This window comes from Mesoplodon mirus, assembly GCF_964341445.2.
Source record: "Mesoplodon mirus genome assembly, contig: HAP1_SCAFFOLD_1281, whole genome shotgun sequence".
NCBI lineage: Eukaryota > Metazoa > Chordata > Mammalia > Artiodactyla > Ziphiidae > Mesoplodon > Mesoplodon mirus.
The window spans coordinates 21,810-93,898 of NW_028294810.1; the positions used below are offsets into that span (position 1 = coordinate 21,810).

At 38.5% G+C, this 72,089-nt stretch overlaps 1 protein-coding gene across 1 annotated transcript; it reads left to right on the forward strand.

The window, feature by feature from the left end:
- Positions 1-30,387: 30,387 nt before the first annotated feature.
- LOC309797949 (ferritin light chain-like) lies at positions 30,388-45,866 on the forward strand (the record flags this gene model as incomplete). Its single annotated transcript, XM_082646321.1, has 2 exons — positions 30,388-30,466; positions 44,137-45,866. 2 exons carry the CDS (start codon positions 30,388-30,390, stop codon positions 44,811-44,813), a joined length of 756 nt encoding a protein of 251 aa, XP_082502447.1. The 3' UTR covers positions 44,814-45,866.
- Between the last annotated feature and the right edge of the window lie 26,223 nt (positions 45,867-72,089).

Sequence of the window (72,089 nt, forward strand, 5' to 3'; positions counted from 1 at the left end):
ATAAGGACATGCTCTAGTAAAATGACCTGGCTTACCACAGGCATAACAATAATTTCCGGGAGTACCCCGAGCCATAATGACAGGAGCTCCTTTTTTCTTTATTTTGTACATATTGTGGATACATTTCCCCTTTTAATGCAGCTGCTATAGCAACGCCCTGTATAAAGGCAGGTCCTACATCTGCACATTGTTTAATAAAATCAGTTATATTTCCAGTTTTCCTAATAGGTCTCAATAATGCTTGACAGGTACTGTTTGCATTTTCAAATGCCAATTGCTTAACAAGCATATCAGCTGCCTCTTGATTGGTAATTACTCTCTGTACTGCCTGTGTTAATCTTGACACAAAGTCTTCATATGCTTCATCAGCCCTTTGCTTAATTTCCCCCAAGGTCGTTGCTTTCCCAGCCACCAAAGGAAGAGATTTCCAGGCATTAACAGCACAGCTAGTGACCTGCGTCAAGACTTCCTTATCTAGGTACATTTGACTTTGTGCAGTATCATGATCTCCCTCACCTATTAACATATCCAACAAGATATCAGCTTTCCTTTGTCTTTTATTAATTGCAGTTTGTTTTCTAGCTAAGTCTTCATATTCTCTTCTCCACAACAGATATTGCCCACCTGAGAGACAGACTCGAGCCGACCCAATCATATGGTGTCATCCATCTGTTAGCAAGAGCATCTAGCAAAGTGAGGGTATAGGGAGCTAGTGGTCCATAATCAGCACATGCAGCCTTTAATTCTTTGAGAATCTTATAAGGCAGAGGTTCCCATGTCACCCCATCATCAAAGGCTCCTTCAAAACCTACAGGGAAACAAGCAGCAAATTCTGGATCATCAGAGACCTGCATTCTTCTGGAATGCGTCTTTGGCTTAATATTAAATGTATTTTTAATCATTTTGTTAGTTGGAGGAGGCGGCGGTGGTCTCAAAGGCATCTCTTGTTTATAATCTGGTAATGCAGGATAACTAATTTTTGGCAAAGGTGTTTTTGTCTCAGAATTAATAACAGGAAAATCCCAAGGATTTGGCTCTCTATGATAAGCAGCAGCAGCCTCCTCCAGGTCTTTTTGGTCCTGAGGCGACAACTCATCATCATCATCATCATCTATTTTACATTTTTCAAATGTAGCTGCCAATACTTTCTTAGGAGGTGGTTTTGGAGGTATTAAGGGAGTACTTTCATCTGGAGTTCCCATATAAGGTATTCTCTGTCTTTCTTGTACTGGATCTAAGGTATCTCTAATGAGATTCCATAGAGCAAAAGTATCTACAGAAACTTTTTCAGGCCCATGAAGTGAATAATATGTTTTTAATTGATCCCCTACCTTAGCCCATGTATCCAAATTAACTGTACCTTCCTCTGGGAACCATGGACATTGTTCTTGAATAAAGTTTAAAAAGTTAGCTAATTGACTAGTAGTTACCTTAATACCTCTTCCAGATAACATATGTTTAATAATATCAATAAATAATTTTCTCTCTTTAGATTCCTTATGACCCATAGTTAACTTACCTTTTATATTACTTATTAGATTATCCACCCTTCACTTACCTTACCTATACTCTGCAAGGGGGTCTGCAGCACCCTAGGTGGAAGCCTAGCTATCCCGAACTCACTCTATTTACACTTACCCTTCAGGTCCCTGTTCGGGCGCCACTTGCTGGAGTCCAGCTCCAGCGAGTCCAGGGATACCCGAGGGATGGATAGCGTCGGCAAAGGAAATAATTCTATTACACTTCTTAAAGTATCAGCATTGCATGTTTCTCTTTCTCATGTCTTTATTCTTCATTCTTCTTCTATTGTTTACAATCACAGGTTTATATATTGTAGTTGATTACATTACCAGGTACGTGGCCAAACAATCTTAGCACAATCAAACCGCAAAATGTTCTATAAAGATTTTTTTTTAAAAAATATCGCCTAGTTTATAGATGTCCTATTATTTCCCCAAGTTCCCATTAATCACAGGTTATTTCTTAGTAACCAAGCCAAGCAGTTATATGATTATTTTAATTGTAAAAGTTGGAGCTACTTGTTCCTATTTCTCTTCTTGCATGCACAACCTATTACAATGGTTCCATGAAAATATTTACAATGTACCTGCATGCTCTTTCTCGTTGTTTCCTTCAACTGAGACAGTGTTTTCTCCCTATCCTGGCAACCAATTCTGCTCTAGTCATTTGCTTTTCTATAATTAATCTTCCTTTATAATAGAACCATAAATTTCCTATGTCATCAGAAACTCCGGCCCATGGCCATAACTCCATACTAGAGGGTGTTTTTCATAAAAACATCCCCTTAGTTCCAGGCTCTTAATTCTTTACCCATTTCCCCCGGGCTTTAGTGGGTACTTCCCATTCTGTGGTAGTTTCAGGAGGGGGAGTCCTAGAGGAATTTTTCTTTCACGTGGAGCAACATCCCCCCCAAATTGCCCCTGTATGTAAATTTATTATCATAAAACATAACAACAGAGCTGTAGTCCACCTTCCTGGCACGGCGCTGCCTTGCAGTTTCGCCTTCCGTTGCTCATGACTTTGTCATGGTGCAATGGCTCCAGGATGGCTTCTGACAGGGAAGTAGGACCGGCTAGCAAAAGCACTCGAGGAAAGAGAGAGGGGTCGCCCCAAGATTTTGTTGCTGTTTAGTGGTGTCCTTAGTGGACAGATGTTCCCCCTCTAACCCCCTGGCCTTGCCCCAAGTGGAATGCCTGGTCTGGTGACAGCTGTAACATTTGGAAACAAACAAGCTGAAGCCACATTAACAGATGACTGCATCTCTTTCTTTCCCGAAGGATTTATCAGAATTGGCTTTAAGAATAATATTAGCATATACGTATATAATAAACCCTTTCCTTCTCTCTTTAAATTGGCACTAGCTATTAACAGGTTTCTCTCTCTGTCTCATCTTCCTCCCTCCCTCCTTCCCTCCCTCCCTCTCCTAAGCTGACCAGATCATCAGTTTCTGGACTTAAGGGGGAAAAAAGGCCAAGGATGTGCTCTCTTTACAGCTGAAACAGGGTTTATTTTCCCAGCGTTGAACCATTCCCAAGTAGAGAGGCTCTTTGACACTAGGGTTCTCTGTGAGTGAACTTCTCACATTCAGCTTGCTTTTGGAATTGCCCATCACTAGGTCCAGGCCAGTTTTATCCTTGGATTTGTCCAGCAACCTAAACAGTATAATTGCACAAGGCCAAGGCAGTACTTTTAATCTAGGAAGAGTTCCCAACTCTCTGTTTAGCAGTTCCAAAATTAGGAGGTAGTGTAGCAAACAGTTTCAACAAGGCTCAGTAAGAATTCTTGACCCTAGAATGCGGGCTTTTTAAAAGCTGGAACAACCTAATTCATCTCTCTGAGTTTCACTTTCATAAAATTAGACCTCACCAAAGAGCAGGGGATTCTTAATATGTATCAAAGTGTATGTGGAATCTGGATGGGAATATTACATCTTTAATTTCACTAACCTCTAGCTGCAATTTAGTATTTAGCATGTCCTTTAAATCTAAATGCAGACAACAAACCACGATAACATTAGGAGTACCTGTGACTATACCCCAGCAGATTCCACAGACAATTTCCTAAGGCAGTTTTTATAGATATCTCAAAGTATCACTAGTCTGATGTTACAATCAAATCATCATTACCTTTTTTGTTTTATCTAATAGACTATATCTATTTTAGAATGGTTTTAGATAAACAGAAAAATTAAGGGGATAATACAGAGTTCTTATATATCTCATTCCCAATTTCCTCTATTATTGACACCGTACACTAGTGTGGTACCTTTTTTACAATTAATGAGCCAATATTAATACAATTATATTAACCAGAGTCTGTACTTTATTCAGATTTCCTTGGCTTTTGCCTAGTGCCCTTAATTCCATTTCAGGCTTCCATCCAGGACACCACATTACATTTAGTTATCAAGCCCCCTTAGGCTCCTCTGGGCTATGGTAGTTTCTCAGGCTTTTCTTGTTTTTGATAACCTTGACAGTTTCTTTTTAAATTTTATTTATTTAATTTATTTATTTTTGGCTGTGTTGGGTGTTCGTTGCTACGTGTGGGCTTTCTCTAGTTGCGGAGAGCGGGGGTTACTCTTCGTTGCAGTGCGCCGGCCTCTCATTGCAGTGGCCTCTCTCGTTGTGGAGCACGGGCTGTAGGCGCATGGGCCTCCGTAGTTGCATCATATGGACTCAGTATTTGTGGCGCACGGGCTTAGTTGCTCCCTGGCATGTGGGATCTTCCCAGGCCAGGGCTCGAACCCGTGTCCCCTGCATTGGCAGGTGGACTCTCAACCACTGCGCCACCAGGGAAGCCCCCACTTTGATGGTTTTGAGGAGCAGTGATCAAGTGTTTTGTAGCATACCTCACTAATGTAAACTGTCCAATGCTTTTCTCATGGTAAGACTGGGATTATGGTTTATTGGGAGGACAACCAGATAAAGTGCCTTTTTTATAACATCTTATCAAGGGTACATGCTATCAATGTGATTTGCCTGTTGATGTTGACCTTGATAACCTGGCTGAGGTAGTGTCTCAGATTTCTCCACTGTAAAGTTACTCCTCCACCCCTTCCACACTACACTTGTTGGAAGGAAGTCACTATGTGAAGCACAAACCCAAAGAGTGGAGAGTTATGATCCACCTCCTTGAGGACAGAGTATGTACATAAAGTATTTGGAATTCTTCCACACAGATTTGTCTATTTCCCCCTAAACATTAATTTATTCAATTATTGACATTTATTTATATCAGTATAGACTCATGGATATCTATTTTATCCTTTGGGTTATAATCCAATACTACTTTATTTTGTTGTTTGAATTGTTCCAGCTTTGGCCATTGGGAGCTTTTGCTTTTGGCGACTGCGCTCCTTTGACATACTCCCTTTGGGGTGTGTGAGTTTGTGTGTGTCTGTGTATCTGTGTGTATCTGTGTTTAGCATGCATGTTTGTGTGTGTGTGTTTAACACTTCCTGACTTTCTGGTACCACAAGATGCTCCAGGCTCATTTTGTGTATTTCCTGCCCCAGTCCTAGAATCAGTCATTTCTCTGAGGAGCCCTGATTCCTTTAATTGGAGAGTAGTAATAGAAACCAAGATCTGGGCTCTAGATGTGCTGTTGCTAATGGGCTATTATTTGATTAGGCTCTCTTAACTGAGAGAACAAAGAAATATATATGTATACTAACCCATGTATATACACATATCAGTAAATATTTCTATATATAACTATCTATATCTATATTGAGCTGAGTGTATACTGATGTCTGCAACTATAATCCATTAACTCTGAGATTAGTTTAGCCTTCTCCTCTTGTTTATCTGTAAATTCATACTTCAATATTGAGAAATGTGGCTACCACCATCCACCATCTATTTATTTAATTGTTCAATTTCAGTACACATGTATCAGAGTTGTGAACCCATCTCCCCAACATCACTATTTTTAAGTATAGTAGTTAATAGAGTCTCTGTTATATCTTCTTATTTAATGAGTTTAAATACCCATTTGTTTCTATATCACAAATTTGGTTCTTAAAATAGTCTAATGACTGCATTTAAAACATAGTAACTAGTTTCTTTTGAGATTCTATGTATTATATTTTATGAATTTAAAAGTGTTATTTTAAGACTCTTTAAATGGGCTACTCCATATTGTCAAAGGGATCCACAGTAAAAAGAAGGTTAGGACCCCAACCTCACAAAGATTATTGTCAGTTTATAATGAGATGATGTGAAATTGTCTGGTGCAAATGTTGGGAGCTCATGCTTGATAAGTGTTAGCTTTGTCCACTTGGGCAGGCTTCTTTCTCCTTTAAAGTTCTAAATACCTTGGAAGAGAGAACATGCTAAACCTTATGGTTAATAATTTATAATGTAGTGGAAGGATTTGCTAGGTATCAGTGTTGGAGGTAAAGGTCCATATAAGTTTGACGGAGGATGAGTGATTCCACTGCAGAAGTTTGTACTTGATATAAATTAATATAAGTGCAAGCAATGTATTTTAAGTTCATTCTAGAGGAGTAGTTCAGAATAGCTTCATAGAGGAGAAGACCTGAGCTATCTTGGGAGATGTTTAAACAGATGAGGAGTGGAGCCGGAGTTGGGAAGGCAAAGGCAGTGTAGCCTTAGAATGCAAATGTTCACAGACATGATCTTGTGGCTTATTCACCATCCTTACCAACCTAATAAGGACACCTGCTGGTAGCTTCTTCATCATCATCATCACCATCAACATCATCACCATCATGTTAATAAAGAATGGATATATTTGCCAGGTAGTCAAACAAGCTCTTTGCACGTAGCACCTAGATGTTTTCTACGATCCACCTTATGAGTTCAATCATTGTAATTATTCTCATTTTTCACATACAAAAATGAAGACTTAGAGAGATTACATAATTTGTTCAAATCTTGGTGTGTGCCCTCTCAACTCCATGCTCTTTACCTCTGTGCTTAACGGGCTAGGATGATTTGCCCATATTAAGGGCTCAAATATTGGTTGATAAGTATAATAATCTCATAAAAGGAAAAGTGAAGTAATCTACTTTGATGTTTATGATGCAGTTTGGTGAATGCACTTAAGTGCCAATAGATGAATAATAAAAGTTAGAAACACACAAACATAGAGAAGAAAAATTCATATGTGTATGTCTGCTGGGAACAAAAAATCCTCCTGAATGTCTAACTTCTTAGTAAATATCAGGATATCACATACACATCATTAGGCAGCATCAATGGAGGATCCTCTGTACCCTGCAAGAGGGCACTGTTATAGATGCACAGAAAGAAAATTCATGTTTCCTGTACATTATAAATAAGGACATACTATGATCACTCTTTAAGAATGAAGTAATTTGAATTTTTAAATTTTCCTTATCAATTGGTGTATATGAATCATGTTAGGTGAAGAATTATTGGTTGATTGGACATTTTATGTTTTAATTCTTTACAGAAAACAAATCCTTTTAGGCTTAAAATATCACATTCAGCAAATGAGTTATTATACTGAAGAAAGTGATGAATTCAGTAAAGTGTCTGGAATCTAAAATAAGAAGTAATTGAAGGAACTGGGAATAGATGACATGAAGCAAGACCAGGAGAGAAGTAGGTGGTCGCTCTAAACGATTTTAGGAGTTGTCCTATGAAAAAGGGTTTAGACTGTCCCACACTGAAGATTTTAGACCAAGTAGAGAGGTTTAGGTTGATAAAAGGATGAATATTTTGACAAGTAGAACCTTTCAACTATAAAATGGAGCGACTGCATTTTAAACTCAAGAACTCCCTGTTACTGAAGTGCTTTAACAGAGGTTGAAGTTAAGCAGTTGGAAAAGTAAGAGCCTTTACAGTGAGAAAATTCTATGATTCTATGGTTTTCAACTCATAAATTTGTGTAGTTCATCCATTTTACTCATTGTATACACTTAAGTATACTGTTCCTTGAAATGGCCATGCAAAGTTGTTTCCTGTGCCACACACTATGAATGTTAGGGTTGGTCCTGTGTAAATCTTACCCCCATTGAATTAGTATTAACCCTAAACAAGCAGCTTTCTTACATAAGGAAACAAAAAAAGAGGTTCAGAAATGTCCAAACTAAGTTTTTATAAAACTGTGTTATCAAATCTAATTTATCAAAAAACTTCAAACAGGGGCTTCCCTGGTGGCGCAGTGGTTGAGAGTCCACCTGCCGATGCAGGGGACATGGGTTCGTGCCCCAGTCCGGGAAGATCCCACATGCCGTGGAACGGCTGGGCCCGTGAGCCACGGCCGCTGAGCCTGCGCCTCCGGAGCCTGTGCTCCACAACGGGAGAGGCCACAACGGTGAGAGGCCCGCGTACCGCAAAAAAATAAAAATAAAAGGAAGATGCAGACCTGTATGCTTCAGGATTTTCTCACCAAAACCCCCACACAATTTCTTTACTATTCCAGCCAAGTATGGCCTAGCCCTACCCTCATCCCTGTTTTTCTTGGTTTAGTAATAAAGAAAGAGATGGAAATAAAGAAGAGATATCGGGTAGAAAGATATAAAATAGTGGGGAAAATAACATAAGTGAAGTCAAGTACCACCATCATTTACTAGAAGTGAACTTTCAGCACCAGCGTTAATATTTTTTCCTGTTATATCTGTAAATGATAATAACTAATATGTACATAACAATTTTCAATTTAAACAAATCTCATTTTTATAACTAACTACTTCGCAACAAGTAACATGCTAAGGTAACATCAATAGATGAAAAACGGTAGTCCCTGGCCCCAAGGAACGTTGCCCAGGAGAACACAGATATATGTAAACAACACAATCACAATACAGTGTAGCGAGTGCAACAATCAGGCATGCAGAAGTGCAAGGGTAGCAAAAAGGAGCATGTGATCACAACACTAAAAAGAAGACTGCACAAAAGACATAATATGTAAACTGAGGTTTGAAAACTGAAGTGGGTTTCCCAGGTGCCCCATAGGGAGAAAGGAATTCTTGGAGGAGGGAAAAGCATAAATGAAGACAGTGAATTGTTCATATAATCCAGAAGTGAAGTAGGCAATGGCAGGAGAAATGATTGGACACAGGCGTCATGAATACTTGCATGTCTGCATTTTAGCAAGTCCATTCAAAGGAAACTTTGAGGATCAACTCGGGGGTGGGGGGCCGCGGGGGGGACAGAACTAGTCATTGCTGCCAGAAACACTGGAACCACTTTCTACCAACCCACCAAAATAACGACTTCAAAGGCAACATGTTATCACAGAAAAGGTTTTTTTTTTTGTTTGCTTGTTTTTAGTTCATTAGGTCTCACTTAAAATTCTGATTCCACAATGCACTTGCTTTGGGATCTTGAACAACACTCATAAGCTCTGCAAGTTTCAGTGTAGTAAGTTTATGTGATTACCTTCATCTGTAATATCCCTGAGTTGCAATCTTAATGGAAACTCAAGTTCAGGTCAAAGACAAGTTTCTCTGTGACCTCTCCTCTGAATTGATTCAAAAGCCGTCTCGCCCGTCCTCATTTGGCTTCTCTTATGGAATCTCATAAAAACTTCTATGACCTCTTTCGGTTTTTTGTTGTTGTTGTTGTTGTCTGTTTGTTTGTTTTTTAATTTAAGTATAGTTGATTTACAATGTTGTGTTACTTTCAGGTGTACAGCACAGTGATTCTTTTTTCACATTCTTTTCCCTTATAAGTTATTACAAAATATTGAGTAGAGTTCCCTGTGCCAATAAGGAGATCCTTGTTGTATCTATTCTATGCCTTATTTGAATGACCGTAGCACTCGTTGTCTGTATCATTTTTATGTCTCTGGTTGCTTTGTGACTGAAAATGAAAAATTTCTATTTGTTCGTTTCCTGGCCCTTCCTTAAAAATGTGTTCATTTATGTATTTCATATTTATTGACTACATCTTAGACACCGTGTTAACTGCTGGTTCTAGATGTTAGTAAAATATAGACCTTCCTGCTCAAAAGGTCACAGTATTTGTGGGAAAACAAAAAAATGAACAACCTATATCTCAAAGAGCTTTGTACTTCCCAAAGAGAACACACCTAGTAGGTACAATAAATACATGTATCATACATAAATGTATAAATAGTTAATGGGATTAAAAACTAGAGATAACTGCTTTTCGATTCTGAGGAAATGATGATTATATTTCACCAGAAGCTCAATACCACTCTGAGAATGAGGGCTTAACCCCCGTCCTGACTCACTGCATTGCTTTTCTCTATAAAAATACACAAGTCTGTATATACGCTCTAGAAAAAGGCTTATCTGGCACGAATTTCAGAGAGCAAGAAGAAAACTTCAAGAAGTTCAGAGAAGCATCCAGCAGCTCAGATGATTGGCACTAATACAACTTGCTTGACAGGATAATTGAGCTGTAAATCTCACAAAATTAGATGATCTTTGAAGAATTTCAAAACCTCCTGCTATTAATTGGAAATCCTAGAAGAACCGCTTCTTTTAAAGCATACTGATAATATGCTTTACAGCTTAATATTCAGAAGGCTATGTTTTGGCTAAGTGAGCTTCAGGAAAGAAGGAAACTTGTGGTTCAGTTCCATCTACTCTGCAACCTCTGGTCAAGACATCTACTTCTGTGCTCAGCCATCTTATCATCTGTAAAATGGAGGCAACTCTAAGAAAACATAGTTACAGAGATGTGGCACAGTTTCATGTGTCATTGTCTTCATTTGTTTCAGAAAACCAGTAACATCTAAGCTACTACTGCAAAGAGTGCAATGTTACTTGGGGTCATCTAGTGCAGCTCTGTCAAAGTAAAGAAAAGGAAAGGGGCCTAGAATAACTATAATTTTCCCAAGAGGACACTATTATTTTATGGTAAATCTGGGACAAGAACCCTGATCTCTTTGATGTCATTCCATTGTTCTTTCGTTGGGTTCTGAACAACCCAGAGAAAGAAAGAGAAATGAAACTCCTATGTGCTGTGTCACTGGTACAGGACGTGGCAAGATTGGAATTGGAGCACTACATATTAACAGGTATTTGGGGAATTCTTCAAACTAATTAAGATATATACCAGGTCCATAAAAAACAGTATGTTTTCTGAAGATGATTCTGTGGCATGAACAGAACTGGTAACTGAAGGTGTCTGTGTGCTGCAGTTCCAAACAGGATGGATGAATGCTTGTTTTCTGGCACCTTGAAGACTCCATCCCAACATACACATTAAAATAAAGTTAACATTTCAACTGGGTCATATTTAATTATGCATGCCCTTGTAAGTCAGCAAAATATTCCATATATCATTTAAGTTGTCACTCACTTTTTTTTTTTTTTTTTGCAGTACGCGGGCCTCTCACTGTTGTGGCCTCTCCCGTTGCGGAGCAGAGGCTCTGGACGCACAGGCTCAGCGGCCATGGCTCACGGGCCTAGCCACTCCGTGGCATCTGGGATCTTCCCGGTCCGGGGCACGAACCTGTGTCCCCTGCATCGGCAGGCGGACTCTCAACCACTGCGCCACCAGGGAAGCCCCATATCTGATTTTCATATTAGGACTCTTCTAATTTTTTATATACATTGGAAAATAACTGATGTCTTTCTAAGGTGTATATCTTTGATTATGTTTTCTATTTTCATAAAGCTTCTTGTATTCTCTACTCAAAACAGGAGTAAATAATGGCTGCATATAACTAATCATAATCAGCCACTTTGTCCAGATTTTTAGATGTGTTGGTATAAAGCTACCATAGTATTCTTTTGTAATTAAAAAAAAATTCTCTCTGTTTTATAGCTAGTCCCATCTCTATCATATTTGCCAAATATTGCTTATTTTATTGGTGTTTGTAAAGAGCAAGCTTTTGGTTTTCTTTGTCACGTTTACTGCTTTTCTTCTCTATTTTTGACTTTTCTCTTGATTAATTTTGTCCTTCTACTCTTTGGGATTTACCTTGTTCTTTTTCTATGTCTACTGTCCATTTCCTGTAGCTTCAAGAGCCATTTTCCACAACTCAACGAGCTCTGCCGGCTGTGTCGTGGCCACTTCATCATATGCCATTAAAACTTAATCTCATACACTGGGTGAAGACTCGGCAGTCTTATTTTGCTTTCAAAATTGTTCTATAGCCTTGGATCCTTCTTCTTCTCCTAAATTAGCACTATCATCAGGGAAAATTCTAGTGGGCCTAGAATTCTAGGCTTGCCTTTCCTGCAGTTTCATAATCAAAGAAAAAAACATTTCCACACTTTTTTTGATGTTGATCGAAAATTTAACAACACTTCTTTGCACTGTATTCAAATCCCAAAATATAAGCAAGCCTTCATGCACACAGGCTCAATGAAATGTCATAACTTTAAACTATGTATGACCTTGAACAATGACCTTTCCAAATACTCCACACTCTTTCTAGGTGTTCAGACTTTTTCATTCCTACAACATCTTTTACATATGGTCGATTTGTGTCATAAGTTCTTCCTCACTCCCACTTCTGAGTATATATCCAAAGGAAATATCATCATAATTTGAAGAGATATCTGTACTCCCATGTTTATTGTAGCATTATGCACAAGAGCCAAGGTATGGAAACCACCTAAGTGTCCATAGTAGATTAATGGAGAAAGGAAATATGGTATATATATAGAATAGAATATTATTCAACCTTAAAAAAGAATAAAATCCTATCATTTAAGTCAACATGGATAAAACTGGAGGCCACGATGCTAAGTGAAATAAGACAAAGACAAATAGTGCATGATGTCACTTATATGTGGACTCTAAAAAAATAGTGAAATAAATCAACTCTTCCCTCCCTGGACATTTTCCTCAGCAGAATCTAGCAGCCTCTACTATGAGTCTTATCTTTTTTCTCTTTATTGTTTGTACCAGATCACAACCCCAGGGAACCTATGTATTTACCGATGTATATCTACATTATAGTTTACCATTGTTCTTTTCCTTTGTAATTCATTCCTTCCACTTCTGGCCTCAGAACCTCATTTTTACTTTGGAGAAGTCCTTGTGATTCAGGTAGGCTGTGTGTCTCCTTCCTAGGCTGTGTGACTTGGGGCTGGCTAGACACAGTGTTTTACATATACTCTATATGTCTTAAGTACTTATTTCTCTGTTTTCCATCATTTTCCCTCCAAATTTTTGTGTAGTTATTTTTTAATTGACATTTGTATTCCTTTCTTTTGTTTGACTAAGGTACTGTTCAACCAATCTTCTGAGTGCTTAATTTCAACTTTTTTAATTCTAGAAGTTTCTTTTGGTTGCATTTCACAGATAATTTTTGCTTAAATTGTACATGTTGCCCTTCTTTTAATACATTAATCATAATTTTAAATAATAGTTTCATTGAGATATAATTTACTTTCCATATTATTTAAAGTGTACAATTTAATGTGTTATGCATCTACCACCACAATCAATTTTAGAACTTTCATCCACCCCCAAAAGAAAAAGAATCTATTATAGGTCACTCACTCCCCCATTTCTCCAAACCCTAGGCAGCCACTAATATAGTTTGTCTCTACAGATTTGTCTAGACTGGACATTGCATACAAATGGAATCATACAATTACTTAGCATGTTTTCAAGGTTCATCCATGTTGTAGCATGCATCAGTACTTGATGTCTTTTTATGGCTGAATAATATTCCATGGTGTGGATATTACTATGTTTCATTTATCCATTCACAGTAAATGGCCATTTGGTTATTTCCACTTTGGGGCTCTTATGAATAATGCTGCTGTGGTTGGAGTTACGTGCAAGTTATGCATGCAGGTCTAGATTTGTTTTTTTAATTAACAGACTATTTCGGAGCAGTTTCTGGTTTACAGAAAAATTAAGCAGAAAGGACAGAGTTCTCATACCTCCTTAGCTCTCTACCCAGTTTCCCCTATTATTAACATCTTACATTAGCGTAAGATGTTTGTTATAGTTAATGAACCCATATTGATACATTATTACTAACTAATGTCCATGGTTTACATTAGACTTCACTCTTTGTTTTGTACATTATATGATTTTTGACAAATGTGCAATAACCTGTATCCACCATTACAGAACCATACACAGGAGTTTCTTTGCCCTTAAAATTCCGCGCTTCACCCATCCTTTTCTCCCTCCCCGCAACCTCTGGCAACCATTGATCTTTTGACTGTCTCCACACTTTGGCCTTTTCCTAAATTTCATATAGCTGCAATCATATAATATGCATGTAGCCTTTGCAGATTGGCTTTTTTTCACTTAGCAATATGCATTTAAGCTTCTTCCATGTCTTTTCATGGCTTCATAGCATTTTCTCTTTATTGCTCAATGCTATTCCTTTGTACCGATATACCATAGTTTGTTTATCCATTCACCTATTGAAAAACATCTTGGTTGATGTCAAGTTTTGGCAATTATGAAAGAAACTGTTATAAACATCCATGTGCAGGTTTTTATGCGGACATAACTTTTCAGTTCCTATGGGTAAATACCAAAGAGCATGATTACTAGATCACTGTATGGTAAAAGTATGTTTAGTTTTGTAAGAAACTGCCAAGTACCCTGCTAGCAGCAAATGAGAATTTCAGTTGTTCTGCATCATCAACAACTTTGGTATTTCATTATTTGGATTTTAGCTATTTGAATAGGTGTGTAGTGGTATCTCGTTATTCTAATTTAAAATTCCCTGATGACATGGAATGTGTAGCATCTTTTCATATGCTTATTTGCCATGTGTCTATTTTCTTTGTTTAATCATAGTTGTTGTGTTTTGTTTTTTAACCAATGCCTACTAACTCTTGTCCTCCTGTGTCTATTTATATTGTCTTTTTTCTATCTATCTTTCTTTCTTTTTTGAGCTTTTGATCATTTAGTCTTTTTCCTGGTATGTCCAATTATTTTTTATATTAAAATTGGGCTTAACTTATTTTAGGAAACTATAAAGATACCTCCATATTCTGGATGTTGTTATCGTTCTCTTGAAAAGATTTCCTTTTGCCCATGGCAGACAGTTACCATAGGGACTGGAAACCTTAGTCCATTCTCATTCAGCTCATTCAAAGCTGTTTTTTCAGTCTGTGTGAAGGGTGCTCTATTTCTGTCTTCTCCTTCCTCTATGGGTGTTGCCTTTTGGGATTACCACGTGAAAGTTTGGATTCTCCCTATTCCCAACTACCCTTGTATTTGTTAGGCTTTAAATGTAATGGTTCCCCCAGCCCTGTGAGACTAAGGATACGTGTAGCTTGTCATTCCATTAGTTGTTGCTTTTAGCTTCAGCTCTTGCCGTTTGGCTTCTGTGGTTACAGTCTTTTGAACTCCTTGGCTTTTCAGCTCCTAGGCTGCAACATTTGAATCAGCAAATGCCCCAAGGAGAAAAGCTGCACCAAATGTCAAGCTTGCATCTGTGTTTCCCTTCTCTCCAGAACTTGGCCCACATGTCTTGGTGTCTCTCTAACATTTGGATGCTGGCGAACAGATGTTTTCTTACTGTATCCAGGTTTTCTAAAATTTCTTTAGACTTCACCTGATCTTATGTTATTATTGAAGTATCATCTCAATTAGCCCTAGGAAGAAAATTTACAATTTTAAGTTTTTTTTTTTTAATTTTCTATATTACCTCAGTTTCTGTAGAGACCTTTTACCTGATTGTTCAGTCTAGTTCCTGTGTTACCAGTAAGATGGAGATAGGTGGAGTCTAAGAATATTGGGGAGAAAATCACTGATGAATGATATGGCTCGTTCTTTTTGTTTTTCCTCTCCTTATTTACTCTGGCAGCCTACATTTGCCCTTCTTGATTTGACCCAGTTGCCCAGATAAGCAACCCACTCTGGCAAAGACATGACTTTACTCTCATAAATGTCTGCATGTTAGGATAAGTTAGATGATGAACACCATGCCAAAGTTCTTTCTGTGACCAGTCAGAATGGCCATCATCAAAAAATCTACAAACAATAAATGCTGGAGAGGGTGTGGAGAAAAGGGAACCCTCTTGCACTGTTGGTGGGAATGTACATTGATACAGCCACTATTGAGTACAGTATGGAGGTTCCCTAAAAAACTAAAAATAGAACTACCGTACGACCCAGCAATCCCACTACTGGGCATATACCCTAATAAAACCATAATTCGAAAAGAGACATGTACCACCATGTTCATTGTGGCAGTATTTACAATCGCCAGGACATGGAAACAACCTAAGTGTCCATCGACAGATGAATGATAAAGAAGATGTGGCATATATATACAGTAGAATATTACTCAGCCATAAAAAGAAATGAAATTGAGTTATTTGCAGTGAGGTGGATGGATCTAGAGACTGTCATACAGAATGAAGTAAGTCAGAAAGGGAAAAACAAATACCGTATGCTAACACAGATATATGGAATCTGAAAAAAAAATTCTTCTGAAGAACCTAGGGGCAGGACAGGAATAAAGATGCAGATGTAGAGAATGGACTTGAGGACACAGGGAGGGGGAAGGGTAAGGTGGGATGAAGTGACAGAGTGGCTTGGACATATATACAGTCCCAAATGTAAAACACAAACTAGTGGGAAGCAGCCACATAGCACAGGGAGATCAGCTCGGTGCTTTGTGACCACCTAGAGGGGTGGGGTAGGGAGGGTGGGAGGGAGACACAAGAGGGAGGAGATATGGGGATATAGGTATATGTATAGCTGATTCACTTTGTTATAAAGCAGAAACTAACACAGCATTGTAAAGCAATTCTACTCCAATAAAGATGTTAAAAAAAACAAAAAGTTAGAGAGTAAAAAAATTCTAAAGAACTGGCCACACTCCTCCAATAGATTCTCTAACATTTAGCAGAACAGAATTCACACTGAATCTGGTTTATGAGTAAAAGACAAGTCAACTTTAAAGTGGATCAGAGATGACAACATTTCTTTTCCATGTGGCTGCTTTGGAGCCATATTTCTGCTGACCACTCAAAACCTTCCTCTTGAGTATTGTGTGATATATTAGAGCCAGGAATAAGGGGTGTTAGTGCTGGAAGGGTCACACAGTGGTCTGCGATTTAATTCACATATCCTTTCTGCACCAGACTCTTTAAGATCATTGAGTTATCCTAAGAATTTTGAAGCTGTAGAATTCACGGCAGTACATTACAATATGCCAATATTACTATTCTCCTGCTCTGACATTCTCCACTGATGGACAGATGAAGGAGAAGGAAGGGCAGTCAGCAGTAACTGAGAGTAAATGAAACTGGAATATTATAATTCAGTATCATTTGAGTGACTGAATTGGCTGGCAGAGTGTTCTCCAGTTAAGGGTGAGGGAATATTAATTCTGCACATGACACCACTACTGTATTTATACAAGTCTACTGGGACAGTTGTTTGCCTTGATTTGTTTTCTTCATTCATTTCAGTCAGACAGTTGTGTTGACTGATTTTCCTTTTTGATGTATGAAATGACTGTTTGACTGAATTTACCATTTACTTTACACTAATGCACTGGAAAAATGATACATTAGTCAAATTGGATTGGCATGTATGAAAATGTTTACCCCAGAACTAGACAGAAATATAATATTGCCTTCTACAGAAATGTAAGTCATATGCCCTGGATTTGGGGGAAATGTTCCAATTTTAACTATTTTGCCAAATTTCAAAAATGTAGGGTAACTGATCCCATAGTAAAAATAAGAAGATCTGTGATGTCCAGATAAAAATAGTTTTGTGTGACTCTGACAATCACATAACACAAAAGAAAAAAGTATTATGAGATAAATTTTAGTGATTTTCATACTTATTAAGAGGTGTTTCTATGTTAAACTTTTGAGTCTTATTCTAGAAGTTCTGTAGGAACAAACACTTCAAATATATTCATAGAAAACCCTCTTTATTTATAATTCCATTCTTCCAATATTTATAGTTACTATGACAGGCCATTTCTCCACATCCCATCCCATGATTCTCTGCTCCTATTGAACATTTGGAAATTGGTGGCATGAGCAGGAAAGTGAAGCAGTTTTTGAGATTACTGAATAATGCTGATTTTATAAAGACTGCTTTCTTCCGTTGTTGGCAAACTTATTATGGTACCGATGGTTGGATACTACTCTTAGAGATGAAAAAGGTCTTAAGGAATCTTCCATATTCCATTCACCAATCTGTGTTCTTGTTCAAAGCAAAATTAATTCCTTTCAAAATTAACATATTAGCTTGATAATAATTTTTAATCTTAAAATAATCTATCTGGGAGAATGGGAATTTTTGGTGGGAAAAAGTGACAGAAGATGGGACGAAAAGAGAATTCATAGAAAGACAAAACAGCATTTTTTAAATGGTGGGTACGAACTTCTGTTTCCAACTATATCAGTTTACCTTAGGAAAACATACTAGAAAGGCCAGATAAATCATAAGCAACATTTGACTGTGAGCGTTAGAAAGCTACTGAGGTAGCCATGACCTAGAAAAGTAAAATAGAGAAAGAAACTCACTGAAGTGAGAACAATATTCTGCACATGCTTTTCTAGCCCAGTCATTTAGAAACTACTGATGAAGAGCAAAAGGCTGAGAAACCAAATGTGGCTCCTAAGAGGTAGAAAAGCCAGCAGATCTTAGGACAATGTCATAGGACTAAGGAAACCAGAATTGGAATTGAGAAATAACAAGGCAGCTAGAATTTTAAGGACCAAAATCACAGAGAGAGTAAAGATTCAGAGAACGGAGCTGGATTCAGCAACAGTGTTCCCTTGCAGTATTTTCCATGTATAATAGGTAGACAAGGCAAGATGCTAAGAAGTCAAACAAAAGCTAACTGAAGTCAAAGCAAAGACTTAGTTGGTTCATAATGCTGAAGAGACAAAATTGGGGTTCAGAACCTATGAAAGATTTGTGGCCCAATGGTAAACTAATGATATGAATTAGGACATTGAAATCTCTACATATGTGTGTGTGTGTGTGTCTGTGTTTGTGTGTGTGTGTGTGTGTAAGGAAGGTTGAGGCAACATCTACATTGAGCCTTATAAAGAAGGAAAATGAGTATGAAGTTGGTCCAGTGACTAAGGTGATCTTCCCCTCTGCTCCCTACCTAAGAATAGGAAATTCTCTCCTCAAGAAAATACAGTTGACCCTTGAACAATGTAGGGGTTAGAGACACTGACTCCCTGTGCAGTCAAAAATCCACATATAACTTTATGGTCGGCCCTTTTTATCTGTGGTTCTGAATCTGAGGATTCAACCAACAACACATCATGTAGTACTGTATTACTTATTGAAAAAAAATACACGTATAAGTGCATCTGTGCAGTTCAAACCCAGGTTGTTCAAAGGGCAACTGTAATGTCATTCAGATTCTATACAACTTGTCATATCCCAAGTCTGGTATTCACTGAAGAGCCACCAAGACTACCAAGAAAAGGAGAATTAGAATAAAAAACAAAACAGAATCAGAATCATAGATGACCTAAACATTAAAGTTCATACATATTTTGGTAAATATTATCAAGTTCAAGAAAATAGATGACAAGGTGGAGAACTTAACTTGACGACTAGAAACTATAAACTGATTGAAGTTGAACTGATAGAATTAAAAACTATACGAAATTTAAAACTCGGTACTGGATTGGACACAGGTAAAGAGAGGTAAGTGAACTGGAAGATAGAGCAGTAACAATATTAAGACTAAAGCATGGGAAACGAAAAGAATAAAAAGTAGACAAAAGCGCATTTGAGACACATGGGCCACAGTAAATATTTTTTATCATATGTGTAAACTGGAGTCCAAAGAAAAAAGGAGAGAGAGATGGGATGAAAACAATATTTCAGAAATATTAACAGCTGAGAGTTCTCTAAAACTAAAAAGAATATATGGAGCCATAAATTCAATAAGCACTAAAAAATGCAACAAGAACAAATCCAAAGAAAACCACACCTGAGATCACCACAGTACAATTCATGAATAGCAAAGAAAAACATGACATCTTAAAAGCTGCCCGATGAAAAAGAGAGAGATTACTTTCAAAGGAACAATAGGATTAAGATTACAGCTTTCTTCTCAACGAAACTGACTGGATACTAGAAAATAATGGAATAACATTTTTAAGTGCTAAAGAAAAGAACTGCCCATTGGGAATTCTAGAGGCAGAGAAAATGTTGTTTGGAAGGAAAGATGAAATAAGGAAATTTTCAGACAAACAAAATTTAGAAAATATGTTCTCATCAGAACTGACTGAATTAAATTATACAGGGAGACCCGCAGGCTGAAGGAAGATTATCATAGACGAAAATAAGGACTTTATAAAGAATTATGTATAACAGAAGGAATAAATAAGTGGATAAACCTAAATAAAATCTAACAGCACAAAAAAGTAATAATAAAATATATCAAAAATTAAAATGCATTAAAACAAATGGAAGAGAAAAAGTAGTAAAAGATATTTAAGATCTCAGCATTGCTTGAGAAGCAGTAAAAGAGCTAATAAGTCATGGTACATGTGTAACTGCTACTTATGTAAAAATAACAAGCTAATACAAGGGAAAATGGAATTTGAAGAAATCTAAAAGGAAGAAAGAAGAGCAAAAGGAACATAACAAGGTGGGACAGATAGTAAACGAGGAGTAAACGGTCTACAAGAAAATACCTTAACTGTAAATACTCAAATTAAAGGACAAGGATTATTAAAACAAAAAACGTAATTCTATGCCACCTACAAGAGACAAGAGTCAGATTGAAAATTAAAGGATTCAAAAATTATGTCCTAACAACAATAAGTAAAATTGAAGAAGATTTTTTAATGTTAACATAAATTTGAAAGCAAAAAGTATCACTGGCGATAAGGCAGGATAATAAAACCCACTGTTACTTTACAAGGAGTATATTATAAATCTAAACTTCAATGCAATAGATGAAGGGAAATTCCAAAAAACTAAGTAGAAATAGAAAAATCTAAATTACCTAGATCAGTAACATAGAACCACAACAACAAATCAGCAGATTAGAGAAGATCTGAATACCAACATTAAAAACTTTGGCCTAAATTTACATAAAACACTGCAACAACAATGATGGAATATATATATTATGCAGAAAATTTTAGGTGCACATGGCACATTTATAAAATTGACTATATTCCAGTTATAAAACAAGACTCCGAATAAGCAAGAAATTTAAAAATATATAACCAATATTTTACCAAATAGTTGGATATTAAAAACATACTTCTGATCATTATGTAGGTCAAAGATAAAATCACAATGGGAATTAGAATTTTATTAATTGAATGATAATGAAAATATGCCATAACCAAACCTGTGGGTTAGAAATAAAGCTGTGGTCACAGAGAAGTTTATGTATTCAAATTATATTTTCTAAATGTAAAAGGGAAAGGAATAAAGCAACTAGAAGATAACCTATCACCCTGAGGTAGGCAGCTCCTGAACTGTACCTGGTGGGGAAGGCAGGGCAGAACTTCAGGAGGCCAGCTGAGAGCACGGTGAACGCCACGTCAGGAGCAGTCTCCAAGAAAGAGCATTTAATGTACAAAGGGATGACTGAAATATTTTTAAGAGCTAGCACCCTGACTCCTCTTAAGGATGACTTAACTTTGCTGGGGAAAAAACAAGAAGTGCTCGATGTAGAAGGTGAATAGCTTTACAATTCCCAGGAGAATCTTGGTACCAGGACCACACAATGAAGAACTTGGAGTCCCCGTGGCTAATCCAGCAGAGAGAAAAGGAGAAACAGAGATGCGAGAGAAAATAAAGGGAACTCTTGGTGCAGTTTGGTGCTGCTGCAGGCCCAAGTCCAGGTATGTGCTCTCTAGCTCCCCATCTTAAATAAAAGCCACCATGTTCCTCAGTCTTTCAGGTACTTAGAATTTCTCTTTAGAACCTGAAAATGGGGTCAGGTTCCCTGTCTGCATTGCTACAGTCCAAAATAGAGGCAGGATGGTTGAAATAGTTCTCTATCTGGCAGAGGAGGCCTTGAAGCTGTGAGCCACTCACTGCACACCAGCAGGACATGAAGGATTCTTGAGCAGACCTGAAGCTACTGGGAGGCCTTTCGGGAGTTAAATCCCATAGTAAATACTGTACCTTCACTGGCCCCTTCTCCCTCTCTGTCCAGTCTTCCTCCACTCCCATGGGGGCCCAAAGGGGTTAAATGAGCACTCTTTGACTTGTACTTGGTGGTCCCAGAACTTGACTTGGGCTTGGAGACTTCCATGAAAAGTCTGCCTTCCACCTACTGGCTTGGGTTTCTTGGTCTCTCTGCTCCAGGCTAATCCCTTCAACCTGCTTTTTCCATTTCTGCCAATAAGCCCCCTCCCCAGACCTTCCTAATGCTCTTCTGGGGCGGGAGGAGACTTACTGAGGGCAATGTTTATTTCTAGAGGGAGAGGTGACCACATGACCTCACAGTGGTCATCCCCTTGATTACTCAGTTTCTGTCTAGATTAGTCGTGGGTGTCTGTGCACCCCAGCCGCACCCCCAGGAGGCTTTAGATCACTGTCCTTATCTCAGCCCTGAGCCTCTCTCTATCCTCCTTCCCTCTCTCTCCTTACCCATCTTTACCCACAGACTCGCAGACTTTCTGGACCTCTGAGGATGACAAGCACTTCACAGAACCTCTGCTACAGAGCCAAACATACTGAAATGACTCTTTACAAAGCTATTGAAACAACAGAAAAAGAATACATGAGGATTGTTTCTCCTGAGGGTTCAATTACCTAGGGGGCCTTTAGTAAACTTTGATTGATAAATCTAACCTTTCCTTCCTTGGCAATAGTTGATCACACTGTGAGGAAAACAAGTTAGAGAAAGGAAAAATAATATTTGGATTTCAAGGAAATAATAAAGATGCAGGGACTATCTTTGACTTTTGCAAGCTGAGAAGAGGTTTACATTTTGATTATTTGATGGCAGGAATCCCTTTTAAAACAGGGCCAGTCTGCATGATGCATTGAAAAATCAACCTTTTCAAATAGAGCCATAACCCCCACAAGATTTCCTGATTTCTCTGGGGTCAGATAAACCATCACATTTCACAGTGGTGCCCTGTATATGAAAGTGATAAACATAATCTGGAAGCACGGCAGTGGCTAAAAATATGGAGCTGGAAGGCATTCGTTGAAATGATTTTTTGCTTTTAATTCATTGCATAAAATGCTAATGTCCAAATTCAGGCAGGTAGATCTTACTAACCATCAAGAGCTTCAACCCTGCTAACAGCTAAGTGTGCACTTTTAAACCCTACTTTGACTGCTCCAGAAACTTACTGGGTTTCCTTAATGCCTCTGTTACTATTTCCTTTGTGTCATTTTGCTTTTCTTTAAAAACATAGCTGTGTGACCTTGGGGAAGTTATATCATTTCCTTGAGACTTGGTTGCCTTCTCTGTGAATATCTGGGTATAATTTTAGTATTGCTCAATAGAAGTTTTGGTGATAATGAAAATATTCTATATCTGTACTATGCAAAGCAGTATTCAATAGCTACATGGAGCTAATAAACATCTTTGAAATATGGCAAATGCAACTGAGGAACTGAATTTTTAACCTTATTTTAAAATTTGTTTCCATATAAATAATGCCACGTGGCTAGCATCTGTTGACAGTACAGATCTACATAATATTTTAAGAACACTCTCCACTCAAAAACTCTGCCATTCATTAAGTCAACCTAAATAATTTTGCCCTCTGACAAACAGAAAATAATTTATGCTTTCCTTGAAATTATCTGTCAAGACCTTTATCAGTTAGGGGACATTATATTCTTAAAATTGACTTTGCTTTATGAAACTTTAATAATGTTGGAGTTCTCTGCCCTTGGTACCACCTTTGTGATGATGGGAAATACTGTGGATGATCAAGGACTATTTCAAGAGATCATGGAGAGAAACCGTCTGGATTCAATTTCATTATGAGGATGTCAAAATGTTAAACTACTTAAAATAAAACCCATACTGTTTTTATGCTAAGTTATATTCTACATGTAGCTGGAAAAATGTTAAAAATATTTTTAAAGAACTACACATCTGGGCTTCCCTGGTGGTGCAGTGGTTGAGAGTCTGCCTGCCGATGCAGGGGACACTGGTTCGTGCCCCGATCCGGGAAGATCCCACATGCCGTGGAGTGGCTGGACCCATGAGCCATGGCCCTGGGCCTGCGTGTCCGAGCCTGTGCTCCGCAACGGGAGAGGCCACAACAGTGAGAGGCCTGCGTACCACACACACACAAAAAAAATTAGAAGTATCTGAAATAAGCCTAAATTCAGAGTTAATCAGATTGGCCTGCTTTCTCAGGGGGACTGGAATTCACTGCTCTTTTCCCTCAACTCCCTGATGTCAGTGGCACTTTCCACAGATGAGGTGGCCTTCTCTGCCTACTGTGGAAGCTCAGTTCCCCCAGGCCCACTCCCTGTCTGAATCCCACACTTGAGGCCAGGTGCCACCCTTCCCAGAACATTTGTGGTCTCATTTCAGTTTTTGACCTGCTCAGATTGAGTCCCTGTAGACTCTTTCTCAGCTTGAAACCTGATCTTCAACCCCTTTCCCTGACCTCGATGGTTACCTTCCTACTTTAGGTCTCAGGTGCTTTAGCTATAAAATGATATAGTTGCCCTTAATTCTAAAGTCTTCTTTCTAAAGCTCTACAATGTGGTGGCTCCTTGAAAATGTTTCTCTTTGCTGGTTTTAATTTTGTAGAGAATTAAAACCACAGCTACTCTAAAAGACAGTATGTTACATTGGATAAGGAAAGTGTGTTTTTGTAGTTAGATTAACAGGGATGGAAGATGACTTAGTATGTTTTAAGACACTCATGATCCATTCCCGTGAGAGTCAGGGGAAGAAGGGGAAGGGAGTTAATAAAATACCAAACCATTGTGACAAATTAAGTTAACAAAGATGTAGCTGATTAGTTACTACTTGAATAAGCCACACATATCCAATTCAAGTTTTCCTTTATTTTTCTAAGGAGGGATCCCAGTGAGCTGAGTCCCATGTTCAGGAACTCCACGTTCAATGGCTTAGTCTTTAAAAACTGTTATGTTGCTGGAAGAAGAAATATTTCCCATCAAGTCCTAATTGATGTTTAGCTATCACGCACATTTGAAATAAATTTATTACTTTGTCTGATCTCAGTGTAATACATTCCAAAGGGGCAAAGAGCACACGAAAATTTATGGAGTCTCCATCTTCTACACTAAAGTGTGCAATAAATTACATAATATTGGGCCGTGAAATTCACAAGCCATAGAAACCACACCATTAGCAATGTATACAGTGGTAAACAGCAGGTAATGATAATCATATAAAACAAAATAGACTGTGAGTGTTGGCACTGCTGCCAATAAAGCAATCATTAAATGCATTCATATGCATCTACGCTAGGTAAGCTCTTTGAGGGCAATTGCTATGAATTCTACATACCTGTCAGGATATTATATAGAGCCCAGTTTCTATGGCCTTTATTCAGAGAGGCTGAGAAACGGTTACTGTGGGTAAATTCAGACCTTTTCTCAATATAGAATTTGGTCAACATGCATTCTGAACAGCAAAATTTCACACTGCTTTCAATTTTCCTACAGTACTTGCCACCTCAACAAATGCAGGATTAAGTATAATGGATTATAAGAAGTTAGAAAGGAAAGATGGAAGAAAAGAAGGAAGGTGGAAAAAAGTTGCGTATGGAGTACATCAACATTTACGTAAAGAGTGGACCTAAAACTAACCTGAGGTTACCCTAAACTATTAGCGTATGATATAGAAGCGTAAGTGAAAAAATAAAAAAAAACCAGCAAGGAAAACTCAAAGATTCTTTGTTTTTTCACTTTACTGCATATACACGTCCATCTTAAACAATCTATATGCTTATATCCAATAAGAGCATTGTTTTGCAAGGCTATTTGGGTTCTATCAGCATGTAAAGGTCGGACAACTCAACTTTAGCAGAGTTAGCCTTCAGGTGAATAATTGCTTCTTTCAGGTTGTGAGCATTTCAATTTTCCAGAAATGTTCCCCAAAAAATGAAAACTAAAAGAGTCCTAGGACAGCGTCCTTTAGAAGTTTTATAGTATCAAGGTTTTTGGAGGAAGAGTATCCTTGTCGATTATCAACACAATGATTCCAAGCAGGTCAATTTATGCTGAGAATATTATATAACAGACCCCACTTCACCTCCATTATACTGACAATGATCTTCCTTACTTCAACCTTGTGCTTCTTAGTAAAGTTGAAAATACTGAGCCAAGAACAGACAGTGACAATGCCAGAGACTCAGATGTACCTATAAGGTGCCTTCAGACAACATCAGCCACCCAGGCTAAAGTCCTGGTTTAAAACATCCCAACATGAATGAATCTCAAAAACCATATGCTGAGCAAGTGAAGCCAGATCAAAAGGGCACCTACTGTATTATTCAACTTACATGAAATTCTAAACTGGGCAAAATTCATCTCTAAAGATAAAAATCAGATCCGTGGTTGCCTTGGGGTGGGAGATGGGGATACTTTTGCAAAAGCCTAGGAGGAAACTTTCTAGGGTTTTAGAATTGTTATCGATCTTATGGGGGTGGTAGTTATACAAATGTGTACATTAATTAAAAGTCATTGAACCGTTGACTAAAAATGTCTGCATTTTATTGTGTGTAAATGATACCTTAATAAAGTTGATTACAAAATGAACCAAAAACAAAACAAAGAAGAAGAAAAACCTCTCAAGACCTCAAAGGAAATACACTGTTTTCTTCCAGCGTACCAGATTGGAAATGAGGCACTAGTCTGTTCTACCCTCAGATTATCCCGAGGATTATCTAGTCTATTTTAAAGCACTAGAGTCCCCTATCAGAAAAACTCACCCCATGTTTAATTACTTTGATTTCTTCTCTGCCTCTTCTCTCACACGGTGAAGTCATTTACGGAAGAAAAACCATCTTTTTCCAACTTTGCATCATCACATATTCTTTCCAAAGCTACTATTTATGAAACAAAATTTGGCTACACTTTGTAAAAATCTAGTTTTTTGAGCCTGACAAATCTTAACAGTTAACCTATTGCCTCCTTTGGAATTTGGAAAAAAAATTATTTTGAAAATGAATAGCTGAGATTTGACATTTTTGTTTTTTGTGATTTTCTCTTCCCCTAAGAGAGAAGTGAGTAGGAATGAGAAACACATACATAAAGAAAAAACAAGTTATCTTGCTGCCTTTGCACGGTTATAATTTATAGGAGGCCCTTTTCAACAATAATCTATTATCAGAATCAATAAAAATAATCTCCATGAAGGCCAGGCCAGGATATTTGTCTCTTTTTCAGCAGATTGCAATACAAACCACATTCATGGATATGCTTCTTCATGATCTTTGTAATACTGTAACAGCTGACCATTTCCTCATGCCTCTTCACCTTAACTTAAACCTGGTTTTTCATTAATGACCTCACATTTCCTTCTCTATCACTTGGTTGTCGGCCTCTTTTCCAACTCCAACTCCAACTCGCATTTCACTCTGGAACCAAAGGAAGACTCACACCTTCCTGCTTTTTAGTGGTACCTCAAGGTCATTACCATATTGTGATCACCCTGAAGAACAGCCAGACAATTGTTATTGCAGAGCCATCTGACAGTTTGTAGCTCTAAAAATTAACTAAGGACCACATTTGTCAAAAATACCCTAGTTTAAGATTTTGGTAATATAGCAACAATAATTCCGAAGTCATTTATGACGATCAGTGTGGGAAGCACCTTCCTTTGGGAAGATCCTTTGCCATACAATACACTTACCCTGTCAGGTAATAAGGAAGCACGGCCGTGGAAATTAAACTTTTGTGGAAAGAAGTACTTGGCTTCGAGAAGGCTTGAAGTTCATACATTTTTCTTGAATTAGATTCCCCATTAATTACATTATCCACAGAGAGGTAATTATCAGAATTATGTAAGCAATTAAGGAGATGCTACTCCACATTCTTTCAGCTTGTTGACCTTTCTCACTTTATTTCATGTGGCTATCTGAAACATCAGTGATTTACATGTCTTTTTTTTTAACAGATTTCTCTGTGTGTGTGTGTGTGTGTGTCCCCATGATGAAAACATCATTAAAATAAAATATCATGAATAGCCTCTTAAGAAGCAGAGTCTACTTAAAGTCCTGGAAAATGTGAAAGCACTAATATTCATGGACAACTCTACACTCTGAACGCTACTCCAAATTTTATTGATCTCTATTTTGTCTAGGAGTTTTTCAAATTTTCTACCATGATCATTTGTTAGTTTTATAATTACATAATAAAGGCATTACATCATACAATCTTTTGTTATCCATTGCAGTTTTAAAACTATTCCTTTCCTTGTCCTCAGCAGATATGTCATAGATTATTAGTACACAAGCAAAGACTTTCAACGTAACAGTACTTTATAGTGAGAAGAACTATACTGAGCTATCTCTATCCTAAGACAATGCACTAGGAAAGCACTAGGAATTCTTAAGCACTAGGAATACAGAGACAATCAAGGGGCAAGTTCCTTGCCTTCGAGTATACATAATCATTATAGCAAATGCTTAAATAGCACTTAGTATATAACTCACCACAGCAGTCTTATTATACTCCTTTTAAATAGGTTAGCAGAGGAAGCCACAGGGAAGTCATAGGGTAAAGCCAGAATTTGAACCTAGGTAGACTAGTACACTGTCCACGGCTTTAACTACTATGATAAAAAATATATATATATATATATATATATATATATATATATATGCCATATATATATATATATATAACTCCAAGTATTCCGAAGTTACAAAACACTTATCTACCAAAACTCAAAAAGGAGCACACAAAATTGCATAGAAAATAAACATGTAAAAGGTCATAAATAAACCACAATATAACCTGCTCCACATAATATACTGACTGCAGTGTCCTGGGCCTCTCCCATCCTTAGGTAGCTGGAAATTACAACAAAATAATACTTTTCACTTTTGGAAGCCACACTATCTCTCATACCAACCAACTAATTACTTCCTTATAGAGAATAGGAAATTAACCTGAATATCAGAAAAAAAACATATATATATAGCATTACTGATGTAGAATCTTTATTTAAAGACAACAACTTCAATAGCAGAGGGAACTTTACCACTGCAGGCTTCAGATAACCTCTATATTTCTCAGGTTTTATGCTAAATCATAAAATGCCATATTGTGTCTGAAGCTATTCTTTCAATAGTCCATTTTCTTAAATGGACTAGCAAAGCAGTAAATACTGAGGAACATTTTGGCTCCCAAATCCTAAAGCCATTCTGATTATGCCTGGGTCATCATGGGGACATCATCGGAACTACCAGAGGACTGGCAGAAATACCAGTGGTCTGGCCAGCTTATAAATTAGAAATTATACAGAATCCAAGTTTATTTTTTTGTTAAGTAATTCCTATGAGGTTTTTGGGATGTCAATGTAAAGTCCTTTGATGTGTAATCTTTATCCATTAGATAGGGAACAATGCCAATCCCCATCATAAATACGTTCCCAATCTGACACTGAAAATCCACTGTAGGGCATAGGACCTGCAAATAGGATATGAATCACACACATCCATCCACTCAGAGAATCCACAAATATTCATTTTTAAGTCTACTATATGCCAATAATGTACCAGGCTCTAAGATGCTAAACCATGCTAAATGCTGAAACAGACATACTCAGTTCTGGCCCTCCTGGAACTTATGACCTACAGAAGTGCCTTCATTGTAAATGGTCAGGACTCAGCCAATGCTATTATCATCAGCAGGTGACCAAATGATAGAGCTTGCTTTCTAAACAAGCTCCACACTCTTTGTTTTCAACATTTTTGCTTTCCTTCAAGCCACATAATCCAGTGGTCAGTTTCTCCCAGTTAGTGAGGTTTGGGGAAAATGTACCCAGTGAACAATTCCTTGTGGCCTCACTCTTTCCTCACACTCTCCTCTGTGCTCTTGAGCTAAAGAGACCTGGATTCGAGTCACTTGCTCTAACCTTATTATTTTAAAATAGGGCTGCTCCTGCTTTGAGGATTTCCACGGGATCAACACAGTAGCAAAGCAGCACTGAATCAGAAGCAGGTACATTTCAAAATGACAGCTCTAAAAATATCCACTCTCCTTTTGTTCTCCTCCTATCCCTTTGCTCTGAACACCTCTGCTCTGAGGCTTTGCCTTTACCCTTCTCTGATTACTGCTCCAAAAGGGTTTCCAAGAACCGGGAGTATTTATGGTTTCACTTGCTCCCAAGTCCTTGGTGGAAAAGGATGCTTGCTTTCTGATTCTTACTAACTCCACACTCACATTGTTAACACAAAAATCATCACTTAAAAAAATTTCCTCAGCTTCATATTTCATCTGGGCCAACACTGAAAGAATATTTTCAAAGAAACAATATCCTCTCTCCTTTGCTCTTCTGAGTTTCACGTTTTTACCTCCAGTCTCATTTTCAACCCTTATTATGGGATGCATCACCAAAATAGAAGAAAGTTCTTTCTGCTTTCCCTGTACCAGCCAATTATTCTACTTTGTTCTGTCTCTAACGAACAGAATGCGAAATCAACACAAAGCCTGATTATGAGACCTCTTCCAAGGGAAAGGTCTGAGAGTTGTCTATTTACTAATGAAGCTCAGTGTGTATTAAGGGTTGACTGAAGCAATCATCAGGAATTTTCATCCCTTAAATTAGTGTTTTCCACCAGAGGCACATCGTTCATTTCAGATAATATAACTTTTAAGTTCAGGATACAACTGGACAAAAGAAAAGAAAAAAAAGTAACCAACACAACATTTGCAGTAATAACACAGTAACAGCTATCATCCTTCCCTGAGGAATTCAGCCTACTTTATGGACACAATTTAGTACAAACTCACAAGAAAGCTAACAAAGCCCAAAACCACTTCACAAGAGTGTAGAGAGGTAAAGGTCAAAACTTATTACTGCCAGGCCCAGCAGACAATGGCACCTACCGGAAAGAGCACAGGACGGGAAAACCTGGAAGCCTGTGTTCCAGTTTCGGTTATTCCTGTAAGCATTGGTATGATCTGAGTGAACTCAGCCTGCTCTGCTTTTTCCGTTTATAAAAACCTACATCATCCTCTCATTAGAATGAAATGCCGCATCTGAAAAGTTGCAGATCTCTTTAGGAAAGAAACAAAACTCATGTTTCTAACCAAAATGGAATAATTCAGTCAATGGAGACATAATAAAAATCTGCCATAAAGCAACTGTTTACTTGAAATCTATCTTTTGTGGTGTATTTATATGGGTAAGGAGTGTATGGATATCATAAGTAGAGTTACCAATTCTTCCAGAAATCAAGGTCATTGAGTTCAGATTCCAACTTTGACCTTGACCCAGGCTTACAGAGATGTAACATGTGCCAATACCTCATATCCACCATACATGGGAGAAACAAGGTATGCAGACAGATCTTCTTCTAAGTACCCCATATGTAGTGGTTTTAATACAGGGTCTCAGATTCGTTGCCATTCTTCACATCCAGACGTGGGCATTTCCCCTTGAATTTGGGCAGGCTTTCCATGGCTTCAAACAGTAGAGCAGGGGTCAGTAAATTATGGCTGGTGGGCCAAATCTAGGCCTCTACCGGCTTTTATAAATGAAGCTTGATTGGAACACAGCCATGTTCCTTAGTATATGTATTGTTTGTGTCTGTTTTCACATCACAGCAGCGGAGCTAAGTAGTTGCAAAAGAGACTGTATGGCGTGTAAAGCCTAAAATATTGACCGTCTGACACTTTATGGAAAAAGGTCTCCAACGCCTGCAATAGTATAAAGTGATGCTATGTAACATCTAAGACTAGGTCATAAAAGGTCATGCAGCTTTTGCATGATTCTCCTGGAATGCTTCAACCCTGAACGCTCATTCTTGGGATACTCTATCTTGAATCCTAACTACCACGTTATGAGAAGTCCAAGCCACATGGGCAGCCATCTATAGGCACTCCAGGCAACAGTCCTTGTTGGGCCCAGTCTTCAAGTCATCCCATCTCAAGGGCCAGACATGTGAATTAAAATTATCTAGATGATTGCAGCCCCAGCCATTTGAATCCTCATGAGCTGAGGTTTCAGACATCAGTCACAGAGTAGAGACAAGCCATCTCCTCTGCGTACTGTTTGAATTGCTGACCCACAGAATCTGGGCACATATTAAAATTTTTGTTTATTTCACCACTAAGTTTGGACTTCTTTATTATGCAGCAATAGATAACTACAGCACTGTGTCTGTACACAGGAGATCTACGTTTCACAGAGCACATACTTTATTTATTTATTTATTTTTTTGCTTTAAAACAAATTTAATCAGTTATACATATACATATGTTCCCATATCCCCTCCCTTTTGCGTCTCCCTCCCTCCCTCCCTATCCCACCCCTCCAGGCGGTCACAAAGCACCGAGCTGATCTCCCTGGAGCACATACTTTTAGATGTGAATGTTGACTGCTCAATTTCTAAGAAGAACGTATACACACATATAGGTACAAAACATTTATGTATATGTAAATATTAGACCTATATAAACTAATCTATATTATCCATAAAATGAGGGGCCCTTGATAATGGCTAACATTTCTTTTCAGTATTTATTGTGTTCCAAGAACTGATAAATTCTTGCATTGTATGAATTTTCTCTTTTAACCCTCATAGCAACTCGCTGAGAGAAGTAATGTTATCTCTATATTATAGATGAGAAAACTGAGGCAAAAACAGATAACATGCTCAAGAGTACTCAACAAGTAAATTTTAGAGTCAAGATTGGAACCCAAGTTCTCAAGGTTTAGATCCCTTACTCTTAGTCACCAAGCTATATACTGAGTAAGGAGATGAAAGCTGAAGCCATTACCTCATGCTCAAGAAGTTAGACAGAAACTTAGCAGGCATGGTTGAAAGAAAACAGGACTTGGAGTCGTAAGTCCAGAGCCTGAGTTATGAAATGAATTCTCCTCTCATCTAGATATAGGTTTGTTTTTAGAAAATGAAAAAGATCACTGCATATTTTGATGGTTAATTTCTGTACTTAATGATTACAAAAGAATGGAATTTTACCAGGGAGCTATTTTGTAATGACATAACTTATTGATTCAAAATCAAACCTTTATTATAAATTCTTGATTCAAAAGCAAATCTTTATTAAGTCTCCGTTGCATCAGAAGTCTTTCCCATTCTTCATTTCTTTTAAAACCCTTTCCTGTCTACTCTTGGCCAAAGCTTGAAGCCTAATTTAACATTTGGAAATAAAATAATGAAATAGTCACAACACAGCAATGCCAATGCCTACTGAAATGGAAGCTCTAAATAATTTTTCAGATAATTTAGGAAATTAAAAATATTTACATCATAGATGCAAAGAGAGAAGTTACTTGTGTAATAAAATAAATGGTGAGACAAAAAGTTTCTGGTCAAGTAGGTTTGTTTAAATATGAACACTAATTTGAGCTCTATCCCGGTGCTAAAACCCAGTGACAGGTTGCATACAGTTTCTAAAGGGATAGTTCAGTGCATTGGGTCAAATTCATGCCATAAAATGTGGTATTATTAGTAGTACTAGAAGACAGAGTGTGACTGTCTTCTTTGGGACATAGATAAAGACCCCAAGTTAGACAATATCAAGGACAAGTTATGTAGAAGAAGATATTGTCTCAGTCCTTGGAACATGTCATCCAGGATTGAACAAGAGGTAGATTTATTATGAAGTACATGAAGCCAGAGACAGTAAGCAATGAGTGGTAGTTGGTTAAAATAGACAGGTTTTAGAAGTAGAGGCAGGGATGTAGAAAACAAACTTAGGGTTACCAGGGTATTGTGGCGGGGAGGCTAAATTGGGAGATTGGGGCTGAAATATACACACTGCTATACATAAAATAGATAACTAATAAGAACCTGCTCTTCTTATTAGCACAGGGAACTCCACTCAATACTCTGTAACGGGCTATTTGGAAGTGACTCTAAAAAAACATAAAAGTGGATATATGTATATGTATAACGGATTCACTTTGCTGTACATGTGAAATTAACACAACACTGTAAATCAACTATATTCCAATAAAATTTTTTTAAAAAATAGGTTTTAAGAACCATAGTCAGGGAGCAGTGTGGATTGGAAAGACCTGGCAAGAAATATTTCTGCATCTTCAGACAATGTTCCCCAAGCTGGCTATTGCAAGGGTGAGCATTTAAGAGATCTTTGACCTAAGGAGGACAGGAGATTAACAATCAACCCCAATGTGCATGAATTATTCTCCTCTGTGTTATCAGAAATCAGATGGCATCCTAGAGCAAGGGTCAGCAGATCTTTTCTGTAAAGGGTCAGATAGTAAATATTTTGGATTTTGTGTACCATACCTCTCCGTTGCAACTGCCTATCTGCTGCTGTAGCACAGAAACAGCCATGCACCATACGTTAATGAATGGGTGTGGCTGTGTTCAAGCAAAATGTTATGTACAAAACCAGGAGTCAAGCGAGATCTGATCAGTGGGCCAGAGTTTGTGGACCCCAGTTCTGGGTCAGTGTTCACAGCTGAATGAGTCATGAGGCCTTAAGTTCCAGTTCTCATTGTACTACTTTCTACCTGGGTGAACTTGGGTTCATCCTTTTATTTATATGGGCCACTATATTAGTCAAGCTTCTCCAGAAAAACAGAACCAACAGCATGTGTATACAATGTGCCCATATATATTGATAGATCTAGATATCAATATTGATACCTAGATCTATATCCATATCTATATAAAGATAGAGAAAGAGAGAGAGAGATTTTAAACAATTGGTTCACACAATAATAGAGGCTTGGTCAATTCAAAATCTGCAGGTTAGGCTGTCTAGAGACTCTAGGAAGAGTTGCAGTTCAATTTCTGTAAGTCTTCTGGCAGAATTCCTTTTTGCGACAGGGAGGTCAGTCTCTGTTTTATTAAGAGCTTCAACTGATTGGATGAGGCGCACCCATACTATGGAGGATAATCTGCTGTACTCAAAGTCCAACACCAATTTAAATATGAATTTCATCCAAAAACACCATCACAGAGACTACCCTGGTGGCGCAGTGGTTAAGAATCCGCCTGCAAATGCAGGGGACACAGGTTTGAGCCCTGGTCTGGGAAGATCCCATGTGCCGTGGAGGAAATAAGCCCGTGCACCACAGCTACTGAGCCCGTGCACCTAGAGCCCATGCTCTGCAACAAGAGAAGCCACCGCAATGAGAAGCCTGCACACCAAAACAAAGAGTAGCCCTCGCTTGCTGCAAGTAGAGAAAGCCCACGTGTGACAACGAAGACCCAACGCAGCCAAAAATATAAATAAATAAATAAATAAATACAAATTGTAAAAAACACGAAAACACCATCACAGAAATATCCAGAATAATATCTGACCAAATAACCGGGCATGGTGGCCCAGACAAATTGACATAGAAAATTAACCACCTAAGACATAGTTTTGTGATCTTTTACTGAGAAATTTGACTTATCTGAACTATTTTGATAACTAGAAGATACCTTCTAGAGGTAACACCCTCAGGCTTTTACATGGTAGGCAGTAGAGGGAAAGAGCCCATTTGTCCAGTCAGATGACACCTAAAGGATAAAATTCTGTCTTCTCTTTCCAACCCACAAGGATGAATGCCAAAAATACATCACTTATATCTGCTTTAGCTAACATAGGATAGGCCTGGAACAGACCTATGCTCCCAGTAAGCCTCATGAAATGCTATTTCATTAAGGGGAGACTTTACTTGCTAAGATTAGAAGCAAAAGAGAGTGGTGGATGAAACACTGCCCAAGGATATAAGTTCATGCAAGGAAGCAGGAGAGAGAATGGGTATCCGAAGATGTGCACTCTAAGCCAACACTAATTCCAAAGCATCAGGTTATAATTCAGGGAGCACAACTGCTGGGGTTTTTTTCCCCCTCTTTTTTTCCCCCAAAGAGGGACAAATCAAGCATACTGACAAAGGAAGAGCATTAGTCACCACAGATAAATTCCTTTTTAGAGGTGATCTCGCAAATAATTTGGCTCAGTGTAGACTATGATTTGGTTCCAAAAACCATAAGCTAGAGCATTTCATTCCAGGTCCCTCCTCAAATATCCATGATAGGTAGAAATTTGGCATCAGTAGTTCTTGAAATCTCCCCAGGTGATTATAATATGCAACCAGGGCTGAGAATCTGGAGATGTAGAGAGAATTTAAATTCAACTTTAGTTAAACAGTAAAACAAGCTCTGACTCTACTGGCTGGAGCTAGAAAAGGGATATGCATTTACTGGGATGAGAAGATAAAGAAAACCAGGGAGTAAATCAAATGCTTTACACCTGTGCTTAGCTAATTGTTACTCAGATAATTCAGACAATCTTACAGCACCTGAACCCTGAAATTCCTTAGTTCTGTTTAAAAAAAAAAGAAACTCTTCAAGTAACTGAACTCTGAGAATCATGTAAATCATAAAGAAAAAGAAGAAATCTTATTTTTTGAATTAGTTGATTTCATATATACTGTTTCACTTTCATGATATTAACTAGTTAGCTTTCTTTCCATTTTATGTTTGAGGAAAGTAAGGCTTTAAAAATCTCAGTAATTTTCTCAAGGTCACTTGTTAAGGGTGTGGTAGGCAGCATAATGGCTCCTAAAAATGCCCTCACCCTAATCCCTAGAACCTATTAATATGTTACCTTACATGGTGAAGAGGACTTTGCAGATATGACTGAAGTTATAGACCTTGAGATAGAAAGATTATCCTGGATTACCTCATGGAACAAATCTAATTGCATGAGTCCTTAAAAGTAGAAAACCATTCCCAACTGTAGAAAGAGAAAGAGAGAGATGTCCTAATAGAAGCAGAATCAGAGATTCAACATTTTGGGTTTTGTAGGTGGAGAAAGGGGACTCTGAGTCAAGGACTACAAGTGACCACTGGAAGCGGATAAAGTACAGGGAACAGAAACACCCCTAAGAGCCTCCAGAAAAGAATGTAGCTCTGCCAACACTTTCTTTTTCTTTTTTAACCATCTATATTGGAGTATAACTGATTTACAATGGTGTGTTAGTTTCTGCTTCATAACAAAGTGAATCAGCTATACGTATACATATATCCCCATATCTCCTCCCTCTTGCATCTCCCTACCACCCTCCATTCCCGATCGCACCCCTGTAGGTGGACACAAGGCACAGAGCTGATCTCCCTGTGCTTTGCAGCTGCTTCCCACTAGCTATCTATTTTACATTTGGTAGTGTATATATGTCCATGCCACTCTCTCACTTCATCCCAGATTACACTTCCCCCTCCCTGTGTCCACAAGTCCACTCTCTATGGCTACGTCTTTATTCCTGCCCTGCCCCCTAGGTTCTTCATAACCATTTTTTCTTTTTTTTAGATTCCATATATATGTGTTAGCATACGGTATATGTTTTTCTCTTTCTGACTTACTTCACTCTGTATGACAGTCTCTAGGTCAATCCACCTCACTACAAATAACTCAATTTCATTTCTTTTTATGGCTAAGTAATATTCCATTGTATATATGTGCCACATCTTTATCCATTCATCTGTCGATCCTGCCAACACTTTTACTTTACTCAATTGAGACCAATGTCAGATTTGTAAGGTAATCAATTGACATTGTTTTGAGTCACTATATTTGTGGTAATTTGTATGAAAGCAATAAAAAACTATTACAGGGGTCCTACAGGAGCAAGGCTATATATTTATACTTAAGTATTTCTGAAATGAATTTAACCTTGTGATTGACAGCAGCAGCAGCTTCCAAGGGATCCCACCACACACCTGAGGCAAATGCAGCCTAATACAAAGCAGTGACAGCAGCAGGTCACTGCCCCACACTTGGGGTAGAGGGGGACTCGATCTACTGTAGCAGCAGCATAGCCTGAATGGGAACCCATCCTCCTGTGGCACTAGTCCCATCAACATTAGTCTAATCTGCTAGCACCTGCTGCGCCAACAGGCCCAACATATACAAACCCTCCAACTCAGCAGCATTAAGTGAGCCAGACTCAGTGTTTCCTGAAACTCATATCCAATGGCACTGGAAAGCCCAGATATCACCTAATGTTATGAAAACATAAAAAAAAAACAATAACAGAAGACTGGGAACTTCAGAAAGAAAAGGGGAACAATGGAATGGGTGAAAACAAATGGGGTATATATAAGAGACTATCATTAGCCTCATGAGTTTCTTAAATACTATCTGATGGTCAAAGCAAATATTATGACACCATCTGATGTGGTTCTCAATGTAGAGAAAGGAAATACTACAGAAAATCATACTTTAAAACTGGGGAATAGTAAGAGACTAAATGGAAGTAAAATTTTGGAACTTCACTTAAAGTAATAAAACACTGATTCCCGTAGGCTATGGTAAGTTACATATGTATACTGTGATGCCAAAAGCAACCACTAAGAAAACTATACAAACAGTATACACAAATGATTATAAATAAATTAAATTAAAATGGACTTATTAAAAAATGTTTAAGTAACCCACCAGGCAAAATAAGAGAAACACAGGATTGAGAAACTAAGGTAAAAGACAAAACAAAAAATAAAATGGTAGACCTAATCTTTAACATAGCAATAATTACATTAACTGTACATGATCTAAATAACAAAGTCAAAGACAGAGATTGGAAGAGTAGATTAAAAATTCACAAGCATGATCCAACTATATACTGTCTATAAGAAGTTTACTTTAAACATCATGATATAGGTAGTTCAAAGTAAAAGGAAGATAATGATATATCATGTGAACGTTAATCAGAAAAAGTAGGAATGGCTATATTAATATCAGATAAAGTAGACTTCAGAGCAAAGGAAATTATTAGGGGCAAAGAGGGTCATTACATAAAGATAACAGGAATAATCCACCTAGATGACCTAATGATACTAAATGTGTGTGCACCAAACAACAGAACTTCAAAATACATGAAGCAAACACTGAAAAAGTAGTAAAAGGAGAAAATTTTAAATCCACAATTATTATTTGAGACTTCAGCACAGCAATTTATAGAACTACCAGAGAGAAAAATCAGCAAGAATATGGAAGAAATGAAAACATCATCAATCAATAGGATATAACTGACATTTAAAGAACACACTCAGTAACAGCAGAATACATATTCAAGTGTCCATGGAATATTCACTCATATACTATATACTGGGCAATAAAAAGAACCTTAGCAGGGCTTCCCTGGTGGCGCAGTGGTTGAGAGTCCGCCTGCCGATGCAGGGGACACGGGTTCGTGCCCCGATCCCGGAAGATCCCACATGCCGCGGAGCGGCTGGGCCCGCGAGCCATGGCCGCGGAGCCTGTGTGTCCGGAGCCTGTGCTCCGCAACGGGAGAGGCCACAGCAGTGAGAGGCCCGCGTACAGCAAAAAAAAAAAAAAAAAAGAACCTTAGCAGATTTAAATTGTAATGTGCCTAAGTGTTGGATGCTAAGACTCAGAGGTTTTCTTATTTCTTTCATTTATATATTCATAAAAAAATTAGCAGATTTAAAAGAATTAAAATCATAGAGTATGTTCTCTAGCCATAATGGAATCAGACTAGAAATCAATAACAGAAAGACAACAGGAAAATCTTCAATCACGTGGAAACTAAACATCACAATTCCAAATAACTCATGGGTAAAAAAGACAGCACCAACGAAATATTTTTTAATGCATAGAAAAAAAGAAAATGGAGATATAACAGATCAAAGTTTGCAGAATGAAGTGAAAGCAATGCTGAAAGGGAAGTTTATAGCACTAAATTGGGAAAGAAAGTATTTCAAAGCAATAATCTAATTTTCTATATTACAACAGTAAAAAAGGAAGAGGAAAAGACACTAAACAAGCAGAAAGAAGGAAATAATAAAGATGAAATAGAAATCCATGAAACTGAAAACAGGAAAATAGGGGGGAAAAATCAATGAAACAAAAGGCTGGTTCTTGGAAATAAACAATCTAATCAATAAAGATCTAGCAAGACTGATAAAGATAAAAAGATGGATGGCACAAATCACAGATATCAGAAATGCAACCAGGGATACCATGACATATCCTGCAGGTTAATAAGGGACAAGTTGCTATGAACAAGTCTACACTATAAATTCAAAAATGTAGATGAAATGGACCAATGCTTCTACACTCAAAACTACCCAAACTCAGCCAAGATGAAATAGATAATCTCAATTTTCCTGTAACCATTAGAAACACTGATTTTTCATTTAAAAACTCCCAAAAGGAATATTCAGGCTTAGATGTTTCACTTTTACCCAAGACATAAAGAATTAACACCAATTTTACATGATTTGATAAGAAAGAGAAGTAGAAGGAACAGTTCCTAATTAAATTTATGAAGCCAGTATTACCTTGATACCAAAACCGGACAGGGATAGGATAGAAAGAAGAAAACTACAGACCAATATTTTTTATGAAATTGGCTGTAAAAATCCTCTGCCAAATATTAGAAAATTAAATCCAGAAATATATAAAAAGAATAATATACCATGACCAAGTGGCATTTATTCTAGTTATGCGAAGTTGGTTAAATATTTGAAAATCAAACAATGTTATCCACCATATCCAATAGATTAAAGGGAAAAGTCATGTGATCCTATCCAATAATGCAGAGAAAGCACTTGACAAAATCCAATCCCATTCATGATTGTAAAAAAAGAAGAAAAAAGAACTCCAAGCAAACTAGGAATAGAAAAGGAACATACTGAAACTCATAAAGATGATCTACAAACAACCTATACCGACATTATATTTAACTGTGAAAGACTGAATGCTTTCTCTGTAAGATCAGAAACAAGGCACGGATATCTGCTCTCACCACTTTTATTAAATATATTACTGGAGGTTCTAGTAAGAAAATAAGCAAAAATAAATAAATACATAAATTTAAATGTTAAAGTTTTAAAAAGTTCATTTAAAAGATAAAAGGACTATTCCTACTATGTTGAATAGGAAGGAATATATCCTACTGAATGTTGAAGAGTAATATATCCTATTATATTGCCTAAGGAAAAGTAAAACTGTCTGTGTCTGAAGAGGAGATGATAATCTAAATGGAGAAAATACCGAGGAATCCACAAAAAGCTTGAGAAATAATATTAGTTTGTAAATGTTTTAGAGTACAAGATCAACACAATTTTATCACATTATATATTAATAACAAATGTGTAGAAGCTTAAATTAAAATATGTGATGCCATTTACAACTGACCTAAATAAATACTTAAATACAAGCCCAATAAGACATTTATAGGACCTCTATACTGAAAATTACAAAATGCTGATGAAGAAAAATTTTAAAGTCCCAAACAAATAGGGAGACATACCTTGTTCATGGATTAGAAAACACAACATAATAAAGATGTCAATTCTCCCCAAGTTAAGAGGCTTAACACAATTACTCTTAAAATGCCCTCAAGGTTTTTGCGGATATAGACAAGCTTTTTCTAAGATTTGTATGGTAAGAAGAGGCTGAAGAATAGCTAAAACAATTTGTAAAGGAAGATTAAAATGGGAGGAATTAATCCACCCAATTTCAAGACTTCGCAGTAATTTTGGAGGGTAGATACATAGATCAATGGAATGGAAGAGAGAACCCAGAAATAGACTGACATAAATACATTTAACCTGTTTTTGACAGCAGTGCAAAAGCTATCAAGGAAGAGTAGACATTTCAAAACATGGTACTGAAACAGTTGGACATCCCTCGACAAAAACAAACAAAAAATGAACCTTAACCTAAACCTCCACACCTTACACAAAAATTAAATCAAAGTGGATCATAATCTTAAATGTAAAAGCAGGACATTTTTAGAAAAAGAAATAGGAGAAAATCTTTGGCATCTAGAACTAGGTGAATAATTCTTAGACTTGACACCGAAAGTATGATCAATAAAAGCAAAAACTGATAAATTGGATCTCATCAAAATGAGTTAAAAATGCTTCATAGAAGATCCTTTTAAGTGGATGAAAACTCAAATTACACAGTGGGAAAACATATTTGAAAATCCCATATGAGACAGATGACTTGTATCTATAATATACAAAGAACTCTCCAAACAACTTAAAAAAATCCAACTAGAAAATAGGCAGAAGACAGGAACAGACATTTCATGGAAGAGAATATACACATGGCAAAGAAGCACATGAAAAGATGCTCAACATCATTAGCATTAGGGAAATGCAAATTAAGACCATAATGAGATATCAGAGAATAACTAAAATTATAGTGACAACATCAAATGCTGGCGAGTACGTAGAAAAGTTATATCACGTCACTGGTGGAAAAATAAAATGGTTTAGCCACTCTGAGAAACAGCTTGACAGTCTCTTTTAATCCTAAAAGTAGATTCACCCTACAACGCAGTACTTGTACTCTTGAGCATTTATCCAAAAGAAACAAAAAATTAAGTTCCCACAGAAACTTACACATAAATGTTCAGAGCAGTTTTATTTATAATAGCCCAAAATTGGCAACTACCCAAATGTCTTTCAATGGATGAATGTTGAAACAAATTGTGATAAAATCTTATGATAGAATACTACGGAGCAACGAAAAGGAACAAATTATTAATATATGCAAAAATTAAAATGAACTTCAAGGGAATGATGCTGAAGAAAAAAATTTTAAAAGCCAATCTCCGAAGATTAAGTAATTCATGATTATGTTTACATATTATTCTTAAAATAACAAAACTGTGGAGATGGAGAACAGATTAGAAGTTGCCAAGGGTTAGAGATGGGGGTAGAAGGTACAGTGGGGAAACTTTGTGAGGTTTTTGTGGTCCCAGTACAAATAATACAGCACTCTTGGTTTTAATCCCTAAAGATGTTTAAAAACAATTCCTAATAAGAATTGTCCAGATATTTAGCAATGGCAGCAGATTACAGGTATAGCTCCCCAACATGACAACTTCAAAAGAGATTGTACTAATTCAATGCATATGTTAATTTTTAAAAGGCCAGTCACAGTACTTAAATGGTATATATCTTAACGATATTATTCTAAGTATCTAGTTATACCAGATGGACTAGCAGGATTTTCTGTACATTCAATCTTATTTAAGACAGTAAATCTTATAATAAGACAGTTAAAAAAAGAAAAAGAAAAAAAAACAAACCTCAACTACAGTTGGATATTCTCATAGGAAGATGAGGTGAAAAAGGTAGCAGTGGTTCAAAAGCTTAAGCAGTGGCACCTAAATTTGGCTGCATATTAGAATCATCTGAAGCACTTTTTAAAAACCCTCACACTGACTGTTGGTCATCCTAGACCAATAAAATAACTTTAAATCTGCTCAGACGATGCCAGTGTCTAGCCAGAACTGAGAACCAGCGGACTAAGCAGAAGGGGATGTTTCTACAAAGATTTCTTAATAATAAGTCCTTTCACCCAATCAGATTTACCTTCCCACAAAGGGGTAAAGAAGGCTAGATGTTGTCCATACTTGCTTCGCTTTAATTAGCACTTGTGACTTGCCCAAATCCTAGATCATGTTTCCCCTAAATTTCATGTTATTCCCTAAGTTTTTCAAACCCAGGGCTAAGGGGTTTGCCAGGATGAGATTTTAAGTGTTCACACAGGGGAAGTCCCTGGCAAACCAGGACAGCGGTCACTCTACATTGAATTGTAAAGCATCCTAAATAACCCTGCCACTGCTCCCAGATACTAGTCTGTGCCAACCAGTGGAGAAAAGGCATTCTCCATTACTACCACGGCAAATGCTGCTGTACTTGCCTTGGCTACTCCCTATCTTTTCCAGGCGTCACTCCCCTTCACCTGCTGGTGGACGCTTTGGCCAGCTGACAATGCAGATATTTTCAAACTTTAAGGTGAATAAAAATCATATGGAGGGCCTGTTATAACAGAGATCACTGAGCCCCACTAGAGTTGCTGATTCCATAGGGCTGGGATAGGGCCCTAAAACTTGAATATCTGACACATTATCAGGGGATGCTGGTAAAGCTGGTCAGGTTGTTACCGAATGCAGGTTCATGTGTCTGAAGCACAGTGAGGCCAAACAAACCTAAAGGTTGGAGTCTGGAGAAGAGAAAGGTTTATTGCAGGATCGAGCAAGGAGAGGGGTGGTCCGTGTTCCAAAACCCCTGAAATCTCCAAAGGATTTCAGCAAAGCATTTTTAAAGGCCAGGTGAGGGAGGGACATCCCAGGGCATGTGATCAGCTCGTGCACAATCCTCTGACTGGCTGATGTTGAGGCCACAAGGCAGGTAACATTATCCATCCTTAGGTGCCAGAAGGTCTGGGGGCTACATGCTCATGATCATCAAAGAGTTCATTTCTTCCATTGGGTGGTGGTTTTTAGCATCTGAAAACTCAAGAAATATGCCTGAGATACTATTATCTGAGTACTTCAGAGAGAAACTACAATAGAGGATATGGTGATGGGTCTGTCCTAGGAAGGCCCCATAGGGTACTGCTTGGTTACAAGGTGACCATACTTTGAGAACCACTGCTCTAGTGGCTTGGAATGTTAAGAAAGTAATGGAAGAATCCCTTCCCAGATCTAGATTCTAGTATCACCAGCTATTTTGGTGGGAGGAAGGGTAAGTTTTGTCCTTGCTTGGACTTCTTGTTCATTTATATCAAAGCCTATTTGAGGCAGTGCACTCGGCAGTCCTGCAGATCTGTCTTTTGCTTCAACAGTGTTTGGAATGAACAGACCCAGGGACGCTCCTTGCTCCAGCCCCCGACCACCCTCCAACCTTTCTTCCTTTTGCAACCTTTGGAATCAGACACTCAGCTATCCTCAGCCTCCAGGACAGGCCAACAGCAGTTTTTGAGCTTAGCTCCTTATCACTGATCAACCACGAGTTCCCAGGTTCGTCAGAATTATTCCACCGAGGTGGAAGCCGCCACCCACCGCCTGTTCAACATGCATCTGTGGACACTTACCTCTCTCTGAGCATCTATTTCGACAGCAACAATGGGACTCTGGACAGTATGGGCCACATTTTTCGCCAACTGGCTGAGGAGAAGTGTGAGGGCGCCCAGCGCCTCTTGAAAATGCAAAACCAGTGCTGCGGCCGCGCCCTCTTCCAGGAGGCGCGGAAGCCTTCTCAGGATGAGTGGGGTAAAACCCAGGATGCTGTGGAAGCCGCCATTCTTAGGGAGAAGAATCTGAACCAGGCACTATCGGATCTGCGCGCCCTGGGTCCTGCCCGTGCAGACTCCCAGCTCTGTGACTTCCTGGAGAGCCGCTTCCTGGAGGAGCAGGTGAAACTCATCCAGAAGATGGGCGACCACCTGACCAACCTCCGCAGGCTGGCTGGTCCGCAGGCTGTGCTGGGCGAGTATCTCTTTGAAAGGCTCACCCTCGAGCCAAACAGGAGTCTCTGAAGTCCAGCCGCGTCTGAGGAGACCCTCTGGCGTCAGAGCTTCTGCCTGAAGCCCCGCTCTGCAGCCACTAGGCAGCTTTGTAACCGCCCTGGAGCCCTCTCCCAAGCCTTGGACCAAATGGAAACAGTAACGTTTTTTGCAGAAGGAAAAAAAAGCCTATTTGAAATACAAACACAACAAAGCGAAAAAAAGAAATATATACATATATTCACGTTCTTTTAACATATGAATTGCCCCACTTTATCTGTGTGAAATAAGTTTGTTCCCATTATTGGGCTGGTTCTCAAGCTTTGCTGCTCGTTTGAATTACCTAAAGAGCTTGGAAGAAAAACATTGGTGTCTGGGTCCCAGCCCCAGAGATTTTGATTCAGTAGGTCTAGGGAGGAGCCTGGGCACGGGGAGGTCTCAGAGTTCCCCAGGTGATTCTAATGTGCAGCAACTTTGTGAACCACCTCTTGGCTTCAATGCAGCTAGTCATCAGATATTAAATCTAAGACACATGGACTACTAGTGCGTGAGCTCTGTTGCTAGGTGTATTCCATTTTCTTCCTCCTGGAAGATTCGTGCCAGGGAAAATGATTGATAGTTGTGTTACTTCTCTGAAATGGATGGAAATTTCCAATTAGCGTGAACAGGGGAGGGTGAATGGGTGAATGCAATAAGGTGTATCATTTACGTATTGCCCTATGTGTATGGCTAGAAGCTTTTGCAACTGAGGTCTGCCCTACTTTTCATGCTAATGGTAATGCTTGTCCTCCTAATGCAGCTGTAAACTTTATAAGCCCATAGGTAGACAGCATCACAAAATATTTACCCCTCCCCACTGGCCCACTCTCAAGCTTCACTCCCCTTCCCCAATACACAAATGTGCATCAATGCGCTTGAGACCAATATCAACATACTGACCTTCAATTCTTCTACTTTGCAGCTTCCCTCTTATCAGGAGATGTCAGCATTTAGTGCAAGGACAAATGCTTGCCTCTTGAGGAGTAATGTAGACAAAGCCTCCAAGAGACAAATAGCCCTCAGGGAGGGGGAAAAAGTCTTTCAAAAAGGTTGATGCCCAGAGGAGGCATTTTCAGTCATCTCAGCTTAGAGGTCAAATATCCAAAATTAAAAAGGTTAAAAAAAAAGAAGAAGAAAGCAAGGAAGAAAAGAAGGAAACAATTTTCTTATCTCATAGTAATAAGGCAGTTTTCCTTAAAAAAAAAGACTTAAGACTTAAATTCTCTTTCCTAATCAAAATGTGCTTTTCCATCTTTAGACTCTTCCTCTTATATCCTGTATTATTCATGATGTTTAATTCTTGAAATAGCACATGGCTGAAAACAGAAGCTAACCTCTTGTTCACTATGAATTAAATCTTCTTTTCCTAGGACCCGTCTACAATGTACAATTTGGGGTTGGCCAACATTATTTTCTCTGAAATACGTTACAGCATTTTGCCTTTTCAATATATAGTTATACAATACATTGTTAACACAACATATTTAATATAGTCAATATAGTAAATACAACTATAACACACATGATATGATGCCACTTTGGTGGTTTTCTTCATCCATGTAATTCTGAAATTTGACAGTATAGTTTTCATATTCTAATGAGCTGAGTATTACCTTTGCAAGGATAGAAAAATAAAATAAATTCATAATATTCTTGTGTGGTTTGCCCCTGGGGTGGATTACCCTAATGGGGGGATATTTGAGCCTTTCCCCAAGTCATTAAAAATCCTCCAGCGAGCAGCCCCTTGTCCTCTCCAGGGAGTGGGGGGAAAGGATCTTTAATCATAATAATCCTGGGGGGAGAAATCTCGGAAATAAGACATCTGCTTCTGTGCCTTGTTGTTTTGCAGAATAGCAATGATTGCCTTAGCAGCTTCTATTGCCATATGTATACAATAAGTAAATGAACAGAAAATTGAATGAACGCATAAAAGAAGGATAAACCCACCCAGCTTAACAAACCCACTCTCTCACCTGCTGTGCCCTGAAACATGAAAGAAAGAATCACGGGATCATAAGGATTAATAAAATAACAGTCTCTGTTAACAATATTGACAGGAGGTATAAGGATAATTTGTCTGATGTGGGACCAACAGCTTAACTAACTGCTTGATTCTTTTTTTTTAAGGGCAATTCATTCATTTATTGTTTAAAGATTGCAAGACAACATCTGAATTTTTGTAGCACAATTTAAATGTTTTACTTTTTTGATAAAGCAGAGTATAATAGCAAAAACAATTAGTTTCCAGTAATATCTATATCTCTATTCAGAATTAAGTCTTCCACAGACATGTAACCTGGAAACAAAAGCCTGTTACAATAAGCAAAGCTTCAACCGAGTGGCTACTTTTCAGGCCAGGGAAAGGTTCATCCCTATAGGAGGATGATGTGCTATGTAAAATGGCTGCAAGGTCACAACCTTGAGGGCGTTGGAAGTCTAGTATCCTATTCCACATTAAGTAGTTCAGGGAACTTCAAACGTCCGTTCATCTGCAACCAAGCTGGCAACCTTTAACTGCTATTTCAAGCAGGTAAGAAATAAATGAAAAGAAATCCCTACATTGATGTTCCTTGATTTACACTGTTAAATGGTTCATTAACATGTAATTCTGGCTAAGAATTACATTTGAGACTCCTTGCCCAGATTTTGGTTAACAGTACAAATCTTTCAGAAATTCATGTTTTTATTAATCAATAATTTGTCAGCTAGGATACGTTCAGGCATCAGCTGCAACTTCAAAATAGGTGCACTGCCTCAGCGCTTTGGAAAGACATAATCTAAAACACTAATAGCAGACAAAATATCTGTTACTAGACAGCATGTGTGCAGGACAGCAAGACAGAAACATATTCATATGTGCCGTGGACCAGCCTCAGAAAGAGGATTTCACCGCCCAGGGTCAGAAGGGACGGGGTAAGGAACTGAAGTAGCACCGACGAATGGGGTCAGAAGGACCAAGACAACTGATGGTTGCAAGGCAAGTTTTATTATGCTACAGTTGCAGATTATATAGACTAGAAAAGGGAAGGTTGCCAGACGGTGGTTTATATTATCTAATGACTGTCTCGGCTCAAGGTTAACTTCCCTGGGAGAAAACCCATAAACCCAGAATCATCCAAAATAACCTGCACGTGCAGGGTGGAGACAGATTGGCTTGTCTCATTTTCCATTCTTTCTGATTTCTGGGCCCTGGTGATTTATCTCCCGTGGAATGGAACAAGGAGGGGAACAAGTAGGGACAGTCCCTTCGAGCAGCGGCGGCATGCCTGGCATGTCTGTAGCCTGCTCTCAAGGCTGACTGCTTCCCACAGGTCCCCCTTTTTTATTTTTTAATTTTTGCTGCAAAATAATTCCATGAACCTTAGTGCCGAGAGTAGTATACTGTTGCATGAGGATACGAAACAGACATGAGAAGATTATTATCAATAATAGGCAAATTATGGCCAGGGTAATAAATCCTGACAACCCTCTAGTAATCCACGACTAAGGGTTTAACCACTTTAAATGATCCAGTAAAGTTTGAATTACATCTTCTGGTGAAATATCATCAAGATGTGCATTTTGTATATCCTGAATTTCAGCATTTAATTTCTTAAGATCAAGACTAATATTATCTGACCAAACACTCAGCAGATGCATTTTTACTTCTTCCCATTCCCAAACACAGTCATTGTACTTGTAAGAAATAACACAAATCCACGTATACTTTGCATGACAAGCTAAACGCATCCTCAATTTTAATGCTGCCATCTGATCTCCAATCCTCAAAATTGCGTTTTTAAATTCATCTAACTTGTTATTAATCTGTAAATCTATGTGACTTTGTAAAGATTAAGCAAGACTGGTATTTTGAGATAATTGATTAGCAAAGTGAGCATGATTAATACTCTGTGAAAGAGCAAGACGGGCAGTAGCCGCGGTAGCAGACAGAGCAGCCAAGGCAAGTAAACTTATTATTAGCCACCCAATAAAGCGTCTCCTTCTCTGCAAGGCTTTAGAGAGTTCCACCCATGCCTGTACTCCAGTATCTTCATACCAAGGTTCTCTCAGATGTACAGGCACCATAACATATATGGGTTGCCTTAGTATAAGCACAGATTGTGTTCCTGCAGAAGGGAACATACAACTGCTAAAAATACAATGAACACAGCTAATATTATATCCTCCTTTGGAAGAATTACCAATGTTAATAGAACCAATTAAAAGTGTATATGGAGGAGCAACACAAGTTATAACAGGTGTATTGGAATAAGTTAGAGCTAGTTTCCATATATCCCAGTTCTTTTGAAATGTGATAAACCTATCTATGATGGGAATAGAAGAGAGAAGAATTGACCCCTTGGTATGATCTGTAGTACACCATATTTGGTTATTATTCCAAGATGCATTGCAACATTCAAAATTGGATCCAGCAAAGTTAATGGTCATAAAAGGAGGAAATTGAGGTTTTGATTTTCTGTTAAGAATAGTAACCTTATATCCAACTATAAGTATCCCTTGTCCTCCAAGTAAATGCTTCATACAGAAATAATTTCCTGAATCTTCACCTGGAACCTTGGCTATAGTAATAGCGGAATCCCGAAGTGGTGAGGCATATGAGATTCGACCTCTAATATTAATAGCTTGCCCATTTTTATACCGAATGATGGTATCCTTAAGATCCTCTCGTCGGCTGGTAGCCGGGCCTGTAAGAGTCATGTTGGTTCCTGTAAAATGAAGGTTCATGAAAGCAAAACAGTGTAATAAATGAGTGATAACATGTTTAGTAGCTTCTCGGGTCTGTGCTGTAGCACAGAGGAAACCAGAATAAGTATCAATAGTGACATGAACAAATTGTAATTTCCCAAAAGACGGGATATGAGTAACATCCATTTGCCATAAATGACTAGGTGATAATCCACGAGGATTAACACCATAATGTGGAACAGGAAGGTGAGGTAAGCACTGTGGGCATTGCTTAACAATTTGTCGGGCGGCTTCACGAGTAAGGGAAAATTCTTTGCGTAACGTAGCCGCCGACTGATGGTGTAAAGCATGCGATTGCTGTGCTGCTTGTGAAGCAGTTTGATCATAACTTACCATGATATGAGGGTGTCCAGGACATGGACCATGAGTATCAACAGTATGAAGATAATGAATGCAATACCGTAGCCATTCTTGACAGCATGACGAACGGAAAGGAGGAGGACGGTAAATTGGGATATGTCCTGCTTTAGGGAAAAGAGATTGAGGAGGAAGAGGAACTTTAACTTTATTTTTGGGAGGCAAACACACAGGATAAAGATCACGTGTAGATCGAGTTAAAACATCTGCAGTCGCATTAAGTTTAGACAATGGACCAGTCAAGTTAGAATGAGCACGGATATGCAGAGCTGCAACACGACCATCGTGGGAACGAATAAGCTGTTGAAGCAAACGAAAAGAGGATGATAATTCAGGGTCATTAGTATGTCCTCTGGTCGCAGTCTCCAGAAGAAATAATAAGCTGATAAGATAGTTACTATCAGAAAACAAATTAAAAGATATAGAAGGCAAATGTTTAAAAGCCATAATGACAGCATACAGTTCAACACGTTGAGCTGAAGTCAAGGAAGTTTGTTTAATGAGTTTGGTTCCGTCGTCAATGATTACAGTAGCCACTCCTGAAGAAGAACCGTCTGTAAAAACCAAAGGTACATGAGGAATAGGCTGTTGCCTAATTATAGAAGGAAAGATATAACAGTTAACTTTGTCGAATTGGATCAATTTATCAGCAGGGTAATGGCATTCCAAGGTACCTGAAAATCCTGCAAGAGCAAGACCCCATTCATTACTATGTTGAAAAAGCCAATTTTGTTGACTAACTGAATAAGGGATAATAATTTGAGAAGGTTCTATACCCAGAAGTTGTAAGCATCTAGTTCTACCTTGCATTATTAGCTTACTACTAAGTTCAAAATAAGGGTTAATAACCTTAGAGGATGTAGTTTTCATATGAATCCATTCAATAATTCCAACAGTTTGCCATAAGATGGCAGTAGGCACATGAGGTGTTGGACAAGCAATTAAAGAAATTGGCAGGTGAGTATGCATTCGAGTTAATTGTGCAGAGCTGATAGCTCTATTAACTATTTGTAAAGCTTGAAGTGCTTCTGGAGTCATAGAGCATGAAGTAGAAGGATCTGAGTCACCTTTAAGAATATCAAACAAAGGCTCTAATTGAGCAGTAGTAAGTTTTAAGGAAGGCCTTGGCCAATTAATATCTCCAAGTAATTTTTGAAAATCCTTTAATGTTTTTAAATTATCAACTCGAATTTGCAGTTTTTGAGGCCTAATGGTAGTGTTATCAATATATTTTCCCAAATAGAAAAATGGAGATTGTCTTTGAATTTTTTCTGAGGCAATGACCAAGCCAAATGATTGTAAGGATTGTTGTAAAAATTGAAAAGCAGTCTCTAATAAAGAAATATTATCTGTGGCTAAAAGTATATCATCCATATAATGTATGAGATATAACGTTGGAAACCTTTTTCTCACAGGAGTTAAGGCCTGAGCCACATAGTTTTGGCATAATGTAGGACTATTTGCCATGCCCTGAGGCAATACTTTCCATTGAAATCTCCTCATGGGTTCCTTAAAATTTAAGGAAGGCAAGCTAAAAGCAAAATGTTTTCTATCTTCAGGAAACAAAGGAATAGTGAAAAAAACAATCTTTTAAATCTATAACTAAAAGATGATAATTGTGTGGTATGGCTGTTGGAGAGGGTAGGCCTGCTTGAGGAGCTCCCATTATTAGCATAGTTTTATTAACAGCTCTTAGATCCGGTAATAACCTATATTTTCCAGATTTTTTCTTGGTAATAAAAATAGGAGTATTCCAAGGACTATTGGAAATTTCTAAATGCCCTAATTGTTCCAGTACTAATTGTTCTGCAGCTTCTAATTTCTCCTTTGTGAGGGGCCATTGGCCCACCCATACAGGGTCATCACTCAGCCAAGTAACTGGATCAGCAGTGAGTGGAGGAGAATCCAAGGCCCCTAAGAAAAACACAAACCTTGTCTATCATTTTTTATTTTCACATCAATAGGATAGACAGTTCCTTGTTGATTTGTTCCCAGCCCTTTTGTGGGAAGAAATCCTTGATCCAACATCATATTAGAGACTTGAGAATTTGGACTATAAAGTAATACTCCCATTTCTTTTAATATATCTCGGCCCCAGAGGTTTAAAGGCAGCCTAGGCAAAACATAAGGCTGGAAGTATCCTGAATGGCCCTCACTATCTTGCCATAATAATAACTGACTACTTTGCATAGGAGAAGAACTCTGTCCTATTCCTTGAAGTTCTGTAATAGTAGGACTAACGGGCCAATGTTTATGCCAGTGAATCTGTGTCATAACAGAGACATCAGCTCCAGTGTCTAACAAACCTGAAAAAACCTTTCCATTAATGGTTCATTTCCTTTCTGGACGTTCTTTCCCTACCTTCTGAATCCAGTAGGCAGCATTAGATGATCCAAAAGCCTTTGTGTCTCTCTTTTGATGTTGTAAAATTTGTCCATGAGGTACAAAGGGCAAAAGTAGCAATTGTGCAATTTTATCCCCAGGAGAAATCATTATTATATTTTTAATAGTTTGTGCCATGATTTTTATTTCTCCTTTGTAGTCACAATCTATGACTCCTGGCATAATAGTTAAACCCTTCATGGTGACACTACTTCTTCCCAATAATAGTCCCATCAAACCCTTGGGTAAAGGTCCATAGATGCCCGTAGAGAAGGCCTGAGGACCCATTTCAGGAGTTAATACATATCGGGCAGAGGTACTGTGGTCCAGTCCTGCACTTCCTGCTGTTTCTCTGGAGAGCAAATATATGGAATGTTTTTGTTTTTGGTTAATGTCTGATTGATAGTTTGAGGAGGATACACAGACATTGCCCCTATTATCTGTTGGGGCCGGGGAAGGCCCCGGGAGGAGTTTCCCGACAGTGGTGTTCCATCCTTGTGGGCCACTGAGCGACAATCTCATGCCCAACGTTTTCCCCTATTGCATTTAGGGCATAAACCAGGGATTTTCTGACCATCTGGAGGGTTTTGAGTAGGGAAGGAAGGACCAGGGTTACAGTGAAAAGATCTACATTCTCCAGCAAAATGACCTGCCTTTCCGCATTTAAAACTAGTCTTTGTTCTCTTTGGATTGTTTTTAAACCCCACTTTAGTTAATGCTGCAGCCATAGCAGCACCCTGTATATAAGCAGGCCCAATGTCTGCACAAAGGTGAATGTAATCCTCCAATGTTCCCCGTTTTCTCCAAGGTCGAATCGCAGCCTGACATGCATTATTAGCGTTTTCAAAAGCAAGTTGCTTAACTACAATTGTACCAGTGAGTCCATCCACAATGAGCCTCCCCACCGGCTGTAACAATCTATCTACAAAATCAGCATATGGTTCATCAGGTCCCTGTCTAATTTTTGAAAGATCCTCAGTTTTGTGTGTAGAAGATAACTTCCTCCAGGCTTGTAATGCCAAATGATTTATTTGAGGATAAGCAACAAAGGGATAAGTTAATCGATCTTGTAAAGAAATATATGGTCCTTCCCCAATCAGCAGATGATAATCAACTGGAATATCATGGGTAGCATTCTTTTCTGCTTGTTCAGCAGCCCGTTCATAAAAATCAAACTTCCATATTAAATAATCTCCACCATTTAAACAAGCTCGTACAATAGACTGCCAATCAGCAGGGGGAAGAGCTTCTCCTGTAATAGTGTCAACCATAGCAGTAGTAAAAGGAGCAGTGGGCCCATATTGAGCACAAGCAGATTTTAAATCTTTCAAAACTTTAAAAGGAAGAGCCTGATGCTCCCTAATAGCCTGTTGAGGATTATTAGGATCAGGTCTTTCCGTGACAGGACAACAGAAAATAGGATCTTCTCCTCGTTTTATTGCTGCTTGTACAGCACGTTGCAAGGGACTGAGCATTTTTACAGATGGAGAATTTTGAGGAAGACAGTCCTTACTAATCTGCAGCTTTTGCACTGACTTATCTATTATAGCCATTAGAAAATCATCCTCAGGATATTTCTCTCTTTTATGTTTAAAAGCCTCATCTGTTAAGTCAAAATATTCCTCTTCATCTGAAATATTTAAATTGATTAGCTCTTTCGGTTTAGGAAGTGGCCACACAGTAGCTGATAATACAGTCTTTTCTTCTGTCAGAGGCTTATGTTTTTCTAACTTTACATTCAAATCAACACTATCATGAGAAGAACCTAAACATATTTTTATCAGATTCCACAAACTAAATGTAACAACGGCAGTATGAGTAGGCCCTCGAGACTCATAATAAGTTTTTAAATCTTCTCCAACTTTCTGCCAGATTTCTATGTCACAGAGCCGCCATCAGGAAACCAGGGAGATACATCATGGATATGCTGCAAAAATTCAGTCAACTGTGAGGTAGAAACTTTATTACCCCGAGCTTGAAGCATCAAAAGTAAAACCGGAGCAAATAATTCACGCTCCTTTGAGCCCTTTTGCCCCATCTTATTTTACTTCTGACTGTTGCCTTATGCCTCTATTAGTTTCACTTTTACTCGTGTCCACACATATTTTGCATAAGGGTTCTCTTACCTGCACTTTCTTTCTCTTTTCATTGGCTTCACGCTTCAGGTCCCTGTTCGGGCGCCACTTGCCACGGACCAGCCTCAGAAAGAGGATTTCACCGCCCAGGGTCAGAAGGGACGGGGTAAGGAACTGAAGTAGCACCGACGAATGGGGTCAGAAGGACCAAGACAACTGATGGTTGCAAGGCAAGTTTTATTATGCTACAGTTGCAGATTATATAGACTAGAAAAGGGAAGGTTGCCAGACGGTGGTTTACATTATCTAATGACTGTCTCGGCTCAAGGTTAACTTCCCTGGGAGAAAACCCATAAACCCAGAATCATCCAAAATAACCTGCATGTGCAGGGTGGAGACAGATTGGCTTGTCTCATTTTCCATTCTTTCTGATTTCTGGGCCCTGGTGATTTATCTCCCATGGAATGGAACAAGGAGGGGAACAAGTAGGGACAGTCCCTTCGAGCAGCGGCGGCATGCCTGGCATGTCCATAGCCTGCTCTCAAGGCTGACTGCTTCCCACACATATGTTGGCTTGTTTAAGCCTCAAGCCCTCGATCCTTTGATGAAATACAATAATTTCATTCCTATGGTTTTCAATACCAAAAACTCAACCTCCAGGAGGGCTAAAGTCTAATTTGTACTCCAAACCAAGTAGCAGTGCAGTTCGCTACTACTGAGGCTGAATCCATAAAGACTTCAAGACCACGACCAGAAGACAAGTTATTATATATAATACCCTAGAAGGCCTGAAACATAATTATCATATACATAGCTGGTCCTTCAGAGCTTTTCACCTATAACATGTTTTTTGATGAAAGTTATTTAATGTACTGGAGATAACTGTGACTTACTGATCAAATATTTGAATACTTATACTTACCTGGGATTTCATTTCTGCTGAAAGAAAAAGGAAGAACAGGACTCACCTAAAAAAAAACAATCTTTAGAAATGAAAGTAAAAATCTTATCACACACTCTCACTTTTGGAAGCAGCATAGAGGGGCAGTCAACGGTAAAACACTGGTGAAATAGGTCAAAACTCTAGGCCAAAAATCCATTATTATTATCGTCAGTGACAGTACCACAACTCTGCCCTTCATAATTAATAAGCACTCCTAAGAATCTTCATTTGGCACCAGATGATGTGTTGAAGAGAAACACTCTGGGAGGTTGTGAATCACACTTGGTATTTTGTTAGCCAAGTTACAGGAGAATTTTTAAAGTGGGGGGAAGGGAAGAAGGAAACGGACCAGAAAAAGAATTGAAGCCATCATCTACAGACCAACAAAGCACTGAGAGTTCCAAACATTATGTCAGACACTAAAGTGACTGATAGAGGCTCAAGTGGTTTATAAAACCTATAAAAAGACTACACCAGCAAAGTCCCCATTTATCGGTAGAGTTCAGAAACTAAAACAAGGAATATTTTAGCTTAAAACCTTATCTCAAGAGAATCATATACACTTCACATGAATAAAAATACCTGAAACCAAACATTTTTAAAAGCTCCAATACCCAAAATATAAAGAAAAAACTTAATTCAGAAGACTCAATCAATCCGTGATAATCACAAAACGGCTGGGCAATCTCTATCTCCCTTCCACACTAACCATCCATCCCCTGGGAGACCAAGGGAGATCAGACCTTCCAGACTTACCTTCCAGACCCTCCAGACACCTGGCTGCTGCAAAATTCGATGGAAACTCCTTGTGGAACAGCAGTTTCGCATCTCTTGGGTCTCTCCCTATCGTGATCATGCAGGAAGCAAGTCTGGCTGTGCTATTTCTTATCATTGTCTGTCACCCATCTGCACCATGATATGGAAAAAGTAGTTCCCTTTCCCCCAGAAGGTTGAGGCTCAGCTACAGGGGTAATTCTCCTGGGCACACAGTCATTATTTAGGCCGACTCAGTGACTTCAACAGGCTTAATCATGTGATCAGGTTTGTTGCCAGCTGCATAATGCTCCCACATGTGTAGATAGAGCCGCTCTAGTTCCATTGTGTATTGTTTGGTGTTGAACAGAGGGCTAGATGTTCTCTGCTTCCAGACTTTGCCACGAATTTTCTTCAGGTATTCGAGATCAGTTCCCAGTTTCACAGCTATCTCTTCATATTCTTGCCTATTTTTAGCAATCAACTCAAGACAGCCTAAACAAGTGAGCTGGGAACCTGCAACTCGGGAAGCAAGAGTCTCTCCTGGCATAGTCACCATGGGGGTCCCTGCCCAAAGGACATCCATCCCTGTGGTGTGGCCATTACAGAGTGGAGTGTCCAAGCAGACATCAGCCAGCTGGCCTCTCCGAACATGTTCCTCTTTAGGAGCAACAGGGGAAAAAATGATACGGTTCGGGGGAAGGCCCATATTTTGTGTGTACTGTTGAATATTAGCTTCTCCTGCTGCTGGAAAATGCAACAGCCACAGTACACTATTGGGAAGAGTTGTATTACTGCTGTCTGCGTTGTCTTCTCCATCAGGACATTTCATCTTGACTATTTGCACATCTGATAGACTATCAAGAAATGCTTGGAGGCCGATGCCATTCAGCACAATCCGATTGTCATAAATGTGCCCATTGGACTTAAAATCGATGACGGCTTTTTTCTTCAGGTGAGGGAACATATTAGCATGATCACCAATAAAGAACGTATGGGGCATATAAGCCAGTTTCTCAGAATACTGCTCAGCAACTTCAGCAGGTGACGTTTCCTGATCAGTGATGATATAATCCATGAAAAGCATGCCACTAGTACCAGGGTACCCCATCCACATTGCCTGAATAGGAGCTGGCCTGAGAGCAAAGAGTTCATTTCGAGCACACCTGCTATAACCATTCATATTTACAAGGATGTGTATACCATCTTGATGGATGCGATCAGCTGCTTTCCCATTGCATGGAATCTGAGAAAGATCAGTGAAATGATTGGCTTCTGCCATCACCTTCGCTCGGAAGTTTGTGCCATCATGTGGGCTCAGGGCATAACAGAATATCTCAAATTTATCAGAATTGTGCATGCCTGGAATAGACTGCATAAGGTGAGAAGTAGGATGGTTCCCAAAGTCAGAACTCACGTATCCTACATGCAGTCGACCGTCACTGAACTTCAAGTCTTTTGGATGTTCATACGGTGGTTTATGAAGGGCACTTATATTAGCCAAGCAGAGGTTCCCATGCCTCTCAGCAATAGCCTTTCTGAAGCCATGAGGAAGAGGATAGAGCATACTATGATGAGGCTGCACAGAAGGCAACCTATTCTTCTCCAACTGGTCAGCCACAATGCTGACCAACTTCTTCATTCGCTCATCATAGTCTGTCCAATCACAGACAACCTGCAGGCAATGAGCCAAATTACAATAAGCGTCAGGAAAATCAGGTTGAAGCTTCAGAACAGTGCGATAAGAAGCAATTGCTTCTGGAATATTCCCTGAATCCTGGTGAATGGAAGCCAGATTGCTGTGGGCATCCGCAAATGCAGGGTTGATCTGAACGGCACGAGTATAACACTGCAAGGCTCCCTGAACATCCTGCATCTCCCATAGAGTGTTTCCCATATTACAGTACTCATCAGCAAAGGTAGGACTGATCCGAATAGCCTCCTTATAATGCATCAGAGCTTCGTGCAGTTTTCCCTGCTGCTTCAATACACTTGCTAAATTTGAATGGGCATCAGCAAAGTCTGGGCAGAGCTCTAATGCTTTACGATACAAGCGAGCTGCCTCTTCACTGTTTCCCTGTTCTCCTTTGATATTGGCTAGGTTATTCAGAGAGTCTGCATGGGTGGGACACAGCCGGAGAGCTGTATGATAACAATCTTCTGCTCCAGCAACACTGCCCTTCTCTTTGAGAGCGTTGGCTAGGTTGCAGTAAGCATCAGGGAAATGTGGTTGCAATTCAATAGCTCGCCTGTAGGTGTCTATTGCCAGATCCATCAGGCCTTGCTCGTAGTATACACAAGCCAGGTTGCCATGTACCACTGCATTATTTGGACTCAAGCTTAGGGCACGAAGGTAAGCTGCCACAGCTCTGTCAAAAATCCGTGCCTCATTGAAGACATTTCCTAAATTGATATAAGCATCCAGAAAATTGGGGTCAAGGGTGACAGCCTTTTCAAAGTGATGAATTGCAAGCCAAATCTCCCCTTGTGCATTGAAAACACAGCCAAGATTACTCCAAGCTACTGCAAAGTTCGGTTGCATCTCAATTGCTTTCAAATAACATGCCTTGGCTTCTTCTAAGCCACCCAGGGCTTTGAGCAGGTTCCCCAGGTCACTGCGAACACAGTACAAAGAAGGATTGTACTGAAGAGCAGAGACATAAGCTTGTACTGCCCCTTCCATGTCACCTGCTGCTACCAAAGTGGCTGCCAGGTTAATATAACCATCGATGAAATCTGGTTTGAGATGCAATGCATGCCGGTAATGCTCAGTTGCTTCCTGCAACTGCCCTCTTTCCTTGTACACATTCCCCAAATTCGAATAGGCTTCTGCCAGAAGAGGGTTCTGTTTAATTGCCAGAGTACTAAAGTGGGCAGATCTGTCCAGCCTTCGACACTGGAAGTGTATAGATGAAAGTAATAAAAGTACACCAGTATTGCCTGGCTCTTGTCTCCAGAGCTGCATGCAGTGTCTCTCAGATGTCTCAAAATCTCCTGCCTGATATTCTCGATGTGCCAGCTCAGCTAACCCTTGGAAGGAAAGCATACGTTTCGTTGGTTCTGTGCTGTCGGCCACGTTGCCCACGGAAGACGCCATCTGGAGCTTCTGGAGAGAGTGAAAAAAGGGGGTAATGGAGTCCCGCTGCCGCCACTACTGGCAAGAATGTTTCTAATGGTAGCAAACACGAGCGCAGCAGCCGTACCACTGCTTTGGCACGCGTAAGCGGCGGCAACAGTTACAGGCACCGAACCTTAGGAACTATGGTTGGCCATCTACCTCTCATGCTCTTGAAATCTTAATTCTTAACCCTGCCCTCTTCCACCATTTTTCTCCTAATCAGGGAATAAAAATTACCTATCCATTTGCCTTAGAAGAAATCAAAAGTCAGTAGGCCAAACACTTTTTAAAATATTGTTTTCTGTCCAGTTGGAAATGAAATACATGATTGACTTTTCTTCATCATTCATATAGTCAACGTGGAAAACATTAGGGCCGTGAATTTCAATACAGTAAGATGAGAAAATTTTAAATTGGCCTTCCCAAACCACTAATAAGTAACCGATGTTGTATAGAATGCTAAAATCTTAGAGACTGAGTTTGATATTTTAAAAGTTCTGCAAACATTAGCTAATTTCTCCTCATCAAACTTCTCATGCCTCAAACCTGAGTATTACTTTTTAAAAGATAAATTTATTTATTTTTATTTATTTATTTTTATCTTGGTTGCGTTGGGTCTTCAGTGCTGCGTGAAGGCTTTCTCTAGTTGCGGTGAGCGGGGGCTACTCCTTGTTGCGGTGCCCGGGCTTCTCATCACAGTAGCTACTATTGTTGTTCCACAACTCTATGGGTTCCTTTTGAGGTCCTACGAAGAACCCTAGAAATTAGTTCATGTAATTATAGGTTTTTGCAAAATTGTCAAAAGTGAGATATTTTAATTTCCATCAGGTAAGTCCAGCGTCTATTTCTTTGTCAATTTTCCTTCTATCATATTCTGCTATGTTGGATCATATTGGATTGGTCACAGGCTTTTTTGAAATCTGGATAAGGAGATGTTTTAAGTGAGGCTATTATGTGATTTTCAGACACCACCATATGTAATTGACTATATAATATCCCATTACAGGAATAACTTTCAGTACTCTTACTGACTACTCTACTGACTTAACTAGCACAAGACACAGAAGCATAAGGACAAAAACCACCTTACAATATAGCCATGTCTTGCACTTCACAGCTCTCAAAGCATGTGCGTGTGAAGAAGAAAAAAGAACTGAAAAGTATAAAACCAGAAGTTATTCTGTGGAAAATTATTTCAATCATCAGGCATGTGAAAGATAAGTCAAAGATTCAGTTTTCTTCAATGCTTAGTCAAAACGGAAATTTCCTTCTGTCAAGAATATACTCCAGGGCTTCCCTGGTGGTGTAGTGGTTGAGAGTCTGCCTGCCGATGCAGGGGACATGGGTTCGTGCCCCAGTCTGGGAAGATCCCAAATGCCACGTAGCGGCTAGGCCCGTGAGCCATGGCCACTGAGCCTGCATGTCCGGAGCCTTTGCCCCACAACGGGGAGAGGCCACAACAGTGAGAGGCCAGCATACTGCAAAAAAAAAAAAAACCCCAATATACTCCAGGGGCTTCCCTGATGGCACAGTGGTTAGGAAGCCACCTGCCAATGCAGGGGACACGGGTTCGAGCCCTGGTCCGGGAAGATCCCACATGGTGCAGAGCAACTAAGACCGTGTGCCACGACTATAGAGCCTTTGCTCTAGAGCCCGTGAGCCACAACTACTGAGCCTGCGAGCCACAACTACTGAAGCTTGTGTGCCTAGAGCCTGTGCTTTGCAACAAGAGAAGCCACCGCAATAAGAAGGCTGCACACCGCAACAAAGAGTATCCCCCGGTCGCTGCAACTAGAGAAAGCCTGCGCACAGCAACGAAGACACAACACAGTCAAAAATAAATAAAGAAAGAAATAAAAGAATATACCCCATCAATAATGTGTGTAATGGAATGGTGTCAATGAGTATTTTATCAGAATTCCTGTAATGCACAAACCTATAGCAGTACTGAAATCAGTAATGCATTTATAATAGTAAATACTTATGAGGAAGTAATCCATAGAGGTTTTCTCAAAGTTAACATTGAACATTAATGCGACATTATCAATAATAAATTGTGACGCTGAAATAAACTTTTCTAAACTATTAATAACTAAAAGCAAACTCTAATCAACCATGTGAAAAGAAATCTATGTCTATAAACTACAAAGTTTATTTCTTAAAATTTTATTTCTAAAACACATAAACTGTCATATGAGGAGGCAGTTAAAGAATATATAGCTACAAGAGTGGGGAAAAAGTTTTATAGAGACACATCTGGCAGTAGTTAATTTTCAAATGTCATTTTTCTAGATTTTGTGACACCTATAGTATTGATATTTGAAAGCATTTAAAAAATTGTACTTTGAAGATTTGCTACTTCCAGGTAGAGTAAAATATTTTGAAGCAAAACAACATTTCCACTGAGAAAAATTTAAAAAGCCAAATAAAATAGTCAGCATTCAATCAAAAAGTTCTAGACATACCAAGAGATAGAATCATATGACTAAAATTCTAAGAAAAGAACAGATAATACACAAATATTTATATAAGATATTGTGTATATTTATCAGGAAAAGTCTTTATCAAGAAAAGACTTTAAAATCATCAGAATTAATATTACATTTTATTTATTTGTATATTTTATTTATATATAGATATTTATATATTTATATAAAGAACTTAAAGATAAAGCCCTAGTTAAGGCAGTGACAAAAGCAGTAGCAGTGGCAGTGAAAAGAAATGGTTATATTCAAGGATATTTTGTCAGTAAAAGTCCAAGATCAAATGTCTGACTGCATACATGGGATGGATAGACGGAGTGGGAAAAATCAAAATTAACTATAGAGGTTCTAGTGAAGATGGGGTTGCCATCACCCAACCCAAGGGGTTGCGATCATCCCCAAGGTCTAGGAGACTGAAAGGGAAGGTCATGGTCGAGGAAAAGTTAATTGCTGGGAAAATAACACTCCCAGTCTCTCCATCTCCTTATACTAGTTTTTTTTTAAACATCTTTATTGGAGTATAATTGCTTTACAATGGTGTGTTAGTTTCCACTTTAAAACAAAGTAAATCAGTTATACATATACATATGTCCCCATATCTCTTCCCTCTTGCATCTCCCTCCCTCCCACCCTCCCTATGTCACCCCTCTAGGTGGTCACAAAGCACAGAGCTGATCTTCCTGGGCTATGTGGCTGCTTCCCACTAGCTATCTATTCCTTATACCAGTTTTGTTTTTCTGCTCATATATGTAGCAGCATTTCATTCAAGGGGAAAGTCATTGATCTGACTGGTCAAATTAAACACCATAGTTCAAGGCACATTTACAGTGGTTAGTTCCTCCACAATTTAGAAAGTAACGTTCACAGTTTCCCTCTTCCTACACTGTGGAACACATTGGCCATTCCTCCAAAGTTTCCACTCCATAGAGTGGACCAGAGATGACGTTAGCCCAGAACTGAGAGCTTGGCATGAGATGGTGTCAACCCCACCTAGAGCTCTGGCATAAGTTATGACCCAACCCAGCTCTACAGAGAGTTCTGCATGGAATCTTGTCTCAGCCATAATAATGTGATTCTGTTTTTCATTTGGTTTTCTTCTTTGCTTAACTTTCCCTGGCCACTCTGACAAACAAAATTTCAGGCAATCCTGGGCCACTCACTAACTTTATTCCATCTAATGTTATCCAGATTCCCAAGAAAATGACTAACTATAAAGGGGGAAATTTGGAACATGGTGAGTTTTAGGTGCCTGAAATATACAGGTAACTGAATCCAGTTAAGTAGCAAATTATTTGGATCTCAAATATGCCAGTAGAAGAGCAGACTAAGCTCAATTTAATGTACTCTTACTGGAGACACATGTAAATTCTGGGTCAGTTTTGAAAATGTTAAAAGCACATAGCTGAGATTAAAAGAAAGAAAGGAACACCTGCATGTTTCAGAAAGTAACAGAGAAATTAAATCCAGAGAAATAAGAGCAGACTGATGTGTATGGGTTCCGTTCCTTAGTATAGGCCTTATGTACATAGGGGCTGGAGCTAGAAATCTAACATTACCTTGAGGCCAGGAATTTAGACTCAGGATGGAACAATATGGAGAAGTTAGTACAGATATCCTACAGAACTTTCATGAGGAACTGCTTAGTCCATTAAGAGGGCCAAGGGAGGTGGTGAGGAAGATTGATATTTCTTGAAATCCTTCAGGTACAGAAAACATCAACACCTCTGAAAAGTAGGCCTGTCCTTCCCAGAGTTGTGATGGCCAGGTTGTCACTAACCTGTAAGGCCCTGTATGAATCAGAAACTGCAAGGAGAGTAATTCAAAGAAAACCAGATGCAGGATGGGTGTGGCAATAAATCCTAGGACCCTATCAGAAACAAAATTAAAACCACTCTAGAGGGAAATTTTAACAAACCAGGGCAGAGAGTATCCTAACCAGAACAAAATAATAATTCTGAGGAAGTTACTTTACTTATTTAAGTAAGATTCAATGCATTCCCATGGCCAGGCCCTTTTGAAGAATTCTAAAACATATACAAACAATTCATTTACATCTTATATATCCCACCATCCAGAGCAAAATTCACTTAAGAACTGTACTGGTGGAAATTGGGCAGCACTATGGAGAAAATAAAATGTGTTTACCATCAAAAAACATGAAGGTAAGAAAGATAATGTCTAATTTTTTAATTATCTTGTGGTTTCTTGAAATCTTTTGGAAACCCAAACTAGAGAAACCTAGGAGGAAATGAAGATTTAAATATTTAGAGATTTATCAACTCATCTATAAAAGCTTTATTAATCTCTTCTTTTAATAACATTCCTGAGAGGTATAAATGTGTCCAGTGATAGGGTTGAATAAGCCTGAGAGAATTTCAATTGTTTACTATTCTTGGTCAGCTCTTAAGACCTTTCAGGAGCATTTTGATTTTCATGGCCTCATCCAACAAAAGCAGGATATTTTACAGAAAGTCCTGGGCCACTTTTCGGCTTGCTTTTGTGTTTATGCTTTTGGTTTTTTCACATCAGGCGGTACATTAGGCTACCTATTGCATACTCCCTCATTCATGCATGCATTCATTCAAACAATATTGACTGAGTTGAGACATTTAATTAACACTCAATAAATGATGTTTAGATGAATGAATGCGCTTTCTATCAAAGTAAGTGTAAGTACTGAGAAAAATTACAGAATATATGATCCCAGCCCCACAAAAGCTTATAACTGTGTTGAGGATATAACATATGCGGATGAAATAACTAATATATCATATTGGACAGTGTCTAAGTTCAAAAATGAGTTTTTATAAATAATCAGAGCCTAAGGAGCACAAAGAAGGGACAGTTCATTATGGGTTGAATCTATCAATAAATGTACATTTCAGATGAGGTTTGAGATTGACCTCAAAGAAGAGGACTTAGATATATGAACAGAGAACAAAAAAGGCATGGTGATAGCATGTGCATAGATAGTGTGGCCAATATTTATATTCTTCATTAAAGATAGTCAGAGATAACCCAAATGTAACTGTTTCTATGGGTCCATTCTCAGTATCCAAAGAAAATGGCAAACCCTATCTTAGTAAAACTAATGAAAAACACAGTCTTTAACAAAGAGATTGTGAAGGAAAGGGGGAGAGAAAGGCTTGCATCCCACACCACACAACAAAACTTATTGAATTATTTGTTTATCTCCCTCTGAAAATTTCCTCTCCCTCTCTCTGTACGCGTCTCTTCTCCCACATCTGGCCACACTCTACCAGCCATCTTTCCAGATCTTTCCAGAACTCTCCATCCTAGTTTCATTAGGCCACAATTTAAACATCTCACAGGTCTCCAGGATGCATCCCCATCACTTATTCCACAAAGACAAACAAAGGACACTTCTCAGGATCATGTTTCTTTGAAGGAAGAGGTCATGAGGAGTGATTATACATAATATAAGGTGGAGAGCAGTGACTTAAAATACCATTTTTCACCTTAGAATGTGAATACAGGGAACTTTGGGAAACTAGAAAATCTAGAAAGGATTCACTGATAATTATTTATGTTCAATGAATAATATAAAATGTAATAATATGGCTAAACTCTGACAGATTCACTTTTTCAAAAGTTGCTTTCACACACCTTCACTATTGGGATGTTTGATAAACACACCTTTCCTTTCCTTCTTTACTTTCTTCTTTCTTTGCAGATACTGGCACCAAACTTTCAAACAATAACAACCTTCCCATAAGTCCCTTGCCAGGCAAGATTAAAGTATAACAATCCAAACAAAGTTTTGAAGAAGATAACTGCTTGAAAGCACAGGAAAAGAGCTGGGTTTCTCTTATTCAACAGTCACATAATGAGTAATGTGCGAATTGGTTTCAAAAGTCTCTCTGCATGAGGGGCTAAGGTTAAGATTAGAACTTCTGAGGCCAGAAGAGCAAAATGACTACAACAATCCACATATTTTCAAGAGCTGCCCTTTGGATGTGAGGCATTGATTTTTCCCACTATTTTTTCAGCAACCCAACTGGTGTCTTTATTAAACGACATAGGAGAATACAGTGTGGCCAAGAAGGTTTAGATTTCCTTAGCCCCAAGTCAGATATTCTCCAGTGACTGTCCACTCAAATGAAAAAGAGAGATTTACAAGAGGAAACTGGATACAACTGAGTGTACTTTAATTTTACCTGAATTATTTGTTTTGTTTTCAATTCTCCGCTGAAGTGCCTACATTAATATATTTTTAAGAACATTTCCTTAAGTTGAAGTATTCATTCAGTATATTCATTTACTATAATTTAGAAAAGCCAAACGATTTAGGCAAATTCATTTCTATATTGCCACAACAGTGTATTGTATTGTATTAATGACACCTGGCAGTTCTTTACGCAGATACTAACTCAATTAGAAGGCAGAACAAGGATACCTACCCATTCAGGGAAGGAAAGGTCACTTAGCCTCTGTAGCTCTCTTAGGTCTCTTATCATCACAGTAACAAATTGAAGACTAAAAACCATATGATCATCTCAATAGATGAAGAAAAAGCTTTTGAAAAAAATTCAATATCCATTCATGGTAAACACTCTCCAGAAAGTGGGCATAGAGGGAACATACCTCAACATAATAAAGGCCATATACGACAAGCTCATAGCTAACATACTCAATGGTGAAAAGCTGAAAGCATTTCCCCTAAGTTCACGAACAAGACAAGGATGCCCACTCTCACCACTTTTATTGAAGGTGCTTTTGGAAGTCCTAGCCACAGCAATCAGACAAGAAAAGTCAATAAATAAAAGGACTCCAAAATGGAAAGGAAAAAGTAAAACTGTCACTGTTTGCAGATGGCATGATACATAGAAAATCTGAAAGACACCATCCAAAAATTATTAGAGCTCAAAAATGAACTTGGTAAATTTGCAGGATACAAAATTTATATCTAGAAATCTACTGTATTTCTATACACTAACAGTGAACTATCAGAAAGAGAAATTAAGGAAACAATCCCATTTACAATCACGTAAAAAAGAATAAAATACAGAAGAATAAATCTGCCTAAGGAGGTAAAAGACCTGTACCCAGGGAACTATATGACACTGATACAAGAAATTAAAGATGACACAAACAGCTGGAAAGATATACCATGGTCACGGATTGGAAGAATTAATATTGTTAAAGTGACCATCATACCCAAGGAAATCGACGGATTCAATGCAGTCTGTATCAACATATCAAGGGCATTTTCCACAGACCTAGAACAAATAATTTTAAAGTTTGTATGGAAACACAAAAGATCCTGAATAGTTAAAACAGTCTTGAGAAAGAAGAACACAACTGGAGGAATCACGCTCCCTGGCTTCAGACTGTGCTACAAATCTACAGTAATCAAAACAGTATGGTACTGGCACAAAAACATCGATCACTGGAACAGAATAGAGAGCCCAGAAAGAAACCCATGCACTTATGGTCAATGAATCTATGACAAAGGAGGCCAGAATATGCAGTGGAGAAGTGTCTGGGCTTCCTTAGGGATGGTTTCATCAATTAATTTGTTTTCTTAAATGGACCATACTTTTCCATGTCTTTGTATACCTTGTGATTTTTTTGGTTGAAAATTTGTCTTTCAAATATTATAATGTGGTATCTATGGAAATCAGATTCTCCCACTTTCCCAGGGTTTCCTGGGCTTTTGATTGTTGGAGGCTGTAGTAGTCTGTTTGTTTAGGGACCTTTCCAAACAATTTTTGCAATGACTGTTTTCCTTATCGTATGTACGCACTGAAGTCTCTGTTCCTTTAGTTCATGTTTAGCTAATGTTTTGACAGAGATTTCCTTGAATTCCTGCACCTAAAACAAACAAAAATAAATACACACAAGCACATCCACATGCACACTCAAAACCACACACCCCTGCCCATTGTGCAGACTGCTGGATCACTCCTTCAACATTTAGCTGACCTGCATTGAGTTCAGGGCTCAGCCCATGGTAAAAGCTTAGAGACTCCTCTGGTGTTTTCAGAACATGCATCTTATCTCGAGTATGCGTGTGGCTTTCCTAATTTCTCTGGACACATGTGTACTTCTTGTAGGTTCTAATTTCCCAAAGAATCTCCCCCAACTTTGTCTCCTGCATCTTCTGTGGTCTATTGTATTTCAATGCACAGTCTTCTGCCCCAGCCATCTGTGCTTTGTTAGTTCACCTTGCACTTTTTTTGAGCATTGACCACTGCTTTTCCAGACTGTGTTCCAAGTTAGCTAAGACAGAGATAAGCATCTTGTGTCAGTCCTTCAGGTAGCTCCCAGACAGGTTAGAACAGATACACATAATAATCTGAGAGTACGGTCTCTTCTGCTCCCTCCTGAAGCAGGATTGAGGGTCCCATACTAGGAATGGTCTGCTGTTACTTTAAGACTATCACTGCATTAAGACTCCACCACTTTAACACCATCACTACACTAACAGTGGATGGGGCAAGGGCAAGTAAAAATGCCACAAAGCTTTCCTGCCATTTTCAAATTGCCTCTTCCCTGGTTCAGTATGTGTTTGGTTGCTATAAATCTTTGGCTGATTTCAGGACTAAGAGAAACTCAAAGAACCCCACAGCAAAAACCAGTATAATCAAACTCTCAGAAGCCAAACGACACAGAAAGAATCTTTTCTCCCAAAGGAGAAAGAAAAAAGAAATTTGTTACAAAGCAGGGATCCTCAAAAAGATTAGAGCTAAGTTCCTATATGAAACCATGGAAGCAAGAGGCCAGACATATTTAAAGTGCTGAAAGAAAAAAAATTGTCCACCAAGAATTCTATATTTGGCCAAACTGGTTTCAAAATGTAGGGAGAAATTAACGCATTCCCAGATGAACAAAGGCTGAGGGCATTTATTTTACAACTTCCTACCACTGCCCTATGAGAAATGCTAAATTGAACCTTCAGGTTGAAATGAAAGGACACTAGACAGCATCTCGAAGCTGTAGAAAGAAATAGAAATCTCCAGTAAAGATAAATACATGGGCAAATACTAAAGCCAGTATTGTGTTATTGGCTTGTAGCTCTACTTTTTATTTCTTACATGATTGAAAAAACAAACATATAAAATAATCATAAATCCATGTTATTGGGCTCACAAAGTAAAAAGGTGTAATTTGTGACAATAATAATGTAAAGAGGAGGAACGGAACTGTAGAGGAACAGAGTTTCTGTGTGCTACTGAAGTTGGTTTCAATTGAAATTATATTGCTTTAACTTTAGAATGGTAAATGTCATCTTCTTGATAACCACAAAGAAAATATCAATAGACCATATGCAAAAAGAAATGAAAAGGGAATCAAGAGTTCACCACAAGAAAATCGGCTAAGCACAGAAGTCAGTAATGGAGTAAATGAGGGGCAAAAAATGCATAAGACATACAGAAAACAAGCAGGAAATAGACAGAATTAAGTTCTTCCTCATCAGTAATTTTTGAAAAAGTAAGTGGATTAAGCTCTCCAATGAAAAGATAAACATTGGCAGAATGGACTTTAAAAACAACCATAATCCAAGTATATGCTGTCCGCAAAAATCTCACTTGATTTCAAAAGACACAAGTTGCTTGAAAGTTAAAGCATAGAATAAAATATCCCATGCAAATAGTAACAAAAAAGAAGGAAAGAGAGACAGAAAAAGAAAGGAAGGAAGGAAGGAAGGAAGATAGATCTGGGATGGCTATGTTACTATCACACAAAATAAACTTTAAATCAAAAACTATCACAAGAGGAAAAGGAGGCCACTATATGTTGATAACAAGTTCAATCTATCAAGAAGATAGAACACCTATAAACATATATGTACCAAACAACCCCCAAATATGTGAAGCAAACATTGACAGAATTGAAGGAAGAAATAGATAGTTCTAAAATAATAGTTGGAGATCAATACCTTGCTTTCAATAGTGGAAAACATATCTAGACAGAAGATCAGTAGAGAGGTAGGGGGACTGAATAACACATTTAACCAACTAAACCTAACAGCCGTATATAGATCACTCCACTCAACAACAGCAGGATACACATTTTTCTCAAGTACACATGGAACACTCTCTGGGAAAGACCATATGTTAGGCCACAATACAAGTACCAATACATTTTTAAGAAATTGAAATCATACAAAGTATCCTCTTTAGCCACAGTGAAATGAAGGTAGAAATCAATAACAGAATCATTGATAGCCATTTCCCATCATGCCTGCCACACATGATATAAAGCAATGAAGGGAAAAACATAATTTCCCACTTAGAAAAGTGGGAAGGAGGACATACCATTGACACAGAGTGTGTGCTGTTTCCCATTGTCAGGGATAGAAAGAAATTAGCATCATTTATTCATTAGTGTGTTAATTTCTTGGTCAATCATTGGGCAGCCAGTGTTTCTGCCTGATGGGAAGATTTCCTATACTCAGTGTTGAGTGGAGCCAACCTTGAAAGGGACATTTTAAAGGATTATACTGTGATGGGCTTCGCAGTACCCTTCCTCCTATGCCAGTATTTAGGCTGGGGTATTTCCATGGAGTGTGTACAATCGTAGGCCCCAGCTCACCAGAATTTAGTTTGACTCGTTCTGTTAATACATTCCCTCAGTACTTTGTCTTTTGTATCCTTTTGCATTTACTTCATTCTTTATTATCACTGCGAAACAACTTTGTTTCCTGTTCAGATGCCAAAAAGTGGATATCAATACCTCCTGAGTTTTACACATCACAGATCAGTTTTGGATATCAGGGACAGAGACAACAGCTATTTCCAATGACTTTGAGACATACTTTGAACATGTGATTAACATGTTGAGTGTTGAAATGTGTGTCGAGCTCATTATACGTGCTCTAAAAGGTTTCAAACTGCAAATAGTTAAAAATCTCTATCTTTGAATAGTTTTCCTGTGCTGTCCCTTTGTGTCAGACTGTTAATGTGCAGTCTGGCACCTTCAAATAATGTGGCTTTGTAACCAATTATTTACATGTTGTTTTATCCACGGAGAATCTTTTTTTAAAATAAATTTATTTATTATTTATTTTTGGCCATGTTGGGTCTTTGTTGCTGCACACAGGCTGTCTCTAGTTGGGGCGAGCGGGGGCTACTCTTCATTGTGGTGTGCAGGCTCCTCATTGCTGTGGCTTCTCTTGTTGCGGAGCACGGGCTCTAGGCGCTGGGGCTTCAGTAGTTGTGGCACGCAGGCTTCAGTAGTTGTGGCTCATGGGCCCAAGAGCACAGGCTCAGTAGTTGTGGCACACAGGCTTATTTGCTCCGTGGCATGTGGGATCTTCCCGGACCAGGGCTCGAACCCATGTCCCCTGCACTGGCAGGCGGATTCCCAACCACTGTGGGAAGTCCCCACACAGAGACTCTTAAGGTCAAAACATACAACTCGATTAACTACACTTCCTCCTGTTCACATTTCCCTCATCTTTTCTTCATCTTCTGTCTATGTTTCCTTGGCCCTGTTTATATTAAGTGCTTTTGCCATTATATTTGATTGTATGTATTCCGGTGAGTTACCACAATGCTTTATGGGACATGCTAGGATATAAATGCATTTAAGTTATATCTATATCTATATCTATATCTATATATATATATATATAGATATACACACACACACACACACACACACATATATGTAGTTTGCTTGAGTGCAGTGTTTTTTGTTTTCTGTACTGAATTCATTAGCATGGGTCGGTTTAATATTTAGCATAGGTCGATATGTAATTTGTGAACTAATAAAGTCTTAAAAGTGAGGAAATAAGTCTTTCAAATTTAATTATTTATTTTAAAGAGTAGAATAGCATACATAAACAGGTGCCTAATGAAAACTTGTATTCTAATTTGGAACTCTCATGAACACCTATTTTTTTGTTCTTCTAATGGTATGATCGTAGGCCAGTTGATTATTTTTATTTTTATGGCTTTAACTTTGGAATAATGAAATATTCGTAAATTTTAAAAAGTATTTTTCTTTATTTGATGGGGGTGGGATACTGGAGAAATGAAAGGTCAAACACCTATTGAGGAATCCATACTTGTCTATATAGTGTGTACTTTTATTTCAATAACTGATTTAAAATTCCTAAAAGGATGCTATAGTAAGTTATTATGCCATTTTACAGGCTGAATTAAGTGAATTTCAGGGAGGTATGAAACTTGCCTAAGGCTATCCAGCTGCCAAGTGGTAGAAGTGAGAATTAAATCTAGGTATACCTATCGCCAAAGTTTCTGCTCATCTCTTTACATCATCCACTTTAAATAGCCAATGCTTTTCTGCTTACAAATATGACTGAGGTTTCCAGACAGTCAACATTGTTTTTTAATCAGATAGAAAAATTACTGTTGCTTCTCTAAAGACATATTCCTTTTCCATTAAGTGACTTTAGTTGTTCAGATAATACTTCCAGACAGT